We start from the raw sequence: 72,089 nt of genomic DNA, 5'->3' as shown, positions 1-72,089 counted from the left end.
TCTTTTTCAGTAGTAGCATAATTTCTTTGAGCAGCATCAAGAGTTTTACTAGCATAATGAATAACATTCAGTTTTTTATCTACTCGCTGTCCAAGAACAGCGCCTACAGCAAAATCACTAGCATCACACATAATTTCAAATGGTAAGTTCCAATCAGGAGGTTCAACTATAGGGCAGTTGTTAAGGCTTTCTTTAGAGTTTCAAAAGCTTCCTTGCAATCATCATCAAAAACAAAAGGTACATCTTTTTGAAGAAGATTAGTAAGAGGCTTTGAAATCTTAGAGAAGTCTTTAATAAATCTCCTATAAAACCCAGCATGACCAAGAACACTACGAATACCTTTAACATCCCTTGGATAGGGCATCTTCTCAATGGCTTCAACTTTAGCTCTATCAACTTCAATACCTCTCTCGGAAATTTTATGTCCCAAGTACAATTCCTTCATTAACCATAAAGTGGCATTTCTCCCAATTAAGAACAAGGTTAGTTTCTTCACATCTCCGCAAAACTTTATCAAGGTTCCGTAAGCAACTATCAAAAGAATTCCCATAGACAGAAAAATCGTCCGTGAATACCTCTACAATACTCTCACAAAAGCCATGAAAAATAGCAGACATGCATCTTTGAAAAGTAGTAGGAGCATTACATAAACCAAAAGGCATACGCCTATAAGCATAAGTTCCATAGGGACAAGTGAAAGTGGTTTTCTCTTGATCTTTAGTCTTAACAGCAATTTGTGAAAACCCAGAATAACCGTCAAGAAATCAAAAATGAGTATTTTTAGATAACCTTTCTAACATTTGATCAATAGAAGGCAAAGGGTAATGATCTTTCTTAGTAACCTTATTAACTTTTCGATAATCAATGCACATTCTATACCCTACAACTACTCTTTGAGGGATGAGCTCATCATTATCATTAGGCACAACAGTCATTCCTCCTTTCTTAGGAACACAATGCACAGGACTAACCCATCTACTATCAGCAATAGGATATATAATACCAGCTTCAAGGAGTCTTAATACCTCATTTCTTACCACATCCTTCATATTAGGAATTAGACGACGCTGAGGTTCAACAACAGGCTTCGCATCATCTTCAATATTAATGGCGTGTTGGAAAATAGAGGGAGAAATCCCCTTCAAGTCATCAAGAGTGTAGCCAATAGCACCTCGGTGTTTCTTCGATATTTCCAATAACCTTTCTTCTTCAAACTACGAAAGCTTAGAACTAATAATAACAGGATATATTTTCTTATCATCAATATGAGCATATTTAAGATTATCAGGCAATGGTTTTAAATCAAAGACATGATCTTCCTTTGGTGGTGGTGTTGTACCCAAATCTTCCACCGGTAAATAATGCTTAAGAATAGGTTGACGAAGGAAAATTTCATCAAGCTCATCTCTTTCTTCCCTAAAAACTTCACTCTCACTATTCTCCAAGTGTTGCTGCAAAGGATTACTAGGAGCAAGAGCAATAGATGCACACTGTTCAACTTTAAAATCACTATTAGGCGAATCAATTTTATAAGGAGTTTTGGTAAATTTAGAGAAGTTAAACTCATAAGATTCACCAGCAAATTTAGTCAAAATTTTCTCTTTCTTGCAATCTATAATAGCTCCACAAGTATTTAGAAAAGGTCTACCAAAAATGATAGGACAATATTTACTAGCAGCAGAACCAAGTACCAAAAAGTCAGCAGGATATTTAATCTTACCACATAAAACTTCCACATCTCGAATAATACCAATAGGAGAGATAGTTTCCCTATTAGCCAGCCGAATAACCACATCAATATCTTCAAGTTCACAAGAACCAATTTCGTGCATAATATCCGTGTAAAGCTCATAAGGAATAGCACTAATACTTGCACCAATATCACATAACGAGAGTGGATTTGCTACCCACATGGGTAGCTACGCATGCGTTCATCACCATCCAATCTGTGCGGAGATTCGTACTAGTGTGGCTTGTCCGTTGACCGTTTCCCACACCAGGCATAGTAACCCAAAGTAGCTAATCCCAACACGGCGAGGGATGCCACCGCCGATGCCCCCACCTCTTGAGCAACCCACGACCCGAAGCTCAGTTGACTCGATTTGATCTCGTCGTGTCCAAGCCCAACGCGATGAGGGAAGAGTATTTGAGATCTCGATTTACCGTTTCTAGAGGTGAGGCACTGACGAGCTCCAACCCGCCCGTCTATGGCATCTATCCCTTTCCCTAACGAGCTCCACGGCCACCTGCGGACAAACGTCATTAACCCCTGCGGCGGCGGCTGCTCGCCAAGCAGCTAAGGCGATTGGAGCAGGGCGGGGCATCACCGGCGCTGACCAGAAGGGGCTCGTCGAAGTTGGGAAGGCCCCCGACTTCTCTAATAAAAATCCCCAACAAGCCGCTCTTCCGTCCGGGCGCTCTGCCGGGCAAGAGCCCGGACGAGGCGGCGCTCTTCATCGTCCTCCGGCTCCGGGTGATTTCTTTTATCTCTCCAAATCCGCTCGTACCAGAGCTTCTCGATGACGTTGATGTGCAAGTTCGGCGGTGTTGATCTCCACGGTAGAGCGTCGATCGCTTGCTCCTTCCGCCGCCGTAGAGCGCGCACTCCCGGCCGCCGGGCCAACCTGCACATGGAAGCAAAGCCGCTCAAACTTGCTTGATGTGGTGGAACGTCCTCCTCTACGGATTCTGGCGCGCCGCCCCTAGATCCAACAGATTCGCTGCCGCTGGAGCAGTACGAATCGGAGCGAAACTCCCCCGTTAATAACCAGCCGAGGCGAGGTGGAGGGAGGGCCCGAGATTTGGGGCGAATCGGACGGGGCGAACCGCACTGCCCCTGGATCCCGACATATACGACGTGCTCCCATTGACTCGAGCTCCGGTTGAATTGAGTTTGACGAAAAGCTCATGTGAACTCGAGCTCAACGACGAGCTCCGCGCCAAACGGGCTTCCACACCCGTCGCCGGACCTAATCAGCTTCGCCCCTCCTCTGGCTAGCAACGATTTCTTTCTCTCTCCAATTACGCTCATACCACAACTGCTAGATGGCGTCCGTGTGCTGGTCCGATTCCGCGCGATGTTGACCAAGGAAACTATGTGTCTTATCCGTTATCCCTTAATCGCTCGAACAGGGCCAGCGGCGCCTGACCTCCAGCGCCGCCGTCGAATGCTCGCTCGGATGTGACCCTCGAACCCCGAGCGACAGGCAACACCAACCGGTGCCGACACCTGATAGCATCCCCGTCGTGAACTGCCATGGTTGGAACTCGTTCGCATCGAAGCCCCGCATCGCCTCTTTGTGGATGCGGGAGCAGGCCAAATCGTGATTCCCAACGCCTCTGCGCCGACCTGCCATCCGCCCAAGCACCTGTACCTTCATGTTGCTCCCGATGGACGGAAGGAGAGTCGGGGACGAAACGATTATTAACGCTAAGTATTTGCTTAATACGCGTGGGATGCTAAACAAGGTTTGACCAAAGCGGGTACGTGTCGGGCGGACGAGGGGTGCGCAGCTACCCCCGTGGGCAGCGAGTTTCTTCCGTAAACCATAATAACAATGATCACCAATTCTAACAGAGAGCATAGGAACACTAGCTTTCCTAGACTTATTAGGATGCGAAACAATATTAGAAGCATCTTCACAGAAAATAATATGACCATCTTCTACATTTTCGAGTCACAAGATCTTTAACAATTGCAACGACGAGGTTCAACTTTTATTTGTTCTTCAGGTTCTATAGGTTTCTTTTCACTTTTATGAACCTCACTATTTATAACAGAGTACTCCTTCATTTTAGCAGGGAAAGGAGTTTTTTCAATATAAGCTTCAGGAATAACATGATCAACAGTTTCAACTACAACACATTTATTTATAGATGAATCAATTTTATCTTTATACGGTTCATGATACTTATCAAAGTTCTTCTTAGGCAATTCATAATGAGAAGCAAAAGCTTTATAAAGATTTGCAGCAACTTGAGAATCAAGACCATAAGTAGCACTCATATTACGAAATTTATCGAGTATCCATAAAAGCTTCAATGCATTTATAATCATAATTTATACCCGATTCTCTATCCTTGTCGTTCTCCCATCCTTCGATATTTTCTTGGTTCCGATTAAGAAGGTCCCTTTTAAACTCTTCCTTGTTGCGTGTAAATGATCCAGAACAAGAAGTATCCAGCAAGGTCTTGTCTTGAAAAGAAAGTCTTGCATAGAAATTATCAATAATAATATTACCTGGAAGCTCATGAATGGGGCATTTGAGCATTAAAGACTTCAATCTCCCCACGCTTGGGCAATACTCTCTCCTTCATGAGGCCAAAAATTATATATGCGATTCCGATCTTTGTGAATCTCACTTGGAGGATAGAACTTAGAATAAAACCGGGGCACAATATCATTCCATTCAAGAGAATCCCCATTATCCAAGTAATTTATACCAATGCGCCGCTTTACCGGACAGCGATACAGAGAATAGTTTCTTCCTCACTTCATCCATAGCAATACCTGCACACTTGAATAAACCGCATAATTCATGTAAGAACAAGTAAATGATCTCCGGGGTGGACAGTTCCATCCCACGTATAACGGTTACCCACTACACGTTCAATAATCTTCATAGGTATTTTGTATGGTATTTCTTCCTTACCAGCGCCTCATCCACTACCTTTGCAGTAGTAGTAGATTTCCCAAATAAACACTCAAGAGAAGATCTCTCCATAATGAATTATAGCAGACAGGCGAAATAAAATCAGCACAAACGAGTAGAAATTTCCCTTACCAACTCCACTTACCAATAGCGCTTCACTCCCAGCAACGGCGCCGGAAAATAGTCTTGATGACCCACAAGTATAGGGGGTGTATCGTAGTATCTTCGATAAGTAAGAATGTCGATCCCAACGAGGAGCGAAGGTGTTGACAAGCGAGTTTCGATGAAGGATTCACCGTAAATGCTCACGAGACAAGTATTCGGGGGTTTTGATGTAACGAGATGAATAAAGTACGAGTAAGTAAAGTGCGAGAGTAATAATTGCAGCGAGTGGCCCAATCCTTTTTAGCACAAAGGACAAGCCGGTTTGTTTAGTTATAATGACCAAACGTTCTCGAGGACACACGGGATTTTAGTCTAGTGCTTTCGCTACATACGGCTAATTAATCTTCATTGTTTTGATAAGTGTTGTGTGGGTGAACCTATGCTAATGTACCGCCCTTCCTAGGACTAATACATACTTGTGATTATACCCCTTGCAAGCATCCGCAACTACAAGAAAGTAATTAAGATAAATCTAACCACGGCCTTAAACTACGAGATCCTCGCTATCCCTCCCGCATCGATATACCAACGGGGACTCAGGTTTTTGTCACTCCGGCAACCCCGCAATTGGCAAACGAGTACAAGATGCATTCCCCTAGGCCCATAAAGGTGAAGTGTCGTGTAGTCGAGGTTCACACGACACCACTAGAAGAATAACACCACAACTTAAATATCATAATGATACGCGTACAGCACGCGTCCGTTGGGAACCCCAAGAGGAAGGTGTGATGCGTACAACGGCAAGTTTTCCCTCAGAAAGAAACCAAGGTTTATCGAACCAGGAGGAGCCAAGAGGCACGTTGAAGGTTGATGGCGGCGGGATGTAGTGCGGCGCAACACCAGGGATTCCGGCGCCAACGTGGAACCTGCACAACACAACCAAAGTACTTTGCCCCAACGAAACAGTGAGGTTGTCAATCTCACCGGCTTGCTGTAACAAAGGATTAGATGCATAGTGTGGATGATGATTGTTTGCAAAGAACAGTAGAACAAGTATTGCAGTAGATTGTATTTGATGTAAAAGAATGGACCGGGGTCCACAGTTCACTAGAGGTGTCTCTCCCATAAGATAAATATGTTGGGTGAACAAATTACAGTCGGGCAATTGACAAATAGAGAGAGCATGACAATGCACATACATGATATGATGAGTATTGTGAGATTTAATTGGGCATTACGACAAAGTACATAGACCGCTATCCAGCATGCATCTATGCCTAAAAAGTCCACCTTCGGGTTATCATCCGAACCCCTTCCGGTATTAAGTTGCAAACAACGGACAATTGCATTAAGTATGGTGCGTAATGTAATCAATAACTACATCCTCGGACATAGCATCAATGTTTTATCCCTAGTGGCAACAGCACATCCACAACCTTAGAACTTGCCGTCATCGTCCTGCATTTAATGGAGGCATGAACCCACTATCGAGCATAAATACCCCCTCTTGGAGTTAAGAGCAAAAACTTGGCCGAGCCTCTACTAATAACGGAGAGCATGCAAGATCATAAACAACACATAGGTAATAGATTGATAATCAACATAACATAGTATTCTCTATCCATCGGATCCCGACAAACACAACATATAGAATTACGGATAGATGATCTTGATCATGTTAGGCAGCTCACAAGATCCGACAATGAAGCACATGAGGAGAAGACGACCATCTAGCTACTCGCTATGTACCCATAGTCCAGGGGTGAACTACTCACTCATCACTCCGGAGGCGACCATGGCGGTGAAGAGTCCTCCGGGAGATGATTCCCCTCTCCGGCAGGGTGCCGGAGGCGATCTCCGGAATCCCCGAGATGGGATTGGCGGCGGCGGCGTCTCGCAAGGTTTTCCGTATCGTGGCTCTCGGTACTGGGGTTTTCGCGACGAAGGCTTTAAGTAGGCGGAGGGGCAACGCGGGGGCCACACGAGGGCCCCACACACCGGGGCCGCGCGGCCAAGGGCCGAGCCGCGCCGCCTCGTTGTGTCGGCGCCTCGTGGCCCCACTTCCTTTCCCTTCGGTCTTCCGGAAGCTTCGTGCAAAAATAGGACCCCGGGCGTTGATTTCGTCCAATTCCGAGAATATTTCCTTACTAGGATTTCTGAAACCAAAAATAGCAGTAAAACAAGAATCGGCTCTTCGGCATCTCGTTAATAGGTTAGTGCCGGAAAATGCATAAATATGACATAAAGTATGCATAAAACATGTAGATATCATCAATAATGTGGCATGGAACATAAGAAATTATCGATACGTCGGAGACGTATCAGCATCCCCAAGTTTAGTTCCTGCTCGTCCCGAGCAGGTAAACGATAACAAAGATAATTTCTGAAGTAACATGCCATCATAACCTTGATCATACTATTGTAAACATATGTAATGAATGCAGCGATCAAAACAATGGTAATGACATGAGTAAACAAATGAATCATAAAGCAAAGACTTTTCATGAATAGTACTTTCAAGACAAGCATCGATAAGTCTTGCATAAGAGTTAACTCATAAAGCAATAAATCAAAGTAAAGGTATTGAAGCAACACAAAGGAAGATTAAGTTTCAGCGGTTGCTTTCAACTTGTAACATGTATATCTCAATGATAGTTTGTCAATGCAAAGCAATATAACAAGTGCAATATGCAAGTATGTAGGAATCAATGCACAGTTCACACAAGTGTTTGCTTCTTGAGGTGGAGAGAGATAGGTGAACTCGACTCAACATAAAAGTAAAAGAATGGCCCTTCGCAGAGGGAAGCATTGATTGCTATATTTGTGCTAGAGCTTTGGTTTTGAAAACATAAAGAGAGCATAAAAGTAAAATTTTGAGAGGTGTTTGTTGTTGTCAACGAATGGTAGTGGGCACTCTAACCCCCTTGCCGTACAAACCTTCAAAGAGCGGCTCCCATGAAGGACGTTATCTCTACCGAGCAAGGTAGATCATCCCTCTTCTCTTTTGTTTACACATGTACTTTAGTTTTATTTATGGTTGACACTCCTCCCAACCTTTTGCTTACACAAGCCATGGCTAACCGAATCCTCGGGTGCCTTCCAACATTCACATACCATGAAGGAGTGTCTATTTGCAAAATTAAGTTGCTTACTGATGAATCAGAGCAAAACATGTGAAGAGAATTATTAATGAAGGTTGATTATTTGGGGGCTGGGAACCCCGCGCCAGCTCTTTTTGCAAAATTATTGGATAAGCGGATGAAGCCACTAGTCCATAGGTGAAAGTTGCCCAACAAGAATGAAAGATAAACACCACATACTTCCTCATGAGCTATAAAACATTGACACAAATCAGAGGTGATAAATTTTGAATTATTTAAAGGTAGCACTCAAGCAATTTACTTTGGAATGGCGGAGAAATACCATGTAGTAGGTAGGTATGGTGGACACAAATGGCATAGTGGTTGGCTCAAGGATTTTGGATGCATGAGAAGTATTCCCTCTCGATACAAGGTTTAGGCTAGCAAGGTTATTTGAAACAAACACAAGGATGAACCGGTGCAGCAAAACTCATATAAAAGACATATTGTAAACATTATAAGGCTCTACACCGTCTTCCTTGTTGTTCAAACTCAATACTAGAAATTATCTAGACTTTAGAGAGACCAATTATGCAAACCAAATTTTAGCAAGCTCTATGTATTTCTTCATTAATAGGTGCAAAGTATATGATGCAAGAGCTTAAACATGAGCACAACAATTGCCAAGTATCAAATTATTCAAGACATCATACCAATTACTACATGTAGCATTTCCCGTTTCCAACCATATAACAATTAACGAAGCAGTTTCAACCTTCGCCATGAACACTAAAAGTAAAGCTAAGAACACATGTGTTCATATGAACCAGCGGAGCGTGTCTCTCTCCCACACAAGCATGTATTTATTCAGAGAATGGAAATAACAAAACGAAAATAAAAGCACACAGACGCTCCAAGTAAAGCACATAAGATGTGACTGAATAAAAATATAGTTTCAAGAGAAGAAACCTGATAATTTGTCGATGAAGAAGGGGATGCCTTGGGCATCCCAAGCTTAGATGCTTGAGTCTTCTTGAAATATGCAGGGATGAACCACCGGGGCATCCCCAAGCTTAGACTTTTCACTCTTCTTGATCATAGTATATCATCCTCCTCTCTTGACCCTTGAAAACTTCCTCCACACCAAACTCAAAACAAACTCATTAGAGGGTTAGTGCATAATCAAAAATTCACATGTTCAGAGGTGACACAATCATTCTTAACACTTCGGACATTGCACAAAGCTACTGGAAGTTAATGGAACAAAGAGATCCATCCAACACAGCAAAAGAGGCAATGCGAAATAAAAGGCAGAATCTGTCAAAACAGAACAATCCGTAAAGACGAATTTTAAAGAGGCACCAGACTTGCTCAAATGAAAATGCCCAAATTGAATGAAAGTTGCGTACATATCTGAGGATCACGTACGTAAATTGACATATTTTTCTGAGCTACCTACAGAGAGGCAGGTCGAAATTCGTGACGAAGAAAGAAATGCTGTTTCGCACGAGAATCCAAATCTAGTATGAACCTTACTATCAACGACTTTACTTGGCACAACAATGCACAAAACTAAGATAAGGAGAGGTTGCTACAGTAGTAAACAACTTCCAAGACTCAAATATAAAATAAAAGTATTGTAGTAAAAACATGGGTTGTCTCCCATAAGCGCTTTTCTTTAACGCATTTCAGCTAGGCGCAGAAAGTGTATATCAAGTGTTATCAAGAGATGATGCATCGACAGCGGGGTTTGGAGTTTTCTCAACTATGCATTGTATCTTATCTATGTAAGTTTCGGAGGCTCCCTTTTCATTAGTCTTAGGCTTGCTATTTTCATCAAACAAATTTTCGGGAACAAGCCAAGCATAATTATTTTCTAGTGCCTCACACATTCCTAAGAGTTTGCACGGTATTGAGGTTTTAATATCCCCCTCATAATTAACTTGATTAGTATACTTTTGTCTATCTTTTTCCATTTTTTCAAGGGTACTGGCAAAATTGGTATAAGAGCCTAGCATGTTATATTTAGTGAAGACTTTTCTAGCTTCTCTTGCTATTCCCCCAAATTCTTTAAGAAGGGTTTCTAATACAAAATCTTTCTTTTCCCCTTCTTCCATATCACCGAGTGTGAGAAACATGTGTTGGATTATAGGATGAAGATTAACAAATTTAGTTTCCAACATGTGAACTAAAGAAGCAACAAGCAATTTCATAAGTAGGAGCAAGTTCTACCAAGTGTCTATCTTCAAAATCTTCAGTGGTACTAACATGAGTGAAAAAATCTTCTATATTATCTTTCCCAATTATAGACCCACGTCCTACCGGTATGTCTTTCAGAGTGAACTTAGGAGGAAACATGATGAAATAAACTAAAGGAAAATAAAGTAAATGCAAGTAACTAATTTTTTTGTGTTTTTAATATAGAGAACAAGACAGTAAAATAAAGTAAAGCTAGCAACTAATTTTTTTGTGTTTTGATATAATGCAGCAAACAAGAAAGTAAATAAAGTAAAACAAAGCAAGACAAAAACAAAGTAAAGAGATTGGATTGTGGAGACTCCCCTTGCAGCGTGTCTTGATCTCCCCGGCAACGGCGCCAGAAAATATGCTTGATACGCGTATAGCACGCGTCCGTTGGGAACCCCAAGAGGAAGGTGTGATGCGTACAGCGGCAAGTTTTCCCTCAGAAAGAAACCAAGGTTTATCGAACCAGGAGGAGCCAAGAAGCACGTTGAAGGTTGATGGCGGCGGGATGTAGTGCGGCGCAACACCGGGGATTCCGGCGCCAACGTGGAACCTGCACAACACAACCAAAGTACTTTGCCCCAACGAAACGAGTGAGGTTGTCAATCTCACCGGCTTGCTCGTAACAAAGGATTAGATGTATAGTGTGGATGATGATTGTTTGCAAAGAACAAGTAGAACAAGTATTGCAAGTAGATTGTATTTGATGTAAAAGAATGGACCGGGGTCCACAGTTCACTAGAGGTGTCTCTCCCATAAGATAAATATGTTGGGTGAACAAATTACAGTCGGGCAATTGACAAATAGAGAGAGCATGACAATGCACATACATGATATGATGATTATTGTGAGATTTAATTGGGCATTACGACAAAGTACATAGACCGCTATCCAGGATGCATCTATGCCTAAAAAGTCCACCTTCAGGTTATCATCCGAACCCCTTCCAGTATTAAGTTGCAAACAACAGAACAATTGCATTAAGTATGGTGCGTAATGTAATCAATAACTACATCCTCGGACATAGCATCAATGTTTTATCCCTAGTGGCAACAAGCACATCCACAACCTTAGAACTTGTCATCACTCGTCCCAGATTTAATGGAGGCATGAACCCACTATCGAGCATAAATACTCCCTCTTGGAGTTAAGAGCAAAAACTTGGCCGGAGCCTCTACTAATAACGGAGAGCATGCAAGATCATAAACAACACATAGGTAATAGATTGATAATCAACATAACATAGTATTCTCTATCCATCGGATCCCGACAAACACAACATATAGAATTACAGATAGATGATCTTGATCATGTTAGGCAGCTCACAAGATCCGACAATGAAGCACATGAGGAGAAGACGACCATCTAGCTACCGCTATGTACCCATAGTCCAGGGGTGAACTACTCACTCATCACTCCGGAGGCGACCATGGCGGTGAAGAGTCCTCCGGGAGATGATTCCCCTCTCCGGCAGGGTGCCGGAGGCGATCTCCAGAATCCCCCGAGATGGGATTGGCGGCGGCGGCATCTCAGTAAGGTTTTTCGTATCGTGGCTCTCGGTACTGGGGTTTTCGCGACGAAGGCTTTAAGTAGGCGGAAGGGCAACACGGGGGGCCACACGAGGGCCCCACACACCAGGGCCGCGCGGCCAAGGGCCAGGCCGCGCCGCCCTGTTGTGTCGGCGCCTCGTGGCCCCACTTCCTTTCCCCTTCGGTCTTCTGGAAGCTTCGTGCAAAAATAGGACCCCGGGCGTTGATTTCGTCCAATTCCGAGAATATTTCCTTACTAGGATTTCGAAACCAAAAACAGCAGAAAACAATCAACGGGCTCTTCGGCATCTCGTTAATAGGTTAGTGCCAGAAAATGCATAAATATGACATAAAGTATGCATAAAACATGTAGATATCATCAATAATGTGGCATGGAACATAAGAAATTATCGATACGTCGGAGACGTATCACATAACATTGAATATTACTCAACCATACTTCACTACTAACATCTAGACTTCACCCATGTCCTCAAGAACTAAACGAACTACTCACGAGACATCATATGGAACATGATCAGAGGTGATATGATGATGAATAACAATCTGAACATAAACCTTGGTTCAACGGTTTCACTCAATAGCATCAATAACTAGTAGAAATCAACACCGGGAGAGTTTCCCCTATCAAACAATCAAGATCAAACCCAAATTGTTACAGCGGTGACGAGGTGCAGTGGTGGAGACGGCGGTGATGATGATGAAGATGATGATGATGGTGATGGAGATGATGTCCAGCTCGATGACGGTGACGATGGCGTCGATTTCCCCCTCCGGGAGGGAATTTCCCAGCAGATCTCAGCCTGCTCGGGAGAGCTCTTTCTCTCTCGGTGTTCTCCGCCCGCGCGAGGCGGCTGTGGCTCTTCACGACGTACCCCTGGAGCTTAGGTTTTCGGGACGAAGACATACGCGAAGAAAAGGAGGCGAGAGGGGGCTGTGGGCCCCCTCCTCACGAGGCGGCGCGGCCGGGCGGGGCCCGCGCCGGCTCTGTGAGGGGGCCCATGGCGGCCCTCCTCGGCTCCCCTCTCGGCTCCCTTCGTCATCCGGAAAAAGGATTTTTCGTATAATTCCCGTCAATTGTTGATCTTCCGAAATATTGCATTATGACGGTGCTTTTTCCAGCAGAATCCTGGCTCCGGTGCGCGATCCTCCAATAATCATGAAACATACAAAATAGATGAAATAACATAAGTATCATCTCCAAATATGAAATATATCAATGAATAACAAAGAAATTATGATATAAAATAGTGATGCAAATTGGACGTAAGCTCAAGCTCCATCATGGACTTGGCATTGTCTTGCCCATGACATTGCTTGACAATGTCAAGTCCCTGACATTGCCATTGGCACTGGCATTGGTATGCCCTTTAATGGAGCTTCACATTGCCATTGGTAGTGGCATTGGCATGCCCTTTGATGGAGCTCCATCATGGACATTGCCATTGGCATGCTCTATGATGGAGCTTCACATTGCCATTAGCAGTGGCATTGCCATGCCCTTTGATGGAGCTCCATCATGGACATTTACATTGGCATGACGATCTTGTTGTGATTACCATGGCCATCATGGAGTTGTTCTGCACAACTGGCTAACACTTTGCATTGCAGAACTGGCCCTTCTTGGAAACATTCTCGGAAGGGCCCATACTGGACGCAAGGGACATGGCTGTCCGGGTGCAACTTCGTGACCCCAATGAAGGCTTCATGCAAGCGCATCGGCAGATCACAACGCTAAGGGTTCACGCCGGCCGTCCTGCTGACTTGGGGCACGTTCCCGAGCAGCGGCTGCCGACGTTCTTCGTGCGGGTGGAGAGCCCGGACCTCCTTTCCCTCGCTGTGCCGCTCTACATGGAGCAGCTCCTGATCACCAAGTACAGGCTGAAGAACAATGTCCCAATAGTGAAGGTGTGTTTGTACATGGGCCAGCACTGCGAGTGGAAGGACGGGCCAGCGCGTCGGCTTCATCAAGTCCTGGAGCGAATTCGCCGCCTGGCTTTTACTCCGTGTTGATGACACGATCGTCTTCACCTCTCAGGATGACGGCTTCAAGGTCGACGTCTTCAGGAAGGAGACTTCCTGCTCCAGCGTCTTCGGCTGCAAGAGGCATCGTGTGTGCCCTTATGATGATCCTCGCCGTTAAGGTTCTGGTGTTTGATCCTTGTCTCTGCTTATGTCTGAAGGTCGCCATCAGTAGTTGTGCTGTCTTTTAGGAGGTTGTTAAACACTTGCTTCTGTGCATATGTGACTGTAATGTTGGCATGTAGAGGGCATTGAACATTGCTTTTGGACCTGGATAGTCTGCCCCCAGGTTTAAGTAGGCGTCTTACCACTTTGACGCTAGGATTATAGTACTATATTCGTTGTATATCTAACTGTGTGTTGTGCTTATGATCGTGCTTGAACTCTTTTGTGTGCCATTATGTGCTGGTAAGGTCACCATATTTAAATATGGTGAGGAGAAGTTTTGCCTGGGTGCCCAAAATAGCAACCAAACACGTGTGCTGTGACTGAACATAGATGAAACACCATATCCAGACATTCAAACAACCTGCACTTCTGTTCGAGATGCAACACAAACTACCAAATGATGGACCAAATGTGGCCCGCGGCCCGTTCCCTACGTGCAGGAAGGCCCGTCTCTATGCCAATGGTGCAGGGTTCCGACCCAGTATACTAAACCCGCGCATAGTTAAATTGGACCGACAAACTTGATCTGTTGGATAATTAGGCACAATTTCCATGATTAATTCCAGAATATAAAGCATGACAAAAGTAACTACTAACATGTGAAACTCGAACATAGTAGATGCAGTGATCAACATGAACAGTAGCAGAGCAAACGGTACAACATCCATCGCTAAACAGATCGAGATATGTCGCACGTACCGATCTGGTGGAGGTGGCGGTGGAGGTGTAGCGGACGATGTCGCAGCGAGTAACGTTGTTGATGACAACGTTGTTGACGACGGGGAAGACGGGTCGAAGTAGACGGCGTTGAAGACGACGGTAGGCAGCACCGCCCGACTTGGACGGAAGGCGACCCGTGATGAAGAGCTTGAGCGATCGCGCGAGCGCTTCCCAAAAACCTAATTCGCCCTCTCCCGTACGGGATCGCAAGGACGAGTGGTTCCGGAGACCTGCTCTCGTTCGCCGATGCACGTCGGCGCGCGAGATGGAGTAGGCTATGATGGCGGCGCAAGCAGAGAGAGGTGGAAACCCTAACTCGTGTATTAGATGTATTTCTGCGGTAGCCGGGCAGGAGATTATATAGGCTCGGGAAACCCTAGGCAGCGTGGGCCACTCCCACGTCGCACGAACGTTTCGAGTCGGTTACAGATAGCCCACGATCCGGGAGCGACCCGAACCGACTAACTGCGACGCGTCCGTCTAGGACTCTGTTCGTTTTTCCTGAGCTGCAAAAAGTAAGGAAAGTCTCGGCTCGAGGCTCAATCCACTCACCACGAGCGCGGCGCGCGCGTCGTGACGTGTCGAGTCGAGACGAGCGAGCGAGGAGGAGGAGGAGCACGCGCGTGTAGCACTCCTATTCTCACTCACTTACTAGTGGTGAAACAACCCACCTTATAAGGTGGTCTAACTTCCTCCCAACTTTCCATGTGGGACTAAACTTCCCACCTCTTGCCACTCCCTAGTGAGCTGCCACCAACTTGAGCTCAAACTCACAAGGCTGCCACTAAGTGGGCTTTGAGATTTATAGGGAAAATCTGAAATCTATTATGGGCCACCAAATGTGGGCCCAATATTTCAACAATCCCCCACCAGATCTCAAATCCCTATTTAGAGATTTACCAATACTCGCTGCTTGTTTATATACCAGTGTTTCAGCGGAGACTGTTAAGTTGAACTTCCGCCTAGAACCTTAAGCTACATCCATTCACACTTGAACAATGGACTAAGCCTTGAATTGCAAGTTTTGCGTGAACAGGGTTTCACTCAAAGTCATGACCAAGTACATGGCTGCCGTAGCCTACCCCGCGGGTGAAGCATATGCGTCATACTTCGTGGTCTCTTCATGAGTTTACTAGAGATCACCCAAATCTCATAGATTGCGACGTTTAACAATCGGACTCATATAGGTGTGTTATTTCAAGAATGCTCTGTAGGACAACATCTTTGCTCATATAGCCAACATAAACACATTAAGGCTTGTTGCCAACCCGCCTTACGAGCAATTGAGAGTTGTGCATCTTCACATAGAGAGGGTTACATAATACTCTCCTCAATCAAACCACTAGTTTGTTCTTCCCGTGTCCTAATTCACGGGATCTCCGATCACAAAGGTTGGGTTACCACTATGGTGTAACATCAACGGGTCTCAAACCCATCTCCCTCGATGCACTTTCTATCACATTACGTGATAGTCCCTTTGTAAAGGGATCTGCCGGGTTTTTGTCTCGTTTGAATATATGTAACAGTTATTACTCCGGAGTTTCGCAATTTCTCGACGGACTTCAAACGTCTCTTGACGTGTCTTGATGACTTCGCGTTATCCTTAGAATTGTTCACTTTGACAATTACAGTTTGATTGTCACAATTCAAAAGGATTGCCGGAACAGGTTTTTCAACCACGAGCAAGTCCATCAAGAGCTCACGCAACCATTCTCGATTCAACGGTGGTTGTGTCTAAAGCGATAAGTTCTGCTTCCATAGTTGACCTCGTCAATATGGTTTGCTTGCAAGATCTCCATGACACTGCGCCACCTCCAAAGGTAAATACATACCCACTTGTGGCGTACGGATCAGCTACATCTCGAGATCCAATTCGAATCACTATATCCTTCAAGCACGGCTGGATGCCCCGAATAGTGAATCCCATAACTCATTGTACCACATAGGTAGCGCATGACCCTATCAAGTGCATGCCAATGATCGGTACTCGGGTTTGACATGAACCTACTCAACTTGCTAACAACAAAAGAGATGTCCGGTCTAGTCGCGCTCGCTAAGTACATGAGTGAGCCAACAATCCGAGAGTATCTCGGTTGATCTACGGCAATCCTCCGGTTCTTGCGTAATGTCACACTCGGGATCATAAGGTGTTGGAGAAGACTTGCTGTCAATATAGCTGAACCGGCTCAAGATCTTCTCAACATAATGGGATTGCGTTAGAGTAATCCCACTCTCATTCTTAATAAGCTTGATGTTCGAATTACATCGGCTTCTCCCGCGATCTTTCATATCAAAGCACTTTGACAAGAAAGACTTGACCTCGTGTATTACTTTCATGCTTGTACCAAATATCGAATATCATCCACATACAAACACAAGTATAACACCTTCGCCCCCACCATGGCGATAGTAAACACACTTGTCGGCCTCATTGACAACAAAGCCTACAGAGGTCAAAGTTCGTCAAACTTCTCATGCCATTGCTTAGGTGCTTGTTTCGGTGCCATATAAAGATTTCAGCAACTTGCACACCTTTCTTTCTTCACCTTTTACTACGAACCCATCGAAGCTGATCCATATAGATTTCCTCTTCCAACTCTCCATTAAGAAAAGCTGTCTTTACGTCCATTTGATGAACGATAAGACCATAGGAGGCAGCCATGGACGGTAGTACTCGAATGGTGGTAAGTCTAGCGACGAGTGAATATGTGTCGAAGTAATCTTCGCCTTCTTTACGTGTGTAGCCTTTAGCTACAAGCCGCGCCTTGTACTTCTCAATAGTACCATCAGGTCTTAGCTTCTTCTTGAACACCCATTTGCAGCCCACAGGCTTGCATCCATGGGGTCGTTCCGATAGCTCCCAAGTTCCATTAGAAAGAATCGAGTCCATCTCGTTATGAACAGACTTCTTTCCAATCATCCGCATCCGGAGATGCATATGCCTCTGCAATGGACGTGGGAGTATCATCCACAAGGTACACAATGAAATCATCACCAAAGGATTTTTCAATCCTTCGTCTCTTGCTCCGTTTAGGAGCTTCATTGTCATCCTTCTCAGTAACATTCTCATGTGATTGTTCAAAGTACTCATTAGATGTACTAGACTCAGGAATTATCTCGATAGAAATTCTAGCAATGCTATGCATATCTTTCATAGGAAACATATTCTCAAAAAAGTTGCATCACGAGATTCCATAATAGTATCAACATGCATATCGAAGTACCTCGGATTGAACTACTAAAAATCTATATCCTACACTCCGCGGAGCATAACCTAGAAAGATACAATCCATCGTCTTTGGTCCGAGTTTGCGCTTCTTAGTGATTGGAATATTGACTTTCGCCAAACATCCCCATGTGCGCAAATACGAAAGTGATGGTTTTCTTCCAGCCCACTCCTCGTAAGGGGTTTTATCTTTATTCTTGTTAGGAACTCTATTCAGGACATTGCTTTTGGACCTGGATAGTCTGCCCCCAGGTTTAAGTAGGCGTCTTACCACTTTGACGCTAGGATTATAGTACTATATTCGTTGTATATCTAACTGTGTGTTGTGCTTATGATCGTGCTTGAACTCTTTTGTGTGCCATTATGTGCTGGTAAGGTCACCATATTTAAATATGGTGAGGAGAAGTTTTGCCTGGGTGCCCAAAATAGCAACCAAACACGTGTGCTGTGACTGAACATAGATGAAACACCATATCCAGACATTCAAACAACCTGCACTTCTGTTCGAGATGCAACACAAACTACCAAATGATGGACCAAATGTGGCCCGCGGCCCGTTCCCTACGTGCAGGAAGGCCCGTCTCTATGCCAATGGTGCGGGGTTCCGACCCGATATACTAAACCCGCGCATAGTTAAATTGGACCGACAAACTTGATCCGTTGGATAATTAGGCACAATTTCCATGATTAATTCCAGAATATAAAGCATGACAAAAGTAACTACTAACATGTGAAACTCGAACATAGTAGATGCAAGTGATCAACATGAACGAGTAGCGAGCAAACGGTACAACATCCATCGCTAAACGGATCGAGATATGTCGCACGTACCGATCCGGTGGAGGTGGCGGTGGAGGTGTAGCGGACGATGTCGCAGCGAGTAACGTTGTTGATGACAACGTTGTTGACGACAGGGGAAGACGGGTCGAAGTAGACGGCGTTGAAGACGACGGTAGGGCGCACCGCCCGACTTGGACGGAAGGCGACCCGTGATGAAGAGCTTGAGCGGCCGCGCGAGCGCTTCCCAAAAACCTAATTCGCCCTCTCTCGTACGGGATCGCAAGGACGAGTGGTTCGGAGACTCTGCTCTCGTTCGCCGATGCACGTCGGCGCGCGAGATGGAGTAGGCTATGATGGCGCGCGCAAGCGAGAGAGGTGGAAACCCTAAATCGTGTATTAGATGTATTTCTGCGGTAGCCGGGCAGGAGATTATATAGGCTCGGGAAACCCTAGGCAGCGTGGGCCACTCCCACGTCGCACGAACGTTTCGAGTCGGTTACAGATAGCCCACGATCCGGGAGCGACCCGAACCGGCTCGAGGCTCAATCCACTCACCACGAGCGCGGCGCGCGCGTCGGGACGTGTCGGGACGTGACGTGTCGAGTCGAGTCGAGTCGAGACGAGCGAGCGAGGAGGAGGAGGAGCGCGCGCGTGTAGCACTCCTATTCTCACTCACTTACTAGTGGTGAAACAACCCACCTTATAAGGTGGTCTAACTTCCTCCCAACTTTCCATGTGGGATTAAACTTCCCACCTCTTGCCACTCCCTAGTGAGCTGCCACCAACTTGGGCTCAAACTCACAAGGCTGCCACTAAGTGGGCTTTGAGATTTATAGGGAAAATCTGAAATCTATTATGGACCACCAAATGTGGGCCCAATATTTCAACATGATCTACCGATTTCCCTAAAAAAAAGCTTGATCTAACGATAAACTCGTTGTTTAATTCTCCCGCAAAATTTGATTTCGAGTTTACCGGTTCATATTTGCGGCATCTAATCTATGGGAGCTCGAAACAGACTTTTCTGTGCCTTATTTCACGGGGTTGATTTTACGGGATGTGGTAGAATTGCTGTCCGTGCCCTCGCAGAGTCGCAGTCTATGCGCAGCGCAGAAAGAGGAAGCTGGATGCGTGCAGCCGCAGCGCACTCTTTCCCCCCGCAACACCGGAAGAGTTATTAAATCGCGTGATAGCCACGGCCACGGGCCCTCCCCAAGTGCGGACCCCCCTCCCTCGCCGCCTTGCGCCTTCCACCTCCTCGCCGACGAAGTCAACCAGCCACCCTCCGGTCCAATCCTTCTCTCGTCGACCGGCGTTGCCCTCCTCTACTCCTCCCCACCTTGCTGGTGCTTCTTGACTGCCGTCAAGTGGAGATCCATTCATCCGAGCTCGTACTCGACATCGTAACAAACCCTACCCTTAGCTCTGCCTACTTATTGATTCTCTTCTTCTCCGCTCTGAGTATCTGTGACCGAACCCACGATTCAGGTTCAGCTGAACCCCCATGCCACACGTGAACGCCAAGGTGACGGCTGTGCCCGCTACCGCGCTCGGGATGCCGGCTGCGGCCGCGGCACTGCCGAGGAAGTGGGAGGGGGTGGACCCGGCGCTGGAGAGGATGGTGCTGCGGGCGTGTCTGGACCAGGCCCCGGAGCGCCGCCGCGTGCGGGAGGCCTTCAAGGGCGTGCAGCTCAGCATTGACCACTGCCTCTTCAAGGTGCGCCCTTTCCTTTTCTTCCCTTCCCTTTCCTGAAAGGTGTTATTTGCAATAGGTCAGCAAGGTTTTAACTCCCAACGGTATCCATATCAGCAAGGATGATTCTGATTTTTCTGGACACGTAGTATATGTTATTTTGGGAGGGCATGTTTGAGAATGGTCTAGATCTTGTAGCTGCATCAAGATGGTTGGTCAGTGTTTGCACGCAATGCTTTATGACCGGTCACTGCAATGGTGGGAGGAAGCAATATGCCAACGTCCATTTCGTAAACTAATCAAAGTTGTTGTTCTACTTCTAGTTAAATAGAATGATCGATACATACTGCCTAGTTTTGCATTGTTGAAGGTGTAAATCTAGTTTTGGATCACAATATGGGTTCCAAATACCTGGTATAAATCAAAGGCAACCGCAAAATATTGGGCATCTGGAGCACTATTTGTCGGAAGAACTTGCCTATTAGAAGTCATTTGGAAGCCAGGCTTTCATTTCATTTATAGCATTTTGAAATGAATACATTTACATTGTAATTCCAGAAATGGACACTTGTTTGGTTGCCACAGGAATTGTAAATGACAGTAGAATTCAATATTGAATTTATAAATGGCTTCCATGAAGAAACGTGAATGACAGGTTTCAGCTCGGAATTGTGATTACACATGGCATCATTTTGCTGGATTTCCTAAATGAAATGATGGCCCAATTCTGTGGCAACCAAACAGCCCACCTATGGAATTTCAAAATGAATTCCAGGATTCCAGGCTCAAATGATGGATACCAAACGATCTCTTAAATTTATTATGGAAGCAACAAACAATAAAACCTCATGAAGTGCCACTCCAATCTTCTGTTATGTTTTAACATTATAAGCAATACTCTTATGGTCAGTTCCACTCCTACCTTCCTCTTGAGTTCTCATTTGAGGTTGCAGCAATTGTTCTTCATCTGCAAAGATGAGTGTATGCCATCGTCGCTATGGTTCCTTCCCTTGACTTGGTTTTTGCCGCCGCCTAAGTTTTCTCATGTGTGTACAACCACCTCATATCCGCTGCTTGGCACTGTAGTGTGGTATTGTACATGCAGTACAATAGCAAGGGTACTTCTTATGTGCTAGGATTTATACAACAGCAATTGCTTAGGCAACAGTCATTTATTTCCTTCTATTAAATGAGGTTTGTTTCCATCAGTTAGACGATTCTTCCTACCTCCAATTCGTTAGAGATGATGCACTATTGGCCTCTAAATCTGAATGCTTCTCTTACTCAAGCATAGTAGCTGCTCATGTTGGTTGTTTGCTCCCTAAACTTGTTTAAGTCAGTAAAAAATACAATATCCAATCCCGAGTTTGTTGGTAAATGGTAAATATATATGTCGTGGCATCATGGTAGTTCAAGCCGCTACTTTATCATGTGATAAATAAAATCAATGAGGAAGTGGTTTCCACTGATTTTACTTAGACAGTGGATGCAGTCGTTATATTATTACATGTTGCCAATTACTAATTATGTCAGGTTTGGACTTAGTTTATATTTGGAACCTAATAGTACAAATTATAAAATTTGAGGACTCGAGCAATACCCTTGCTAGTTCAGAACCAACAGTGCGCTTTGCTCACTTGTATTGTATTTCTCTATTTCTTAGATGTAGGTATTTCACTACTATGTTAGGACTCTCCTCTATATACTTTTGTTACAAAAATGTGTGCCTTCCATATGATGTTGTATATTTGTTTCCATAAGCTAAGACTTAGTTAGCTATATTCTCTGTTCCTCGCTGTATGTTTTAATCAAAGATACTGTTTGTTGATCTACTTCCAAAATTACTAATTGAAGCTCTGGACATGACATATGTAACCATGCTTCAAAAAGTATGTTTGCAAAATTGTTTTTTTCCGAGAAAACACAAAAGGACTTTACGTTTCATTTCGTTGTAAAGAGAGCGAGTTTAGAGTACACGACACGACCTCCATTAAGGAGGAACAGATATGATACAAAAATAAAGCATCCATGGATGTCCCAGGTCGTCAGCAGGACTGCCCTTAGGCGAAGGGTGACTGCTCTAGCCCAGATGGCAGCTTCCTCTTCGATTCGTGAGATCTGCTTGGAGACTTAGGGCTGTACGCCGTCGGAGACGCATTCATTGCGCTGTTTCCAGATCATCCATGGAGTCAATAAGGCAATCGAGGCAAAGCCCGTGCGCAGCGACTTGGGGATAGTCTGCTTGGCCTCGATCCACCAGTCGGTGATAGGTGTTGTGCTCAGGCGTCCGGCATGTCATCTGGAGCCACGACATGATCTCATACCAAATTTGGCGCGAGAGGAAGCTGGCATGCCGTTAGCAAATGGCGCGTGGTTTCTAGCTATTGCGCTAGGCTGGCATATGATTTATGTTCCAATGCCTGACAACTCTATTTGTAGTGAAATAACACATTAGTAATTAAAAGAATTAATGAAATGTCCCAAACAAATGCAACCCAATTCTCACATTCACCTTTGGTATATTCTTGGATATCCTGTGTTCTGAGTTCCGATACTTTTGTTAAACCTAACTTTGCCTTTGATGTTTAGTCCTGACATGGATGATATCTCTTAGCATTTTCTTTATGCTGCAGGCACAGTACGATGGCATCAGAACAACCGAGGTACTATTTCGCAGTGTAGCCACAGTTATTTACATTTGTTTTATAATATATCTGTCACTTACCTGCTACAATACATTACTTTTTGTTATGCATTTGCATGCAAGACTTTTTTGAAACATGTAGAATTGGCCATCTTTGCAGTAGCGTGTTCTTCCTTTAGTTAATAGAAAGATTCGAGAAATCCCACTGTGACAGCAGGCATACTCATCTATTTTGCTAAGTACCTTTGGGAAATGAGCAGTATGCAAAGTGATTGTTATCATATTGAATAATTCTGTTTAAAAATGTATAAGCCAATGAAGTGTTGAAGTACATTTGATATCAAATAGTACCTCCTTTGAGTTGACAGAGATCCCGGAGTTGATGAGGGAAATATTGTAGCTCTACTAGTATTTAATAAATAATATTTTTCACCCCTGAAAAAAGATAGAGAAGTTCTGCAGTGACTGATGAAACTACCGCTTGCCATGCTTAAAAGTTAGAATGAAGCTGGATAGACATTGTAAGATGGTATTCCAGCAATGTTTATTTGCTTAGTGGTACTTCTAACTCTTAAGCCACAACGTGCCATTTGATCCTTTGTTCTTGTTGATTATATGTTCGCTAAAGTTTTATTGTGATCTGTTTCCTCTTGGACAGTCATATGAGCTGAACTCGAGAGGTGTCGAGATATTCTCAAAATCTTGGTTTCCAGAGAATCGTCGCATGAAAGCAATTGTTTGTCTCTGCCATGGTTATGGGGACACCTGTACCTTTTTCCTTGATGGTACTGTTCCTCTGTATGCTACCAATATTAAGTTCACTTTGATGTTTCATTTTTGCTACATTTTCTATCTTCATTGTTCTTCCAGGGATTGCTAGGAAGATTGCATCAGCTGGATATGGAGTATTTGCATTGGACTACCCTGGTTTTGGTCTTTCCGAAGGACTTCATGGATATATTCCAAGTTTTGATACTCTTGTTGATGATGTAGCCGAAACTTTTGCTAAGTTCAAAGGTATTGCACCATTTTATTATTGCTGGTTTCTCGTTCTGTCTCTTTCTATATACAAATTACTGGGGAACAGTTAGAATGTGCCATTTATTTTTCTACCACAAAGATATATGTTTTCTCCCATTTATTTAACTACCACAATAAGGTAATGCAGACATGTACATGTATACCAAATCTAAATAGCTAAATCAACACATATTGTGTACTAGAGGGAGTACGTTTCTGAGGAGGAGCAACATCAATCTAGCACTAATAATATGGCACTGTTAAGTGTTACTTACAAAATCTGAAATTGATTGCAAATATTTCCATAGCGTTAATCAACTACTTGCATCAGTACATTAAACTGATTGCTTTTGACAACAGTGATATGTGAAAATTGTTTCACGTTCAGTATATGCATTACATATACTCCTATAGCCTCCACGTTGCCAAACTGCTGGAAGGTTAAGAAGAGTGAATCTTTTTTGTGATAAAGAATAAATTGTCCTATGATGTTTTCTCATTCACTATATGAGAAATGAACTTGTCTTTCGCTGCAATTAGTTTATCACTGAGTTTATATCTAGCAGTTACTTTCTCCTTGATTTTGCTGCAAGGCAAATCCATGTAGTGTGAATGTTTCACTGTAAAATGCAATTCATATGTTGGCAGGGAATCCTGATTATAGAGGTCTCCCAAGCTTTCTGTTTGGCCAATCTATGGGTGGAGCAGTTGCATTGAAGATTCACTTTAAGCAACCAAATGAATGGAGTGGTGCAATTCTTGTTGCACCCATGTGCAAGGTACTTTTACTGTGTAAGATCCTGTCTATGCTTGTTATATTTGGTCACTAATTCACAAAATCACTCTATTAGATGTCAGATGATGTTGTTCCAGCTTGGCCTGTTCAGCAAGTTCTAATTTTCTTGGCTAAAGTCCTTCCAAAAGAGAAGCTTGTTCCACAGAAAGACTTGGCAGAATTGGCCTTCAAAGAGGAGGAAAAACGAGAGCAGGTCAGTACCTGTCATACTTATGACTTCTCTTGGACCCAACTTTATATTCTTTATATGTTTATTGTCTTTATTTCTCTATTTTCGCTACATCTGACATGGAACATAGTGACAACTGTTAAATTCATATTTTTTGGGAAGAAGAAAAAAAGATACATTTGATACTTCATCTATAGAAGAAAGGGCATCCTCCTTCCTGTAGTCGAACAATAGACTTGTGCCTTACAGATGATCTTTTTTGTTTATGCTTCTAATGTTGGGCACATTTATGCTAGTGTATGTGCTAAAACATAATTCAAAAGGAGTTATTGTTAGGATTGTTACTCATGAAATAATTGTTTGGTTAATATAGAGATTAATCTGTTTCATGTAGAACTTCCTATTCAGTTATAGCTACCTGTGGCTTACTCGTAGTAAAAAGTATGTTTTTATTAATTCGCTTCTTCATGCAGACTTCTTACAATGTGATTGCCTACAAGGATAAACCACGTCTCCGAACAGCTCTGGAGATGCTGAGGACCACACAAGAGATAGAAAGTCGTCTAGAAGAAGTACGTGTTTTATTTTTGTTTGTTCTGGTTAGTTCTGTGTATACACACCATTGAAGTTTTATGCAGTTGCTTCTGACATTTCTCATTCTGATATCAATAACCGTCGTAAATTATTTGGTTTAAACTCTTGGGATGCATGAAATCGCATTGATTCTTTGGTTATGCCACATGTTGCCTCATGGCGTGGTCAAGAATATTGGCAAGGCAGATAAGTGTAGTTAGAAGTTATGAACTGCGGACTGGGTTGGGAAATTTTCTGAGGGGTTAATAAACTCACTGATGTCCTGTTTGGTATATAAGTATTTTTTTTGTGTGCTCCGTATTTAATTCAAATTTGAACTAAATACCAGAGGACACACAAAAGATATCTCTAATCCAAATAGGCCCTGACAGGTTATGGAACCTAGTTCTGGTCTGGCATTCCGTATTTGTTTCTTTTCTGGTCATCATGGACAACTTTGGCATGGCTTTCACTTATAATAAGTCTACACAGTTAGTATAAAGACATGGAATAAAAGTATATCACAAGAAAGATAAAACGATACCATTTATACATCTAGCCATATTAGTAGTCAATGTCGTGCATCAAAGACCATGCAAAGTCAATCACGCCTTACATATTGGGACATAAGAGTATGTGAGAAGTTGCATTTTCACTATTAAATGAAGAGTACGTTATTACTCCGTTCTGTGATTTTTAAGTCTGCTTCATTTTTCCCATCTAGGTTTCCCTGCCCATAATCATTTTGCATGGTGATGCGGATTTGGTCACTGACCCTGCCGTGAGTAAAGATCTATATGAAAAAGCAAAGACGTCAGACAAGACACTGCGGCTATACAAAGATGCCTACCATTCCATCTTGGAAGGTGAACCCGATGAGGCAATTTTCCAAGTTCTTGATGATATAACCTCTTGGCTGGATCAGCATTCCATGAAGGAAGGATCTTCCTCATGAAGTGCACAGATCCCTTTTTGTCAAGCATCACAGATCCAACGGATGGGATTCCATTTTTGGTTCCCCCCCTAGATTCACAGCCTTGTTTTCTGCATCTAGCGTTCATCTGGGATGTGATGTGCGTATGTGACGAGTTTATATTTAAGTGTAACATTCTCCTTTTAAGAGAACTCAGATACGGTGCTGTGCTGTCTTTTGGTTTTTCCCTTTACTCTTTTCAAAAATTTCTGATTTCTTTTACTCTCTGATTCATATTACTTCCACTAGTATGGGTGTACCTAGAACGAAAGTATGTCTAGATACATCTATATTAGTTGTAACCACTATGGATCGAAGGGAGTATCATAAACTGCAGCACTTTACCAATTTTCCTTAAGGTTGGCAACAAATTATTTTGTTAGGTTAGTTGAGCTTGTCCTTACACTATTTAAATAAAATGAATATGATTAACTTTGAAATTGTGCTTTACGTTATTTGCCAAGAAAACAACACTTCCAGAGGACCATTGGAACATGATGAATGAAGGTAATTGTTCTTATCTAGGTTTCAACAGTGCAATACCTATCACATTATAAATTTATAATCTTTACTCGTGGACAGGATTATGAAGTATTAACAGAAACTGACAATAAGAGTAGAAAAAAAGTTTGGGTTAATTATGGGATTGCCCTTAGAGACCTCCATATACTCAGTTTTGCCCCCAGTCTATGTGCAAGGACTTGTTCCGTGAGTGTTGCAATCTCCGTCAGGTCAACGTATCTGACTTGGCCCTTTCAGGTGGGACCAGGTGACAAGCGGAGACCAAACTCTCCAGTCCGTTGCTTGTGGGACCCAGTAGTGAACCGTTGCGTGTGCGATAAAAGCGGCGAAACACGCCTGAAAGGATCGTATGCCGCACCTAGAGGGGGGGGTGAATAGGTGCTAACCAATTTTTAGTTCTTTTTCAATTTAGGCTTGACACAAAAGGTAAATTCTCTAGATATGCAACTAAGTGAATTTACCTATATGATAAGGATATCAACTAAGCAAGGTATAGCTACGCAATAGTAGATAGAGTGGGATAAAGGTAACCGAGAGTGGAGCACGCGATGACACGAAGATGATTCCCGTAGTTCCCTTCCTTTGCAAGAAGGTACGTCTACGTTTGGAGGAGTGTGGTTGCTACGCAAGCCAAACCAACAACCACGAAGGCTTCACTCAGATCTCCTGTGAGCAACGCCACGAAGGCCTAGCCCACTTCCACTAAGGGATTTCCTCGAGGCGGAAACCGGGCCTTTACAAAGTTCTTGGGGCACACATCCACAACCAAATTGGAGGCTCCCAAATCTGTAACAATACAACAATCAACAACAACACATCAACAACAAATCAACTAGGGAACCAAATAGGAACACTAGCAAGAGATCCCTCAAACAAGAGAGGGGGAAATGAAGAACGCTTCGGTGAGGATGTAGATCAGTGTTTTCTCCTTCGAATCTCCAAAGATCAAGAGCTTTGGTTGGGGGAGGAAGGAGATCTTGCAAATCTTGACTTTCTTGAGGTGGCTCTAAAGGAGGTGGCTTGGCAGATTTCTTGTGTAATGATTGAGCAAGCAACCAAGGTAGAAGAAGGGGGGTATTTATACCCCCTCTCAAAAATGAGCCGTTGCAGCTACCGGGGGGCCGGATAATCCGGCCTAAGTAAGGGCCGGATAATCCGCCCCCCGGATAATCCGGCCTGCGGAACAAAACCGTGACAAAATCCGGCCAAAAGTCCGGCCCTATGCCGAGAAGCTTTTCTTCCGAGTCCTTAGCCAAATTTGGGGGGGGGGCGGATATTTCCAAAATATCCGGCCCGGATTATCCGGCCCCGGTACAATACGGGACAAAATCCGGGCAAAAGTCCGGCCCCCATGCGAGCCGCTTTTCCTCGAAGACTTAGCCAAAAACGGGGGGGCCGGATATTTCAACAATATCCGGCCCGGATTATCCGGCCTGGCCAATCTTTTTCTGATAACTTTTTGACAGACGATCAAATCCAACACACATGAATAAATATTTATGTAATCCCTGTACCACTTAATCAAACATTAGTGTATCACATATATTGACATCAAACACACAAAACATAATGTGAGAGATGTTCTTTCAATCTCCCCCTTTTTGGTGTCTGATGACAATATACGGATTTGCAAAGGAATCACTATAGAGACAAACATGATGGCAAAACATAGAGGCACTCCCCCTACATGTGTGCATATAAGTAATTTGCATTTGAATACAAATACACAACACATAGGAGTATGGTGCCTCAACACAAGAGATATCCAACATGAGCTCTAACAAAAGACATTGACACATATGAAGTTGAGATAGGATGCAAGAAATCATACCCATGTGTAGATATATAATGCGGAGATATAGCATCACACATAATGTAATATCCTTGATCTCAACAAATAGAAATCCGAAAACCATAACAATGTCTCACACCACATAGCACATAGTTTTGAACGGCACACAAACAAACCAAATAGTTCAAATAAAGAGGGAACACAAGCATTATAAGAATGATAAACGCATATGCTTGTGCCCAAACCATGCAAATCCCCGAGAATCCTAATAGAACACTTCTCCCCCTTTGGCATCGAGACGCCAAAAGGGGACAAGCGCGATGCTACACGTCCCATGGGAATCACTCGGAGGCATCATCATCATCGGACTCGTACGCCGCATCCTCTTCTTCCTCATCAGTGTCAGGTGCATCCGGGGAACGGCGAGAGGTGTTGGACCTTTGAAGGCAATCATCAAGATCACTCCATGGAACCTGTGCTGGAGTGCCATCCACCGTAACCACTGGTGAGCTGGAGGCTGAGGCGGGGGTCCTTGATCACCACTCGAGCTTGTGAAGAATAACCGCCTGAGTATGCTTAATCTCGGAACGCTCTCGGCTAGCTGCATAGTTCTCCTTATGGATCTCAATGTTCATGCAAAGGATGTGGCGCTGGAACCAACTAAGCCGGGTCACTTGCTTCCTCATAGCCGGGACATCACGATGACGAGCGGGAGCATAACCACTAGAACGAGCATCACCCATGAAAGAGTCGGGAGCGAGTACGGCTGAAGAGACTGGCTTAACCTTGTAGGCCTTCTTGACATGGTGCTTCACCAAAGGGTACCCACTCAAGTCTTCACCAACCACAGCCACAGTGTTGTTGATGAGAAGCTGAATGTAGGGAGCATAGGGTATGGAGGTCCGGGAGACCATGGCATCATGGATCTCATGGAAGATAAAGTCCATGACATCAAGATTGAAGTTCCGTTCCTCATTCCCATCACGAGCACACTTATAGGCTGAGGTGCATAAGGTTCACAAGGACTCCCGGAGAGCATCATTGTTACCACCACTTGGGCAAATGGTTGCCCGAAAGAACCGAAGCAGACTGATTGTATATGGGAAGCAGCCCCTTAGTAAAACCAATTCTTCTCGCTTGAGGTATAGAGATGCACAAGAGCATTCTTATCCGTCTGTTGTGGTCCATGAAGGCGACGACCCCCATCAACGAGAACTCCAAGAAAACCAGACAAATTGGCGCAGAGTGGCACCTGCGGTGAGTGGAGCCGATCATCCATTCCATAGTGTGTTCCTCATCTTTCTTGATTGCCAAAGTGGCAAAGAATTGCTTCACCAAAAGCTGGGCTATAGTCACATTGAATCTTCATGATATCATGCAAACCCAACCTTCCGGCTACCCAGATTGCATCTTCAAAGTGATTGTTTTCAGCCGGAATGTCCACATCGATAGCTTGCATGGGTCTCAGATTCTTCATGGGCTCATAGATGTCCTTGTAGATGAATTCCTGCTCAATGCACCAGTATCTCCTGCCCTCAATCTCTTCATCCCTTGGGACATCTTCATACTAGTTCTTCATGCGAATAGCGGAATAAGAGACTGGGTCCATGGCCTTGTAGTTCTCCCTCACTTCCTTGTTCTTCTGCCTTGAAGTGACGGACTTGCGAGGTGCATTGGGTGCAAACTCGTCACTAGATCGATCATGCCTTGAGCGTCTCCGACCACCCCGAGAAGCACCACCTGTGAGAAGCAAAGGCGGGTAGCAAAGGAAAGGTAATGCTCATAAGTCATGTAAGATACGATAATATACTCGAGAAGCATGCTATAAGTTGGTACAAATCTAGACATGATAGATTGAAGCAAAAACTGCAGCGGCGATGAAGCTCCGGGCCGGATAATCCGGTGTCCCCGAGGGCGGATAATCCGGCCCGGCCGGATAATCCGGCCGGCTCGGGGGCGGATAATCCGGCCCTGCGAGATATGCGTTTTCCAATCAAAAGCTTGTCTAAGACTAGATCGGCCTCATAGCATGCAAGAGGAGTACACTACAAACGATTTGGAACACCTAGACACCAATTCCACCAAGAAAATAGCACATATAAAACACAACATCTAGGGTTAGAGATTGTGAATCATACCCACATCCATTGTGGAAACCGCTTGGAGGAGAAGGTAGCTAGGGAGGAGATGCACCCGATCCACCCAAGAACTCCGAGAGGGGGCGGACGGAGCGTCTCCGGCGAGGAGGAGGAGGTCCGGCGATCTTGAGAGGAGAAAGAGAGAGAGGGGCGCGTGGGGGGGGGGGAGGTGTGAACCGTTCCCCCATCCCCCCCGTGGCCTCGTTCTCAACCCTTTCAAGATTTGCCCAGGCCGGATAATCCGGCCCTAGCTTAGGGCGGATAATCCGGCCGGGCCGGATTATCCGGTGTCTCCTGGGGCCGGATTATCCGGGGTGCTGGGAAATTCCAGAACCACCGGGAATCCGGCCCATCTTTCGTTGGTTATTTGCAAGACCCATATGTGATGCAATAATGTATCACGTCACATATAAGGTGCAAATTTACCAATAAGATGGAGCAACCTAGATCATCCGACCGAACCACCTCAAACTCCAAGTTTTTACCAAACATGACAAATGAGCAAGATGGAAATGGCTTATAGGAGAGAGTAGGCTTAGGTTTTAGAAGATACAAACTGTTAATGGTACATGGTCACTCAAGTTTGCAAGATATGAGCAAATAAGGCCAAACTAGAGTGATTTCCCATAAGAACACGGAGTTGTCAAATAAGAGGCGATAAGATCCAAATAACTCCAACTCTTCACAAAGAAGAGTGTGGTGGCCTAGGCCACCATGTATGAGTGTTGTGGCATGGCACCGCGAAGATATATCTTGGGTCCAAGCCACTACTCATCATTGAAGCTCACATATCAACATATGATATAAAGAGAATGATTTCTTAATGTTGGCATTATGGGGGAGGGATAGCTCAATAATTTAAACCGCACTCCCCCTATTTCCATGCCCACATCTAAACCAAATAAAGTTTTGAGACGAAGGTGTGTTTGCAAGATGGTCAAGCTATACTCCTTGAATCAATGATATTTAGCTCATTCCTCAAATAAGAGAACCTTGCTTCATCAAGAGGCTTCGTGAATATATCGGCAAGTTGATCTTTGGTAGGAACATAGATAAGCTCAATATCACCGGCAACATGATCCCTAATGAAATGATTCCGGATCTCAATATGCTTCGTTCTTGAATGTTGCACCGGATTATAGGCAATCTTGATGGCACTTTCATTGTCACATAATAGAGGCACTTTGTCACATATGACACCGTATTCCTTTAAAGTTTGCCTCATCCATAACAATTGAGTGCATCCACTTGCGGCGGCAACATATTCGGCTTCGGCGGTGGAGAGAGATATACAATTTTGCTTCTTAGAAGACCAACACACCAAAGACCTACCAAGGAATTGGCAAGGCCCGGAAGTTGATTTCCTATCATCCTTTTCACCCGCCCAATCCGCATCGGTATAACCATTGAGAATAAAACTTGAGCCTTTGGGGTACCAAATACCATATCTTGGGGTATCAACCAAATATCGAAAGATTCTTTTGAGAGCCATCATGTGGCTCTCTTTAGGAGAAGCTTGATACCTTGCACACACACCAACACTCAACACTATGTCCGGTCTAGATGCACAAAGGTAAAGCAAGGATCCAATCATGGAGCGATATACCTTTTGATCCACCTCTTTACCATTGGGATCTAGTGCAAGATGACATTTGGTAACCATAGGAGTGGCCACACCCTTCATCTCGGTCATCTTGAACCTCTTGAGCATGTCTTGGAGATATTTTGCTTGGTTGATGAAGGTTCCTTCCCTCAATTGCTTGATCTCAAAACCAAGGAAGAACTTCATCTCTCCCATCATAGACATCTCAAACCTATCGGTCATAAGCTTTGAGAATTCATCATTGAAAGCTTTGTTAGTAGATCCAAATATAATATCATCAACATATAATTGGCAAACAAAAAGCTCCCCATTGACCCTCTTAGTAAAAAGAGTGGGGTCGTTTAGCCCAACATCAAACCCACGGTCTACCAACAATTCCTGAAGGTGCTCGTACCAAGCTCTAGGAGCTTGTTTGAGACCATAAAGTGCTTTATCAAGCTTGTAGACATGGTTAGGAAAGTTGAGATCCTCGAACCCCGGGGGTTGCTTCACATAAACCTCTTCATGCAAAGGACCATTAAGAAAAGCACTTTTCACATCCATTTGTTGTAACTTAAAGTTATGATGCGAAGCATAAGCAAGAAGGATACGGATGGACTCAAGGCGAGCCACGGGAGCATAGGTTTCTCCAAAGTCAATACCCTCAACTTGAGAGAACCCTTGAGCCACCAATCTTGCCTTGTTCCTCACAACATTTCCAAACTCATCTTGCTTGTTCTTGAAAATCCATTTAGTGCCTATAACATTGCGGCACTCCTTAGGCTTCTTTACTAAAGTCCACACTTTGTTGCGCTTGAAGTTATTGAGTTCTTCATGCATAGCTTCCAACCAATCCGAATCTTCAAGGGCTTCAAATACTTTCTTGGGTTCCACTAAGGAGATATAAGCATGATGATGGCTAAAGTTCGCCAATTGCCTTCTTGTGGAAACCTTTGCCCTTACATCACCAAGAACCTTGTCATGAGTGTGTCCACGAAGTTCGAGGTTCCTTTCTCTTCTAGCTAGACGACGGGCCTCGATCTCCTCCTTGGTCTTTCTAGGCCTTGGAGGTGTCACTTGATCAACTTGATCATTTGGGTCCCCGTCTTGACCTTGAACTTGAGCTTCCTCAATTGCTTGGGGTTGCTCAATCTCATGTGCTTGATCTTGAACAATGTTCGGAGAAGGGCAAGAGTTGATTGGATCCTCATTGGAGCCATTATGAATGATTGGTTGATCTTGACCTTGATCTTGTCCTTGATCTTGCACATAAGAGGGAGGGTCTTGTTCTTGTTCTTGGGTTGGTGCATCATTTGCTTCACTAGGTAAGGTTTGTTGATGTTGAGAAGATGGGGGCTCCACCGTGGTAGAGCATAGTTCTTCCCGAGACGCCACACCGTGTCCCTCAATGGGGCGGAAAAATCCCACACCCATTCTTACTATGGCATCTTGAGGTATTTCATCACCTGCACAAACATCAACTTGCCCCACTTGGGAGCCATCATTTTCTTCGAACTTCACACTACAAGATTCAATGATAATCCCGGAGGATACATCAAAGATTCTATAAGTGTGAGATTCGGCACCATAACCAACAAATATACCCTCCAAAGCTTTAGGAGCGAATTTAGATAAACGAACTCCTTTGATTTTGTAGAAACACTTACACCCGAACACCTTGAAGTATGAGATATTAGGCTTGTTCCCGGTGAGTATTTCATATGGAGTCTTGTTCAAGCCCTTGCGGAGATAGAGCCGGTTGGAGGAGTGACAAGCGGTGGAGATGGCTTCGGCCCAAAAGTTATAGCGGGATTTATACTCCGCCATCATAGACCTTGCCATATCCATAAGAGTCCGGTTCTTCCTCTCCGCAACACCATTTTGTTGAGGGGTGTAAGCAGCGGAATATTGATGACGAATCCCCTCATCACTAAGAAAATCATTGAGTGTGTAGTTCTTGAACTCGGAGCCGTTGTCACTTCTTATTGCCATAATGAGGAGGTTGTGTTGGCGTTGCACCTCGGTAGCAAAGTCAATGAATATTTGTTGAGTCTCATCTTTCGTCTTGAGAAAGTAGACCCAAGTGTATCTTGAGTAGTCATCGACAATCACCAAGCAATGTTTCTTCGCACCAAGACTTGCATGAGTAACGGGACCAAAGAGATCCACATGAAGGAGCTCCAAGATCCTCTTGGAAGAGATAATGGTCTTGCTTGGATGCGGAGAGTCATGCATTTTGCCTTCAACACAAGCCCTACAAACACGATCTTTGGCAAAAGACACATTTTCCATTAGTCCCACAATATGGTTCCCCTTGTGAAGACTTTGCAAAGTTCTCATGTTGACATGGGCTAGGCGGCGATGCCACAACCAACCCACGTCCGCCTTTCCGAATAGGCACATCGCACTTGTCGTGGTGGTCCCCGAAAAGTCCACCACATACAAGTTGTGTTCGCGATACCCAACGAAAGCGACTTTTAGAGTCTTGCTCCACAAGAGGACCACAATATCATTATCAATAAAGACGGCGAAACCCATCTTGCCAAGGGCGGAAACGGAAAGCAAATTGTAACCAAGGGTTTTGACAAGCATGACATCCACAAGAGTAATGTTGTGTGCAACCACAACCTTGCCAAAACCCAATACCTCGGATGTAGAATTATCGCCAAAGGAGACGGTGATATCATTAATGTTAGGCCTCAACTCCTTGACGAGGTTCTTGCCGCCGGTCATATGACTTGTACATCCACTATCAAGTACCCATTTTGAACCTCCAGCGGCATAGTCCTACATGAGATCAATTCTTGGATTTAGGTACCCATTTCGCAATGGGTCCTCTTTTGTTAGCAACAAGGGTCTTTGGGACCCAAATAGACCAAGCAACATAACCATCATATGGGCCAACATATTTAGCATAAACATCACCATAATAATCTTTAAATAAAACACAGTGAGGGTTAGCAATTCCCGCATCATCATCATTCATGGTTTTGCCCTTGGAGGCTTCACCATTAGTGACGTCTTTCTTCTTCTCTTGTGCGGGCTTGGCCTTTTGATTGTTTGCCTTCTTTGCCTTGGCATTAAAACCAAGGCCCTCCTTCCCATTGTTTGATCTTTGCTTACTCAAAAGATCATCCAAAGAAATTTTACTTTGGGGAGAGGAGGCCTTAGCAAGTTCATCCTTCAACCTAGCATTTTCCTCAACAATATTTGCATGATCACATAGAGGAGTAGAGGAACTAGGCACATCATATGAAGCAAGCCTAATTTGAAGTTGCTCATAGGATTTGGATAGGAGAGTGAATTCACTCTTCAAAGCTTTGTGAGCTTTGTCTAGTTCATCTAGATCTTTCACAAGTTTCTCATGATCAACCTCAAATTGGGCCTTATCCTTTTTAAGCACTTTAGACTTTGCCCTAGCAAGATCTCTAGCTTTAGTGAGCTTGTTAATTTTATCTTGAGGCTCTTCAAGAGTTTCTAGCCTCTCCTCAAGAGAAGTTATAGTTTCTTGACATTCCTCAAGAGCTTTTTTAAGAGCATGAATTTCGAGAGAGTCTTCTCTCTCTATTTGACCCTTTTTCTCAAGCATATCACTTTGTTGAGCTAAACGAATCATGAGGTTTGAAACATGCTTTTTAGTGTTACCTTGTAGATTGAGAATGAAATCATCAAAATCTAGCATTTCTTGTTTCACTTTTAGACTAGCATCATCAGCCCCTAGATCACTAGATATGTTAGGCATAGAAGGGTTAGGAGATGATACCTCGGAGGATTTAGCCATGAGGCAACTTTATTCCTCCACAAGAATGACCTCATTGGGGAATTCACTTGGTGATGAAGAGTTAGTGGAGAGGGAGGCAAGAGCGACCAATCCATTAGAGGTTGCATCTTCTTCATCATCAACATCATCATCTCCGGAGGTATACTCTTCTTGAGTGGATAGCACAATAGGTGTGTCCAAGGAGGACCTTGCCATGAAGCAATGTGCATTCTTGATAGGAGGGTTCTCATTGGGAGATTCAAAGAGAGATGAAGAGGGTATGTTGGTGGTGACGATGGCGGCCAATTCCTTTGAGATTTCTTCATCTTCATCACCACTAGAACTTTCAACTTCATCGGATGAATATTCTTCCCTTGTTACTAGCACAACTCTTGAGGGCCTCTTGCCCTTCTTGGTCTTGTTGTTGTAGAACTTCTTGTTGGGGGCTTTTGAATATTTGCCCTTTGTGTCCTTGCTCTTGTCCTTGGGAATGAGCCTCCCATTATGAAGCTCTCTAATTTCATAGGGGCATTCGGCAATGAAGTGGCGCTTGTCATCACAATTGTAGCAAGATCTTGTCTTTGGACCAAAGCTAGTGAACCCACTTTTGTTGTTCCTCTTGATGTTGTCTTCCTTGGCCTTGGAGGGATCAACCCAAAAGGATTTAGCATGGAAGGCCATGTGATCATGGTAGTGGCATTGCAAATCTTCCGGATAGGACATACTCCAAGATGCCCTATAAGATTCTTGAGGAATCACTTCTTCACCGGAGTTGACCACCAAGGCAAGGTTGGAACCTTTTGCCATCCCAAGAGCACGATTGCGAGAATCATGAGAGGTTTCCTCAAGCACCTTGAGAGCTTGCATCTCGTGCACGACTTGTTGAGAGGTGAGAGAGGAATAGCATTCCCTTCCCACAAGAGTCTTGACATCAATGGGTGCAAATGGCATCATGCATTCAATGTACTTCTCCTTGATCCAAGAGTCATTGATGTGGGTGGCACCAATAAGCCGGAAGGCATCGGCAACCGTGACAAGTCTTCCATACATGACTTCATGATCTTCATCCGGTAGCCTCATGAACCCTTCGGCTTTATTCTTAAGAGCATTATACTTGTTCCTCCTTGTGCTCTCACTTCCAATGCAACTAGCGGCCAAGCCGTCCCAAGCTTCCTTGGCGGTGGTGTAGTTCCGGACACGATGCAATTCCGGTGTCCCCACACTAGTTTGAATCATGTGAAGGGCGGTGTTGTTGAGTTGACTATCAATTGCTTCTCTTCTAGTCAACTTTTCGGGGTTGTATGGCTTGAAGCCCTCCAAGATGATTCTCCATAGTTCATTGGAGACACTACAAACATGAGAGCGGAACTCAAATTGCCAAGTATCGAAATTATCAACGGAAAACTTAGGTGGGTCGCCCCGAATGTTCAAATGGGGATGGGGAACCGGTATATCGGGAGATAGGAAAGGTGGAGCTACTCGATTGTAGCTTTCACCTCCACTAGTTCCCCTAGGAGATGCACTGGTAGATTTGATAGTGTTTAAGTTATCACCTTCCACGGGTTTGGTAGATGAGGGTAAGTCCGAAGCCTCTTCCTCATCTAACACACCCGTGTATTTTACCTCTACACTAGGAGCCTTGGGAAGGGCCGGAGCCAAAAGCTCGGCAATCATCTTTTTCATGCTTTCCATTTGGGCTTCCATGGAGGACTTCAATGAATTGAAGTCTTCCACGGAGACCAACTTGGCGGCCCCTTCCGAGGGCTCCTCGTCCGGCATACTCTTAGGCGGTTAAGCCCGAAATAAGAGTCGAGGCTCTGATACCAATTGAAAGGATCGTATGCCGCACCTAGAGGGGGGAGGGTGAATAGGTGCTAACCAATTTTTAGTTCTTTTTCAATTTAGGCTTGACACAAAAGGTAAATTCTCTAGATATGCAACTAAGTGAATTTACCTATATGACAAGGATATCAACTAAGCAAGGTATAGCTACGCAATAGTAGATAGAGTGGGATAGAGGTAACCGAGAGTGGAGCACGCGATGACACGGAGATGATTCCCGTAGTTCCCTTCCTTTGCAAGAAGGTACGTCTACGTTTGGAGGAGTGTGGTTGCTACGCAAGCCAAACCAACAGCCACGAAGGCTTCACTCGGATCTCCCGTGAGCAACGCCACGAAGGCCTAGCCCACTTCCACTAAGGGATTTCCTCGAGGCGGAAACCGGGCCTTTACAAAGTTGGGGCACACATCCACAACCAAATTGGAGGCTCCCAAATCTGTAACAATACAACAATCAACAACAACACATCAACAACAAATCAACTAGGGAACCAAATAGGAACACTAGCAAGAGATCCCTCAAACAAGAGAGGGGGAAATGAAGAACGCTTCGGTGAGGATGTAGATCGGTGTCTTCTCCTTCGAATCTCCAAAGATCAAGAGCTTTGGTTGGGGAGGAAGGAGATCTTGCAAATCTTGACTTTCTTGAGGTGGCTCTAAAGGAGGTGGCTTGGCAGATTTCTTGTGTAATGATTGAGCAAGCAACCAAGGTAGAAGAAGGGGGGTATTTATACCCCCTCTCAAAAATGAGCCGTTGCAGCTACCGGGGGGCCGGATAATCCGGCCTAAGTAAGGGCCGGATAATCCGCCCCCCCCGGATAATCCGGCCTGCGGAACAAAACCGTGACAAAATCCGGCCAAAAGTCCGGCCCTATGCCAGAGAAGCTTTTCTTCCAGTCCTTAGCCAAATTTGGGGGGCCGGATATTTCCAAAATATCCGGCCCGGATTATCCGGCCCCGGTACAATACGGGACAAAATCCGGGCAAAAGTCCGGCCCCATACTCGAGCCGCTTTTCCTCGAAGACTTAGCCAAAAACAGGGGCCGGATATTTCAACAATATCCGGCCCGGATTATCCGGCCCGGCCAATCTTTTTCGATAACTTTTTGACAGACGATCAAATCCAACACACATGAATAAATATCTATGTAATCCCTGTACCACTTAATCAAACATTAGTGTATCACATATATTGACATCAAACACACAAAACATAATGTGAGAGATGTTCTTTCACACGCCGCCGGAGCTCGTAGTGGTGAGCAGATTCAACCTAGCGGGAAACGCGCCGCCGTGGGACGGGGTTGGAGGTGACCCATGTCGGTAGCTAGGACAGGGCGCGGTCGACCGAGAGGGCAATGTCGATCGGGAGCCACGCAGACGGTGGAGGGCGCATCTGTCTGCTGCAGCTACCGGGGCTGTGTGCGGAGGCGTTGAGATCCCTTTCGGCTCCAAGCGATCACGAATCGAGCTCCATGTCTTCTTCTAGTTCGGGAATCGAGATGCCGATCTGCCTCAAGGGACAAAACTGAGCACATGGACAAGTGAGAGCAACCAGATAATTAACCCAAAAGGTTTAGGCGTACTATTTTCCATTAAGTTGCATATATAGACAAAAGCACAAGGGCATGCAACAAGGGATTTCTATTTTCGTGTCCTTAATTTTTTAGTGCTACTCAGTTTTGCTAATACACAGATAAAAGTTCAATCAGACAAACAACATAGGTTTATAAATTTGGCCTGGCTTATTAACTTTACTATTAGCAAAGCCTCAATTGCACTTAACTCAGAATGGCTGACATCCCGTGTCTGTGCTTAAGGTCTTATTTGGCACTAGACTGTTGTAGGTATTAGTGGGAATAATACTCTAGAGTATGGTGTGAAATCTTTGTTGTCATTCATTTCTCATAATACCCTATCGTTAATCCACTAGGTTAAAATAGAGTATTGAGAAAAAAATTAGGGATAAGCGGGGATGAAACTCACTCATACTCTAATACCAAACATATATTTACAATAAGTGAGAATTTAAATTTTGGTGGGGATTAGTCTCACTAATTTTCAGTGAAACTCTAGTGACAAACAAGACCTAATATAGGAAGATAACGGAGGTGTTTGAGTAGGCGGCAAGATTGCTTATCTGCCAGGTTCTTCTAGAAATATTTAACGAACTAGCATGTGATCGGTTTTAAAAGAAAGATAAGAAGCTTCTGCTATTGCCGTATCCGTATACTCCAACTTATGTGTGAACACAACTCAACAAACAGGAAGAATAACAAGTAAATAAACACATAAAAATGACGGGAAGCTTGCCGGCCAAGCAACGGCCGATCGAGACCTTCAACCCCACTACTACTACAATCGATGGGCGATTCAGGTTGTCGGTCATCCATGACGTCACAGTATTATTTGGAGCATCTGACGAACCAAATAATTCATAATTATTGAGAACTGAACTCTGGCTGCTGGCACACTGAATAAGAACATCCGAGTCACTGTTAAGCTCTGGTATCGGCGCGAAGACGGGGATTTGGACCGGTGGTATTTGTTTTGAATTTTGCTAACTAGTAGTATCATTTGCCAAATTTGTCTAAGAGGTGCAACTTAGCCAAAGGTTTACTGAAAATTATAGTGTGTAGACTGTACGAGAAAAGAGGTGGAAAGAGAAAACATTTATTTTTGTCTGTTTATCTTAGTCATATAGTGCTATTACGATTTAAAGGAATTGTTGAAATCTGAACTCAACCTTTTGGAAAATCTCAATGGAACACTATTATTGAAAACAATCCCAGGGAAAACAAGAGTTCATGTTGATTTGGATAAGATGTGAGGTTTAGCTCGTTGATTTTAATAAGACATGAGGTTTAGCTCTTTTTTTGAAACTTTAGCATAAAATATACTGGGTTTGATTTTTGTTTAAAATAGTCTCTTTTCATGACGCCCAGACTAGGGTATCATACCAGATAGCATGACGCCCCGACCAAGGCGTTCTCGGTTGAGATAGTTGCCGCGCCACACAACATGGAATTTCAAATCAGGTCTACTCTATGCTGAAATTTTAGGAAAAAGGTTACTTTTATCCATTTTCAAGTAGTCCACACTCCCCATACAATATCCCTTGTCCTTTTTTATCCAACGGTCCAAACATGTGCCTTGGACAATTCATTACGTTTCTCTAGTTATTTTAGAGTAAGTACAATAGAGTCCAGTCAGCTGACTATAAAATATTAAATAATATATTTTAGATGAGTTGGAGGAGAGAGAAGAGGAGAGAGAAGGGAGGTGAGCTTACTATGCATAGCCAACTTCTGACGTGCTCTCTAGACACCTTGTGAGAGTGAAAGGTGGGCCATATATTAGTAAAGTACTACATTCTTATAGCCAACTATTGTACATGTTAGCTTTATGATGACTACAAATGATATAACATCCTGTTATAGCCAACAGTTGGCTATACTATTGGAATTGCTCTTAGATGTTACACAAAGTTCAGATGTAATGCTTAAACTTCCTAACTAATAAAGTGTTTCTTAGTAAAAAAAACCAGATATTTTAGATGGAGCATCCCACTCGGCGAGTTCGGTTTCGTTTGGTTTGTCTTAGCCCTAGCCTAGGGAATACGGCACAAGACCCGCAGATGGTGCATGTGAAATGGGGCGAAGTTGATATCACAACCGTTGCTATTACTCATGTTTCTCGAGATTCGGTTCAGCATGACCCCACATAAAAAGAGAATCTACAGCTGTCATGTGTGTAAATCAATAGTACTCTTGGCATGTACCATCTAAATAATTAACAAGGACTTTATAAATCCAGCACGTCATTTCGCAGGACTACATGAACCTGTCATATGGACTACGTGCGTAAATAATAGAGGACTCTATAGATCCAGTTCACGAAATATATTTTTAAATATTAAATATTAGATTCATTTCGAAGAGTTCGTCGTCAGGAAGTCAAATATGCAATTAAAAACGAGTTTGCATTTGTTACGTGAAAGTTGTGCTCGTTTTTCAATTAGTAGTGCATTTAGAGAAGAGAATCTTCTCATATGAGTGGGTACATATGGGGACCACACTGATGACCATCCATTTGGCATGCAACGATTGTGATTTCGTTTTGGCCCCATTTCATATGCACAGATGCATTTCCGCACAAATATCATATTCCGAGCTTCCCAACCATGTTTTCCACAAAATGTACACATGTGTTCTCACTTGAGGCCGACGGCAGCCAGCGTGTGGACACCACTAAAGACATCAAGAGAGTCCACTAGGCCACGATTTGCCTAACAAATGTACTAGCAACGACTTGTGACTAGATTATTGGCGAGAAGGCCTGCAGCGCGTCACCGCTGTCGTCATCGTCTGCGTCTGGAATGGATTTGTTCGGGGAAGACGCACTGAGCACGTCAACCAGATAAACTAGCACTTAATATGCGGGGAGAGAGAATGTGAGAGATGCGTGCACTGTTGGGTGTGATAAGATTTATTTTTATTTTGCTAGCAAACGTGATGGGATAACTATCAACTACTCCTAAATAATAAATACAAAAAGAGCAGCAATCACATCACCTAATTGAGAGGCACGTGCTGGAGATGGTAGTGATCTAAAGCAACAAATATCTAATCTAGGGTGTCAAGGTGGAATCCCGGTGGGATGTCATTTTGTACTATGTAGTTCAAATTTTGATGTCAAAATTTATACTAAAAAAGTCAAATTATACTACAAGTGGGACAAAAGTGGGATCCCACTTGACACGCTTAATCTAATCTAAATACCAAAAAGAAGTCACATTATAAGCTGGAGCATAATTTACACGGGTAGAAGAAACTGATTCCTTTTTCGCAATTCACAAGTCTTATTGGCTTTGTCTTCTCTAGGTAGAGCCACAAGATACGTGTATGTATGCGTACAGCAATAGCAGGCCAATGTTTTGTAGGGAGTGACATTCAACAAATAAATAAACCAATCGATCTCTCTTCCTAGCTAATACTGCACTAATATACCGCGTATGTGCGTGTGTATATGCAACAAAACATCTGTACGTACACTACAAGGCAAGCGTACACGTATACGCTACGGCCCGTGCACGTACACGTATACGGCATGGTGGAACGAAGAGCTTGAGCTTGAGCTTAGCTTAGCAGAGGAGCGACTCGACGAACAGGTCGTCCCGGGGCTCGTCCTTGGTGCGCTGGAACGCGCCGCCGTACCCGGCTGCGGGGTTAGTGAGCATCTCCAGGGTGTAGGGGCTCTGCCCGGTAGCCGCCGGCCGTATGGGCCCCGAGCTGATCTCGGACGACGACGCGATCGGCAGCGCGCGGCTGGCGCCGGCGCCGCGGCCGACCGGCACGTCGTGGTTGTGCTTGCCCTCGTAGGTGGTGATGACGGCGCGGTTGTCGTGCGACGCCCGCTCGACGTGCTTGCGCACCGGGCAGCCGACGGTGGTGCACTTGTAGTAGCTCCTCGGGTTGGGGTTCCCCTTGACGACCTTCTGGCCGTACTTCCTCCACCTGAAGCCGTCGTCGAGTATGTCGATGTCGCTGAGCGTCTGCACGACGAGCCTGGGCTCGCGCACCGGCTTGCCGCCGGCGCCCCCCGCGCCGCCGGAGCTGCCTTCGTTGTCGGCGTCCTCCTTCCAGCGCTTGGCTTGGGGCTCCGCGCCGTCGCTGCGCTGCGAGCCGTTGTCGGCGTCGTCGTCGCCGAAGGTGACCGAGGAGTGCTCGGGCGTGGCGCCGGAGTGCTCGGGCCCGTCCTCGGCGCGCGCGACGGCCGCCGCGCATGCCGAGGAGGAGGAGTTGCGGCGCGTGGAGAGCGGCTTGGGGTGGTCGTGCGCGCCCTTGTAGACGATCTGCGTGATGCGGCCGTCGGCGAGCGAGCGCTCGACCTTCTTCTTCATGGAGCAGTTGGCGTAGGTGCACTTGTAGTAGCTCCGGGGGTTCTCGCTCCCCTTCACCTGCTTCTGCCCGTACTTCCTCCAGTTGTACCCGTCCTCGAGCTGCTTGTTGCTGCTGCTGTTTGTGTTGCCACCGCTGCTCTTGGTGCTCGCTACGATGCTCTTGCTCACTTCCACCACTTTCTCTTGTTCCTGCACAAGCGTATCCATCTTGTGTCAGCTGCTGCATACTTAAAATTAAGCTAGATACCGAGAATTATGTGTGTGTATGTTAGTATGTATGTACCTTGAAGGAGGGGAAAGAATTTGTTTGAGAAGCGGCGGCGTTGGAGTTGACCGCGTGGAAGGAGAAGTCCGCGAAGGCGTTGTCTCCTCTGCTGAGCTCCTCTTGCTGGGAGGCGATGAGATCCTTCCAGTCATATTTCTGCGCCGGGATTGCGCCGGTGGTCGGAGACGCCAAGATCTGATAAGACAGATACAAGAAACAACTCAAATCAGTACAGCTGCTGCTAACAGTTAGTGCATACTTATCAAAGAAGAAGAGAAGGGATGATAGGATGCGCACGTTAGAGTAGTTGAGGAGGACGGGGGAGTCGAGCAGCTCGGCGGGGCTGAGACCCGCCGGGATGGAGAAGTAGGAGAAGGGCGAGCCGGGCGGCGGCGGCGAGATGGGCAGGCTGGGGGGCTGCGCGGACTTGAACTTGGGCACCCCGCCCCTGCTCCCCTGGCTGAACCCCCTCGGCGAGCGGCGCTCCCCGTCGCTGGGGCCGGAGCCGGAGAGAAGATCGGTGAAGGAGGTGATGAAGTTGGGCGGCGTGAAGGTGAAGGCTGCGTGGTCGAGGCTCCCCGCGGAGGACGCCATGGCGATCGTCTGGACGGGAGGGGATTGGGAGAGGGGTGTGATGTGAATGGAGGACTGGAGTGGTTGCTCGCTCGGTGGCGCCTTAAGTAGCTGCCGCCGGTAGTGGGCGAAAGTGGCCACTTGCGACAGGCGTGAGAAGCTTCTGGTCACTGACACGCGGGGGCGGGGCGGGGTGAAATGTGAACGTGGTGTTTAGGGGTGTTTCCGCGAAGGGGGTTTTGGGTCAAAGCTCGTGCGGTTTTGACCAGTCAGCCGAGGCGGCGTGGTTCGGCGAAGGGAGTCGAGGATGGCATGGGACGTGGGCGGGCGTTTCCGGGAAAGGAAGCCCGTGTGGGTCCCGCAGGATGAGAGGGTGCCCTGGCGTGTTCCCACGGCAAAGCAGCATCATGCATGGTGAAGCTAGTGGAGTAGCATTGTAATTGGCGATTACAGGAGTGGCGGCTCACGCACGCACCTCGTACTACCATGTCATCCACTTCCTTTTAAAAAACAAACTTGTACTGCTGTGGTTTGGCTTCGACCAAAGTCAAATTCCATACTTCCTCTGTATCCCAATCACCTGCCGCAGATCTATCTACTCGCAATTTAGGTATAGATAAATCTAAAGAAATCTTTGACACTTAATTTGGAACAAAGAAAGGATAATTTAAACAAGTACGTTATAAAAATATCCAAATCCATGGTCCTAACAATATGTATCTACTTTCGTATTTTATCAACAACGAAAGACCTTTTAGATATTTTAAAGTGAATTAGATACCGATTATCCAAGAGATTGTAATAAGCTAGCACATGATCTTGCTGCCTATGGTGTGCGTGGGCATGCATAAACTCAGTCTTGTTGGCTGGAGGCATTGCCAAAATTTGTAAGTGTCGAGGCGGTCAGCAGATTTGCTGATTTAATGGAATAGAACGTTCCATGTAAAAAAAAAAGAGATACATGTTGAAACAAGCGAGTTGCATATTAAAGCAACGTTTAGATACATGAAAAAAAAAGCTAAAAGGTCTTGCATTAATGACCTAGCGAGAATTTGAAGTTGTGGATGTTGATATTCTTTTGCTATATTTGGTTTGAGTTTGACTAAATGTCGAATTTTACAAAAAGGATAGTGCCGAAATCTTTTTTGCACCAAATTGTCCTAACTCGAGGCTATTTTGTTTGGCGATCTCTTGAGGCGGTTAACCAGACATGTTGATAATCAAAGTTCTGGTTTATATCTCCATGTCTACCACGTCCACTATGGGTTACTGAAGAAAATGGATTAGGGATAGTAAATAAAATAGCTTGATAAGAAAGGTTAATGTTTTATTTTTTCTACTCTTGGAATAATCAATATCATACTAATTATAAATAAAATCAACAGCATTTCTTACGAAAGAAAATGGACTAGTTAGGGTCCTTGGGTCCAATTTGGAAACATCCTGACAAAAATAACAAGCTTTGATATGAGAAAACATGACAAATTCTAAGGTTTAAGTGAATAATTGTCAAAAACGATAGTAAATATGGGAATCATGTCATGTTGTCAACGTACTACCATTTACGCAGGTATGAAGCCAATATAATACTCCCACTAAGCCCATGTAATCCACTCTACGTCTTATACATTAGATACAGAGCATTGTCTTACCTTCTATGACATGTAATTGGGGATCGGTCACACCGTCTATCCCTTTTTCAACTGGGTAATCACCAGGGCATTGTGTACTCGTGAAACCCTAGCCAATCGGCACCTCTGAAAGAAGCTACCTCATGCGATATTGCCAATTTTTTTTGTTGTAGATAGTCCGAATTCATAGTCAAACCTATCAGCCGACATCATTATGGAAGCCAGGATGGCGGCCGACGTCTTCTTCATCACGCGTGACAGCCATCGCCTTCATACTCGCGTGCGGGGATCTGTAGCGCCGTGGAAGCTCACACCAACGACAACAATTTCCTTTGCCACGACATCGCCTTCGCTGCGCCGCAACCCTCCTAATGTGCGTAAGCAAGTACCCGCGTCAACACATCCCTCAATTTGCGGCGACACTCCTCTTTTCCTTGATAATTGTCAGATAGAGATTAGTGCATGGGGAGTGTGCTTTCCACCTATGTTTCATATGGTTGAGTTTTTTCTCTCTCCTTTTTTTCTTCTTTATTCTAAAAAAATGTGTAACTCAAACCTTTTCTGATACAAGTTGCACTTTTGTAAAGAAATGTGCACCTCCAATTGATCGCAATACAAATAGATGTGCAAATAGCAACCGTGTGTCGATACAAGATGCACTTTTCTCAAAGATTACACAACTCTAACTAGTTTCTCATATGAGGCACTTTTTCTCAGGACATATGTAGCTCCAACCAATTTTGATGAGTTGTAGTTTTCTCAAGAAATGAACACAGAGCAACTCGATTTTGTTATAATCTGCCATTTCCTAAAAAAAATATGATTTTGATCGTACTTTTTCGTAAGAAATGTGTAATAGCAAGATATATTGCATGTGTGTTGCACTTTTTACAAGAAATATGCAACTAGCAACCGATATTCGATATGAATTGCAGTTTTTAAAATAAATGTGTAAATCCAACTGGTATTTGATATTGGTTGCACTTTTGACACGAAATGTGCAACTCCAACTGTTATTCGATGCAAGTTGCGCTTTACTCAAAATACGTGCAATTAGCAATTTCAAAATGCGCTGCATTTCGTTTTCTCAAGAATTGTGCCCCCTAATCGATTTCACCTGATTTTTACATTTTTCCAAGAAATATGTAACTCTGGCCGTTTTTTATTTGAGTTGCACTTTTTCTCAAGAATTGTGCAACTGGAATACTTTTTCATATTTTCTTTGATTTTTGGCTATTCTTTAATTATAGTTACTTTTTTTCTTTCTCTTTGTTGATTCATAATAGTTTGAGTTTGGTACGTCAAGCCACACGTGATGACCAACTACATGCAAGATTGAATGCTTTGCTAGCTTGTGGGCTTCGAGTTCGAAGATCTTCCCACATGAACAAAAATACACTCTCTGAAAATTGTAGATCTTGTCGTAATCTCCCTCGTAATGGAACTATGATTTCCCAGTGACTTCCCTCAAATCATCGACCACTGTCTTGCAATCAGACGCAATGTAAACTCCCTATAGTGCTAGGTGCTAGCGTGAGTGCCACTCGACAAGCTATGGCTTCCAGGTTAGCAGGGCCGGTAATCCCTTTTATAATCACAACTGAGGCTCCCGAGTATACTCAATTTTAATTACTAGCGCCTTGATTGTAGAGTCGTTTCTATTTCATGACTCTAACTTAATTTATTTTTCTAGACCACTTGTAGTTTTATGTTTAGACCAGACAATTAGGCCTAGCTGCCCAACTAGATCATCTACAATAAGAGATGCTCAGGGAGGTGCTTAGAAAAATAAATCAAGCTTTTTGCTAAGCATTGGTGCTTATTTGTATATGAGAGGTGCTTATTTAGGCATCTGGTGCTTAGACAAATAAGCACTGGTGCTTAGACAAAAACTAATTTATTTTTGTAAGCACCCCTTTAAACATCTTTCATTGTACATGCCCTTAAGAAACAAAAGAAAAGCCTACAGCTGTGTAGCAGTTTGGGTAGTTAGTACAGCTAGCTCGTTATATATCCGATCGGCCCATTGACGGGCAGCACTCATCAATTAAGGCTGACAACTTTATCAGTCGACTGATACACAGCCACAGTGCCACATCCTTAATTTACACCGGTTTGAGACAGTAAACTTGCTATCCGATCAGGTCCTACTTGTAAACCTGTCAAATACACCTAGGTTTTAGCCAATTCGTGAATGACCACAAAGCCTATAAAAGGCACCCAACCCAACAAAAAACCGTTAAAGCATAGCAAAAAATCTGAACTGCCAAGTTCCAACCAAGAAGAATCCAAGAAAGGGATATCTGAACAAGTTAAAAGTTATCTTTTACTAGGAAATGAACAAAAGAATGAACCTGTATAACGGAAAGTCGGAAACATAACTAAGATGAATAGAGTTTCTGTTTTTCTAAGCAGATGCTGAATACAATGTATCCTTCAAGTATCCGAAGAAGATTACAAAATCTTATCCACTCCACACAGCAGAGTCCAATCAAAAGCAGTCCCAACCTCATGCAAGTTGGTAGTGTTTATCATTGCCTGAAATGAGAAACGAAGTCATCAAACATGTGGGAACCTCTGCTGCACTGCATAATAGTTTCTAAGTAAACTGAATATCATAGCGTATGTTATAGATGTAGCATGCCCACATACACCAAAAAACTGAAGGCGAGAAAGGTAACAAACCAAACTAAATATGTCGGATTTCTAGTGATACATATCAGCTTTTGTGAGACCATATAGGCCACAGAATTGAAGAACCTTTCTGAAATGATTCAGCTCATCTTACTGTATGCAATCAAGTTCAGGTAGATTAATCACTACTGCTTCACTAGCTGTTCCCCAACATGTAGAAGAACTGTGTAACCTCTAGTAGTGGGGATTCAGCTCCAGGAAAACATACTCTAGGGCAAGTTCACATAGTTTAGTTTAAACTATAAAGAGAAATAACGCCGGCCAATGTTCTTACCCTTGCATTCTTCTAACCACACACTTTTTCGTAATTGATTGCTATTGGTTGATATCATCATTTCCGTCATCAGAATCAGAGTCACTAGCATTATATCCTGAAAAGACAAAAATAAATTAGCAAACTTGTTCGCCTAGCGTAAACAGCTCCCAGTGGTAATAAAATAATTACACAAACTTTACTGAAAAATACCTGGACGTTTTGTGCCGACCTTCCAGACCGAAGACCTATATCTTGATGCCTTCTCCATCCATTGTCTTCCCTTAATAAATGGAAAGAAAGAATGAACTAGAATCAGAACATAAAGTTTGGCAGGTGATGTTGCAGTTTACACTTCATAGCATTTCTAGTTAGACAACATGAAAGAGAGATTTCTAATAGCAGAAAACCTAGTATGAAACACACATTAGCAGGGGTATATCTATCCAGATCCTTAAGATTCAGGTCCGATAATTATTGGGATCTGTTCCAGGTGATGCATCGTGAGAGAAGTCATCTTCAAATAGGACAATATGAACTATGAATGGCAAATGCTCGATCAGTCCTCAACTTACAATCAATTGCATACCTAAGGGTACAGATGCAGCTATGATTCCCGAGGGGAAGTAGCAGCAACTGAAAGGACTGAACAGACAAAACCCTGTTTTACGGATTGCTATGACTCTGATGCAGCTGCCAAGAGGATTTCCCATTTTTTTCTCGAATACACGCCAAAGCGCGTGTCTTTGTATATTAGAAGAAAAGCCGCAAAGAAAGCGGGTGGTACAACAATGTAGCCAAGCTACAAGAAAGTAAGAGAAAAACAAAAAAGAAGGAAACAAAAGAAGGGGAAAAAACTAGGAGGTCTGGAGTGCAGGGGAAGGCGACGGAGAGCTTTTGCACCAGCTAGCATCCACAATTTTGCTTCCTCGAAGATTGAAACGACCAGGTGTTGTTGATTGGGGATTAAGGTATTTTAAGATGACATCATTTCTTGTCTTCCACAGCCGCCAGATGGTGAGCAGGATAAGAGATTTCACACCTTTTTGCAGTGCAGGGCTGTCATGGGAGGCAGCTGAGGTGAACCAGGTGTTGAAGCTCTCATCAGTCCGAGGCATGCAACCCAGCAGGTCCAGTTTGGAGAGACAATGAACATTGGACGAGCAGATGTGAAATAGACTCAATTTCCTGATCACATAGCGCACATGTGTCATCATCTGACAGACCATGGCGCATGCGCCTCTCTGCAGTCCAGCATCGATCAAGAGATGCAAGCCAGGCGAAGACCTTGCATTCGAGGGGGCTCCAGCATTCCCAAATTGAACTGTGATGAGGGGAGAAGGTTGAGCCTTCCAAGAAGGCCTTGTAAGCAGATTTAGCTGTGTAAAAGACAGATTCAGAGAAGTTCCAGGATATGGGGTCTTGGGAATCCGGCTGAAGCTCTTGTTCGCCAATGATGTCGACCAGGTGAAGAAATTGGATGGTGGCCTCAGTGGAGTGAGTGGCGGTGATGTCTCTGATCCAAGCACTCTCAGGCAAGGCAGAGGTGATCGTCCGGCGCTAGATGGCATGGGGGTTGACAGCAGCGACCACGGCGGGGGCAAGATCAGCAATGCGTTGCCCAGCAAGCCATCTATCTGACCAGAAAAACAGTTTAGTGCCGTCTCCAAGGGTGGCAGTAGTAGCAGCATGGACCAGGGCTTCGTCATGGCGACCAAGCTTGATGGGTAAGTTTGCCCATGGTCTAGTACTCTCAGTGCGATGGAGCTGCGCGAAGTGCCCATCCCATGCGTTTCAGATCGAGGACACCCAAACCACCATACTCAATAGGGCGGCGGACATCCTTCGAGGCAACAACATAACTGCCTCCACCATCGTCACGACCTGAAGACCAAATGAATGAGCGCTGACCTCTGATGATAACATCCTTGATTGGTTTCGGCATATCAGTGGCAAGCATGGTGCGGATGGGGGCTGCCGAGAGGATTTCCCATTTGATACGTTTGTATCTTACTATAGCTTATCAATAAAATAAGACTGAACACCAGATGATGGTACTTCAGATATCCTTAACCCCATTAGCCCCCTAGTGATACAAAGCTCCAAAAGCATTGTTCTCCGAGTTAAATTTCTCTATTTTAACAATGTCCTGATGATTATTCGAAAATAAAGAACAAAGAAGGTACCAAGCGGATTGATTGTACATTCACATAGTATTGATAATAATGAGATGAAATACTGTAATAACTAGGCAGACTTAATTATTAATTAATAACAGTTGAAATGCCATGGTAAATATGTATATTATATAGGCTATTTTCTATTCAGTGCCTCAGCAACAAAAACTCATTTAACTGCTCGAATAATCATCCGAAAATAAAACCACAATTCTTAAAGCAGATGTGGTCACCAGAGTTGGTAGGTATCAAGTATCAACCCCTCAGCTAGCAATGTGTTCAAAAATGTATGCAGTTATGTTTTTGATGTAGGAAATCAGCATTGGTGATAGATAAAAAAATGCACTTGACCACCTGTGTTTTAAAAGATTGCTACTACCTCAATTATTAAAATATTAAATACAAGCACAAAAACAAAATGCAGAATTTAAATTTTGTGCTTATTTACGGAGACGGTATAAACTTTAGGCATGTAAGTGCTCCATCATTGAATAATTAATTCCAAAAGGTTAAGAATATAGTAAATACCACATTTTTAAAAACATTATCTAAGTAAAACACACATATGTCAAAGTTCGGATCAACAATGTCTAGATGTTCAGAAGAGCGAAAAGAAGGAAAAAAAAATACTTTTTCAATTGGAAACTAAACCTCTAGCTTCACTTGTCTCCATGAAATAAGAAAATGTATTAGAAAAAAATGAAGTTATTGGACGCGACTAGCTCTTATTTGACTGAGAAATAGCTCGATCAGATGATGTTGCCTTTTTCTTTTTCTCTTTTTTAAATCCATATGGATATTTTTGTGTAACACGCCAACAATTTCTGAATCTCGAGAACAGTTATTTTGTACGGAATATTTTCTCGCTCATCTTACCATTTTTTTGAACCTCGTGAACATTTTTCCGAATGTACTGACTTTTATTAAACCTCATGAACAATAACTTCTGAATTCTACGAACATTTTTCTCAACTTTCTAACTATATTTCGTTAAAAATATTTTTTTAGTATATGATTTTCGAGATTTACTAAAGAAAGGGAACGAATCCTAGCACGCTTGATCCAACGGCTTGGGACGGGACTGAGCTCTTACTTGAATCTTTGTTACTAGATGAGAATTGGCCATTCCAAAAGTTATTTAGTCAAATCCCAAGCAAAGGAATTAACCGGGTTGGTTCCTGTGGGCAACAGAGCAAAATAATACAGGAGAATAACAGAACAAATCCTTGCTTCTACCAATCTTAACTTTCTTAAGCCCCATGCGTTGAAAATATTTAAGTAAATGCCGTTGAAAATATAAGTAAATGCCCTTGAAAATATCTAATGTTATCTAAAAAATATTCTCTTAACAACAACATGATAGATGCGACCAGAAATAAGTAAATCCCTTTGAAAATATCTAATATTTACCTACTAATAAAGGAAATAAGATTTCTTTCCTTTTTTCGTCTAACTTAAAATTATCCTTGTTTTGCTGGCGAAATTACAGTGCTGCCACCTATTAGTAAAAAAATCAAAGAAAAAAACGGTTCATTACATCCTATACTCCGAACTGTCGCTCGTACGGTTAGTTTCGTCCCTCCAAAAATGTCCCCATTAGTTCGCGAGCATTTGCTGGGCTAGCTCTGGATCAAATAAATGCACACTTCTCTTATGGACCATGAGTCACCTTTCCAAATTTCACTTATGCCAGGCATGGTCCAGAGAGCTGGGTAAAAAGGTAAGTCTAAATTAGTCCCACCTCGCTTCCTTAGACGTATTCTGACCAGTTCATATACGTAAATTTCGTTGATATCAACAAGATACCAAGCAAAACGGAAGCAGAAAGGAAGGAATTAACTCGTTGGAAAAGGAATCAAGCTTGACCAAGCCGAAGAGCGGCAGCTAATAATGCCGAGACCCAAGAATGAGCCGTGAAGTGCCGTAGGTAAGAGCTCTTCGTGGCACATAAGCGATGGAATCCAAAGGAAATTCTCCAATTTTCACAGGTACAACAAAGCCTTCAATTAGATGCAGGTTTTTGTTTGTCTGTCCAGATTTTCTGAAATCTCGCCAAAAACCGGTTATTCCGAATACCACCAAAAAACCTTTATACCGGACGAAACATACCAGTATTTATATAATCTGCTCAAATTTAAAGATTTTTTTATTAATTTTCAAAAAAAACTTGCATTTAACATATCTCGAGCGGCATTATGACTGCTATTTCCGGAATTTCCGAAAACTAATAATATTGGTGTCCACTGATATTTTTTTTCAACCAAGAAAAAATCCTGAGTAGATGCACAAATCAACATGGCTAGACATAAATGAAAATAGGGTCGGGATGAAAGACACCACACGAGAGGGGCTTCCGTGGCCACTTCGTGTCTCCGCGCCCGGACAAGAACACCGAATCAGCATGGCTAGACATAAATGAAAATGCGGTCGGGATAACCAGATGTTCACGCGGGAGAGGCTTGTGCGGAAACTTTGTGCCTCCGCACCCAGACAAGAACACCATCGAGAGCAACGCGGCCTGCAGACAGAGACGTGACTTGAGTCACAACTCGCCGAGCACCTGCGGTCGGGTGTCAAATTTTCTCGACTACAGTTGTCTCGAAAAAAAAACCCAGTAGTAAAATTAAAAAATATTCAGTAAAATATCAACCCTTATCTATTCATCTACATATTTCCTGCTAAAAACTAAGACAAAGGAGGCTAGGAAAACATGGCTCGATCCACTTTGGGCAGAATTTAGGTCGCCATAGAAGTTTTTGTTCAAACATTGATTTTTGAAATTTCCGTTGGAACGCACAGGCAATTGTGCTAGTGTTATCTAAAGACAAGCAAGCAAAAATTCCCCTTGACAATAACTAGTTTTAAGCGTTGGCTTGGTGGCTAGAGCTCAGGGTGTTGAGCCAGCCCACCGAGTCCAAAGCGAGAAATCGCTGGACGGCGAACTAAACGGGTTATCATAATTCCACATAATGACATGGAAAACCAGAAATCCTTGCATCCTAACCGTCCTGGCAAGGAACAATTCTCTTATGAAAAGATCTTATAGAGCGCCAAGAATATCTAACAGCCGGATCGAACCAGAAAAGTCTATGGATCCGCATCAAATTGGATCCAACAAAACTGATTAGATCAGCCAGCAACGTCAAACAACGAAATGCATCTCGCACAGTCAAACAGCCTAATCCATCCACCTTTGAGCACACTGGTAACCAGCATAACACACCCCGAGGTACACTTGGATCAAGCATGAAAAACGTCCGCAGCCGTGAGGGTGGAGAAGGGAGAGGGGGAAAGAAGAGGTAGCGGACCACAGGGCAATACCTTGTGCTCGTTCCTGGGGATTCCGTAGCCGGAGTTATACATCTGCGCGACGAGCACCTGCATGGCGCTGTCGCCGCGGCGCGCCTCTTTGAGCGTGTCCTGGAACCAGCGCTGCACGCAGTCGTCCACCATCTCGGACAGCGGCTTCCTCCCTTCCTCGGCCGTCGCGCCGTTGACGACCTCCATGAGGCTGCTTCCTCCTTCGAAGGTAGATGCCAGGTGGCCGGCGGCGATGTTCGGGTTTAATTTCTTGGGTAGAACCACCGCAGCCGCCGCGCTGAGGAGATGGGAGGGAGAGCAGAGGTAAAACAGGGGAGGCGCGAGGTGGTGAGGAATACAAATACGAAATGGACCAGGGGATTTTGGTAAATTTGTTGCCCTTTTCTGCAAGTTGCCTGGCGCCTAGCACCACGCGGTTTTAAACGGGCACGGGCTACGGGTCTCCGGGATAATTCGACTCGACCGACTTCTTTTGAGGCTTCTCAGCTGCTTAGAGGTGAAAATAAGCCGAAAAGAACTCAAATTTAAGCCGTTTCTCCTAGCAGCCAGCTTAACCGATTCCTTTAGGTCTTGTTTACTTCTCTGGTATATTTGGGTTTGGGAGGGAGAAATACCGGCCCACGAGCAAATCCCGAAATTTCCCCGATAGCCCGTTTACTTCTCTGGTATATTTGGGGAATTCCCCGGCCCATCCCCTATCTTCCCGGCCTGGTAAGCCTCCTCCTCGGGTATTCTCACCCACGACCCTACCCCCGTGTATTTGGTCGTGGAAGGAGAGATGAGGCGACGGCTGCGGGGGGAGGAGACGGCGGTGACTGAATGAGCAAACCACAACGGCGATGACGAGTTCCTACTCCGGCGACAGTTTTCCGGTGAGCTCGCGCCTCCTCCTCTTTTCCCCTTCTCCCTAGCTAGGGTTTCTTGGTGTTGTTGCTGTCCACGACGGAGCTCCGGCATCTGGATCATCCTGCTGACCCTCCTCTTCATCCCGTGCCGGTGCATCGTCCTCCTCCTGACGAGGACATTTGGAGGAGCTCGAGGGGCTGTTCAAGGAGGCCAGCAGATTGCGGAAGAAGATCGACGCCCAGCTGGAGGATTTGGCTTGATTGCGGGTGGATGGGCACCCGCGATAGCTGCGTCTAGCCTGGGTCGAACTTCAGGTAATCCAATTTCTCCTATTCTGGTCGAGGTTGTTGATTCTGTTTCGGAGTATTTTGTATGGATTGCAAACATACAAAAAGTTTCGGAGTATTTTGTATGGATTGCAATAGTTTTTCCAAAAAGAACTAATTTACATGTTGTAGGATTAGCAGCTTTGTGCTAGGCCTTGTGGAAGCTAAGAAATCGTGCATGTTTTGAGCTCAAGCTGTTTAAAGATCCAGCAAATCATTTGTTACTAGGAAGTATTGGCGCGGCGACACGCCGCACCCGTGACCATAACTTTTTTCTATGAGACGTTAGTGTTACCTATTTGTCAAGTCTTGGGATCTCGAGCTCCGCCTTGTCGATGTATGTGTACTTGTTATTCTGTAGTGATCATATATGATGCTAGAGGGGCAAACTTTTATAAATGTGGGTGTGGTGTATTTGTACTATTTTTATTTTATTAGTGCTAGAGGTTATTGTGAAAAATATCATGTTGTGCTATATATTTGGTATGCATTCGTCAATGGCTTCAAAATATTTGATTGATGAATTGCAGAGTGGCTGGTTTGAAAAATAACTGTGGAGAAAAGAGTTAAGCTAGTTATCTTTTTTGAGGATCGACATGTATGGAAAATAAAAGGAATGAAGCACAGTATTTGTACCCATTGTAAGTATTTACAACATGCTAATTTGTATAATTGATACTTTCGATTTTTTTATAATAAATTTGTATAACCCGTATGTAGGATGATATTGAAATGAGGAGGCAATTTTTGGTTCATATTTTGAAGTATGAGGGGAATGAGGCTCTAAACAATATCCCAGCCATGGAACGAAGCATTATAGATGACATACTTAGATGGACTTTTATGAAAGAAGCATAATAGACATTGTTGCTTGGTTCATGTTTTCTAAGTATTTATGTAACTATTATAATACATTTATTTACTTATGCATTTTATGTAACTAGGTGTATGGATCATGTATTTCGAGACGAATTTAAATGCCTTTATAAGTATGGAACGTGCGTTGCACGTGCACGCTTACTAGTACTACAAAAAGAAAAACTGAGGGCATTTGTTTTGTGAGAAAAAAGTCTACAACTTGTTACTTGGCTGGCCGGCCTAATCACAATGTTGTTGTGTGGCCTCTTTTTGGGTACTGGGTCGATCTGCTGGTAACGTTGACGGGCTGGGTTAGATGAGCTTTGCTAGCGGATTTGATCCATATGTTTTACTATGTGAAGTCTGCTGAAGTTCATAGCTGCTTTTGCTCCGGTGAGATATATATCTTCCTTCTCTTGACCGATTGTTGCTGATAATTCAGAATTGCAAACTGTGCAAACTGATATACATACCCCGAGAGCATCGGATAGTCTTATAAAGGTCAGCTAGATTAAAAAAAACCTTTGTGTTTTCCTGATTATGAGAAGTAATGGTCAGCCCCTGCATATCTCTGTATAATTAGCCCCTGCATGCTGAAGGTCAGTAGGAACCTTAGATGAAGACAAACTTCGGTTAGTTAAGCAAACTGCTGTTATCTGCATGCACGTAAGGTAAATTAATTTGCAATGGTCACTGTAGAGCTATATATTAAGATAGCTGAACATAAATTCTCTAAGGAAACCGAACATCATAAAACTAAAGCTCAGTGTAAAAAAATTTAGTGTTGTCATCACCAAGCATGAGTATGATTTTATTGCCTAAGTAGGGCATATTTTTTGTAAGTAATACTTGAAAACTTTGTGTCCCTATGGCGAGGTTAATATTGCACTGGAATAAACCGACAATTGGAGAAGAGTACAGGAGAGATTATTCAGTCTTCTTTTCCGAGGTACAAAGCTGATTGGTCATGGTGTTCTTGCAACAATATATTTACATTGATTGAACTAATAAAAACGCAAGGTGAGGTACAGAGGCTTGTACTTGTCCTCAGTTACAACCATAAGGAGGCAACATAATCTAAAGAAAGAAACGTAGCAGAATGTGCTACAATGTGGATCCAACAATGTTCGGAAGCCTATTAGCTTCTATAGAAATCAAGCATTGAACGCTTATACCATCTGCAAAGGGCTGAGTTAAATCGGTAAGATGCAAAGGCAATAATTTGATTTGTAGTTATGTCGGTATGACTTCCATGGCAATACGCCTGGATCTCACTACCATGAGCCAAAATCTACTATACAGCAGGTTCATTCAGATCACCAGTTACACGCCCACGCCCATAGGTTGTGAGGCGAAAAAATAGAAGAGGGCAACAGTCAGCTCGAGCTGAAATGAGAGTGTGGGTGCATAAGTGCCTTCCTGATATTTACAGAAAACATAGGACGACTTGGCGAAGCCTAGTAACTATGTAAATTTTGTCGAAAGATAACTATACAAATCTAACATACATAAATGGTGAACAATAGAAGGAATTTATTCTCTCTAGAAGTTCATAACTGAAGTGATGGCCCCAACTGTAGAAACATTATGAAGATAATGACACCTTACCTGACCTTTTCTAGGAGTTATAGCATCAAACCTTATCCAAACCACTACACACTTCTATAGTTTTGCCTTGCTCACTTGAGATATGCACCGCTAAAGCCAAGCTGACAAAGGAGTAGATGGCAAACAATCTAGTGCAAAGCAATGAATTACATGAACTGTAATGAAATCATGAGAATACAAATTAAAACATACCAACATGCATCAAGAAATTCAGCTTGCATACTTGTTCCACACAGAACTTCAGTGCAATACAATAAAATACCATTTCCCTCAAAAGACTGCAAGCCAACCTAAATAGCCCATGTCTCAGTTACATCTGATAAAATTTATTTATCTAATTAAAAATAATAATAATAATGAGCACATGAACAGGTCTGTACAAACAATTAAAAGCAGAGAATCAAAACATAGTATTTATTATTTTCTGAAAACCGTCAAGAAAACACGGTCCACAGGGTAACAGAAAGGATTTTACGTCCTGATTACCAATCATTCTATGCATTTTTTTGTGAGGTGTCTACAATAGTGTGTATTTATTTTTGTGGATGCCATTGCAATTTACATTTCTGTGGTAAGATTATATACCATCATGGTGAAGCCAGCAGTGAAGTAGTCTTCCACTTGGACCATCTAGTGGTCTTCAAGATTAAATTACCGCTCATCAGATTTACCTATAAATCAGTAAGATAGAAGTTGCTTGCATGAATTTCATACATAGTCTTAAGGGTTAGGAGGTGACATGCATACCTGGTAATTGCATTTCACATAACATAACAAACAATTCAGTGAAGGCTCAAGAATGAAAATCACAATCCAATAGTTTGAAAAAACATCAGACATCTCTGAACTCTAAAAAAGGACTAATATCAGAATTCTGTGGTGTTGTTTATACTCACATCTAGAGAAAAGAGATTTCAACCGGGAAGGAGAAGCATAAACCCTGCTAAATGCTGCCTCCCTACAATAGCTTCCTAGGTGCAGAACGAAGTATGTTGGAGTCAATTTTTGAACTCAAGCATATGGCAGTTAGGCAGTCCCTGGAGTTAGGAGATAATTCTGCTTCATGAATACAAAGGGATCATCAAGACCTCTGTCTTAATTAATAGATTGGGGCAAGGCTTTTGCCACCGTTTAAATTTTTTTTGTCAAAGTTGCCCTCCCCTGGAAACACATCAACCTTTGCAAAAAGACCAGGTACTAAATTTGTAGCTGTACCTGTCACCTGCAAGCACATGAACTTAACTGTCTAAGTATGATCCTTAGCTGTGTAATTTGGATGAATAGATGAGAATCAGTAGAAGCCTAGATACTTAACACTGCATCAAAAACTCAGCAGAACAACAGGTAGTCAAAATGGTCATCGCTTAAATGGAAAACCCAAACGAGATGCCCATGCCTCAGAAAGCACTGACTGAAACCTGAGGCACCACATGTTGTCATGTGGCATGGACATATGCTGCAACTGATCTCACGCTGTATATTCTGAAAAAGCGAAAAAACAACAGTAAGTATCGAGTATACAGTTACACAACACGTGCAGGGATTGAAGATAAGAACATGGAAAAAATGTAGGAATCTCTTTGGAGATTATGGAGCACCTCTTGGTCCACTATGTTCCTCATCTTAGTAATGGGTTGTCCGTTTTCATCAAGTGCTAGTATTTTTAATCCTCTCGAAAACAAATCTCGGCAGTGGAGCAAAGCAAACACAAATATAGAATAATCTATATTAGTATAGTACCACTCTCTTATGAACTAATATAATAGGATGCACAGCAGTACCATTAACTCGAATCTTCCGCGTTTCGAGTACTAAAATTGGTAAGGAAGTGATGAAAACAATGGATGAACTGTCTTCGTGATCTATGATCTAAATATAGCTACCGACTCTGTCAACGAAGGATTTATTAAAAAAATACCAACCAGAGGCTAAGCACCATAGAAATTCTCAATCCGACATAAATTGTACTGCTAGCAGTCAACTATCTTAGCAAAGCCTCAAAGAATTAGCAAGAGTCCGCAGCTCACAAAAACAATATCTCAGTCTGCAGGATAAAGCAGTTAACAATCTTCAGCCAAAGAATAATGTGCTTCCATCTATCGGATAGTGCATTTGTATGACTCAAAATGTACACCCGGCAGGCAAGTATTTTTGTGTACATAGGAACAGATAGATTTTTATTCTTACTCTAGCAGACTCTTATGATGGCAGAACCAAAATTTACATAGCACATGTCTAAAAAGTGACTAAATGAAGTAGTAGTTCAACACAGTTGACGCCACTGATAACAGCAGCACCATTCTGCCAGTGAAAAAGCACACATACTCTTGACTTTACCTATCTCAAGTTACATCAACATAGTAAAACAATTTACTGTTGCCATTATTCTAGGTTTGTACATAACATCATGGTATTAGATTTGTATTATATCTTGTGTATGAATTTGAACTCCCAAAAAAAAAAATTGCTCAATTGAATTATTCTATCAAACTCCCTTACCTCTGTTAGCCGGGCCAAGCTGATATCTGTTAGCCCAGTTTGGTTCTCCGTCACGGCCAAGTCATGACCTTCAGCTTGTTGCACCATGGACAATTTGGGTGTGCCCCTGGACCCCTGCCAAGTCTGATGGAAGCCCTCAACCTTGGAATTCAAATTATTAAAGAAAAAGTTACAAACAGTGACCTGAAATTCCAAATATGAAATTAACACAAACTGAATATCATAAAACTATTTTTTATCAGAATTCAAAGTTGGAAAGGATACTTCTGACATTTGGATCAGCGGCACTCTCTAGCAGTATCCTACCACATTGCTCACTCCTGTTGGAAGCTGTTGTATGGTATTAACAAATCATCATCTTAAATTAAGATCTAGACACAAAAATAGGCAACACCAGTGATAACGGTGTCATCCTTCTTCTCGATGAGGTACGCATGACCGATGACCCAATGCAGCTGGGATGCTCGCATGATTCACCATGTTGTTCTTCAAGATATTTCCTTAAGAAAATGTGCATCGTCAGGAGTTACATCCAAGTTTCACAAATAGTCCAGTTCTACTCTGGAGGCTTCTTATCCTAAGAAAACCAGATAGCCAAGCAAGTGTTTGCAACTGGAAGAGGAAACTAAGATTCGTAAGAAAAAAATTCAAACCTTGTTGCTCAAAACTGACATGAACGAAAAAGAAATCACTAATAATTACAACAACTGGAAGGAACTACTATAATACTCTAATAAAATGTACATGTTATAGGGCAGGACACATAGCTCTTGTAAAATGTATACCAATGAAAATTCTGACACTAAATGATGAGACAGTTGAATCTTTCTGAATTTGTATAGAATCGAAATTGCCAATATAATCATGGATATCTGATAATAGACACTAATAACTGAAAGGAAATGTAAATAAGAAATAAAGCATGAGAAGAGCATCATGTTACCGTACAAAAAAACAAATTAAACCAAAACGGAGAAAATTTTGGACACTGGTTACCGTAGATGGCATCTAGAGGACTCCAATTTTTTGTGGTACAAGCAAACCTTACAGGTAGAAACGTTCTCGGGGGAACGGGAAGATACAAAAGGGAGTAAACCGGGGATCTCCTCCATCCGCGTGCCGCTCCAATCTAGCCGCCATGGTTCTGATGGGGACTTCATCTGCCTGACTGCCTCCACGATCCATCGCGCTCAGATCCGGAACGTACGGCCGCGCTGCAGGCTGTCGCGCGGCCAGAAGGTGGAGCGAGCCGCGCCATGGCCACCTACCACAGAGGAGGTCGGTTCATGTGCGTACGAACCTGACGGTGATGGAGCATCACCCCCTCGCCGGCGCAAGGAATGCCGATGACCTACTCATCCGCGGCGAGCCAGACGGGGAACACATGAACAGCGATACCACTCGCTGTCGGGATGAGGGGTAAAGGCGTGGGGACTGGGCAGGAGGAGGTGCGGAAGGCGATGAGCAAAAGAAGAAGGATAGGCCTGGCGGCGACCTTCTCCTCCATGCCGCCAGCCGACACAGCGGGCAGGGAGGAAGAGGAGGGCGTCGATAGCCAGAGAAGGATGCGGGCGGCGGAGGATGGGAGGGAGGAGGTCTCTTTTTCTGCGACTGTGAGAGATGGACGTGGAGCTTCGGGATAGCTCGAAAGTGGGACATCAACCGCTTTGACTATTTTAGGCTGAAAACGGGAGAGAAACCGGGAGACAGGACACGGAAGAAAAAAAAAACATGCAGAGTGAGGAGAACCGGAAGGTAACGGGAGAGTGCCGGTAACCATGAATTTTGCACGGAAAGGAAAAAAGACAACATAAGCAAATCTACAGTACTGGATTGCCATCTACAGTAAAAATCTCTTACGTGCCATGATTTGGTTGGACAAAATGACTAAGAGAACAGTGCCTAAAACTCTATGGTTTCAGCATATGGGTTCAACTTTGATATAGTTAATAATAATACATGTTCCTTCTTAAGATACTGGCGGGACTTCAACTTGGTGTTGATAAAAACGTTATTTTGATAGGTGCTGATAAGCTACAGGCGAATGGAAACTGATCACCAGGGGAATGGAAGCTCAAGCTCACATCGTGCGATGATCTGATGACCCGGGACATGGAAGTATCGAGTTGCAAGCCTCTCATCTTCCCAGAGGATCTTCACAAGATGTAGTGTCTCCTGGAGCTGTAGTTCTTGCCAGGTTATGTTAGCTTCTGAAAACTGTGTTAGCTGTGTTAGCTTTTGATACTGTGACTTGGTTCCAGAATATCCTTGGGGGGAGGTGTCAGTTGGTTTCTTTTTTTTTATTTTCTTCTTGTTTTGGCTTGTTGGTGAACATTCTCTGGAATGACACCAGGATGGTGGTTGTGACCGGATTGGTGGCTGTTCTGTTGTCTTTTTGATAGTCGAATCCGATATTTTCGTTTGGAAAAAAAAAGTACAGCTGTGGCCTGAAATTGTTGCTAATCTACTTCTCTTAGAACTTGGGTCATGCCTGAAACTGTTTTAGTTTTGTAGATAACTAATAGTTGAATGAAAACAATACGTATTTATAGTGTAACTTGTGGATCATAAATCTGTTTTTTCGTAATGGAAGCTTGTAGCCCCAGCCTCTGCATCTAGGATCATAAGTCTGTACAGATGCTAAAAGATGGTCTGAGGCTACCTGGCTATTTATAAGCCACATGTTTGAAGTAAACCTTAGTTTTAGCCTATTCTTAAGAGTAGGTGTCTTGTGGATTTACCACTATGTACACATACTTCAAATTTTTTTAATCTTTTCTCATAAGTTGCATGATCAAATGGTCAGTACTGTCCTTTATTCAAATGATTCAGTTTGTTCATTTTGTACTGCTTTTCAGTTGTAGTTTATGGAACCTACAAAACCAAAACCTGTTATATTCCTTTTCTGTCTAAAAAACTTGCTCCTGGAAGGTTATATAACTAACTACTACTTACTAATTTTGTGTAGCAACGAAAACCTGATGAAAATATAATGAACTATTATGCTTAACGAATGTCCAATGCTGGTGATTTTGAGGATCTCTACTGATATACATGTTTATGTCATTTTTTTATAGATACATGCACCTTGGCTCCCTGTGACCTGTGAAAATATGATGAACTGACCACTTGTCTGTATTTATGTATGAACAATATAGCATTGCGTTCACATCTCTGTCATGGATTCAGTTTTATTCTAGCGATGTCTTGTCTCCAAAAATTTCTTTTTTGTCCAGGTCTACCATGGACTGCAGCTCCGATGAGTCATCAAAGCTAAATGATACTGATATTGATGACTATCCAGGATACTTATTTGTCAAGTTGTTGCATCTCTGTTCCTGTTTGAGAAAATTGCATTACACTGAGTTCATATTAAATAGTGTATGTGTAATGCCGTTTAAAATTATACCTAATACTTGGTTATGAACTGGTTGTGCATTACACAATCAAAGATTGAGTTTCTAATTTAGTGGTTGTCCATTATCATGTTGTGTGGTGCAAAGATTGCGTTTTTAGTTCTCCCATCTCATACCTCTCATATCCCCTCTCATCCCCAAAACAAAGTAACTAGAGGCTGTGAGGAATGATGTGGGGAAATGCGGGGAAATTAGGGGAAAAATGGGGATTGGGTGAAATGGGGTTTTTCACCAATTCCCCTCTCATCCCCAAACCCGTAGGTGATGAAAATACCCCAAGAGTAAACAAGGCCTTAGAGCATCTCCACTCGTCCCCCCGACGAGGCCCCCGGCGAGCGTTTTTTCCATCCGGACGGCGTAATTCGGCCCAGTCGCGCCCCCGGTTCCTCGTTTTCGTCCGGATTTGGGCCTAAATCCATCCGGCGATCCCACGCCATCCCCGGCCCCCCGGGGAGCGCTCGGGGACTCCGGACGAGTGAAAAGCGGGGAAGGGCCCGATCCGTCGGTGACTCGACGCACGAACCCCACCGCCACGTCGCTCAAAATCTCCCCACCCCTCGTATCTCTCTCGCCGCCGGCACCACCCCGCCGGCTTGTTGCCCAGATTGCGCCGCCACTCCTTCCCCACCTGCCTATATTCCGCCGTGTTTGGACGACGGTCTATCCGGCTGCTCTTCCGCCGGCCTCGTTTTCCGGCCGCTTGCTCGTCGTCGCTCGCGGCTCGGGTTGCCTCGACCACGCCCGTCGGTGTTCGTCCATTTGCCTCGCCGGCCATGGACTCGGACGAAGAGGAGGAGCGAGATGTTCGTCGAGCTTATGCAAGAAGAGATGGCGGCGGCCGCCCAAGACGAGGAGCACATGATGATCCTTGGTTGCTTGGCAAGCATGTACGGCGGATCGGCAACTCGTCGGCGTGGTGGGTCGGCACGAGGTCGCCGGAAGTGCAAGCCGAGACAGCGAATGGAGGGCTATCGCATGTTGTACGCCGACTACTTCGCCGAGCAATCCATTGCACGGTGAGAGTGTTTTCCGGCGTCGTTTTAGGATGAGCAGAAAGTTATTTCGGGAAATTGTGTATGCCATCCGCCACTTTGATCCCTACTTCGGATGCAAGGCGGATTGCACTTGGTTTGGTTGGATTTTCGTCACTGCGGAAGTGCACGGTGGCTATGAGGATGCTTGGCGTATGGAGCTCCCGGTGATACTGCAGATGACTATCTTCGCATGGCGGAGTCCACCGCCCTTGATTGTTTCTACCGGTTCTGCAGGGACGTCATAGCAGTGTTCGGGGACTATTACTTGAGATCACCCACTGTCGAAGACACTCAGAGGATCCTTGCAACAAATGAAGCTAGAGGTTTTCCAGGGATGCTTGGAAGCATTGACTGCATGCATTGGCAATGGAAGAAGCTGTCCGTTTGCGTGGCGGGGAATGTACAAGGGTCACAAAAAGGCTGCACTTGTGATACTTGAAGCAGTGGCTACCCATGATCTTTGGATTTGGCACTCTTTCTTTGGTATGCCTGGATCCAACAATGACATCAACGTCCTAAACTGCTCCCCGGTCTTTTCCAAGCTTGTTGAGGGTCATGCTCCCCGGTGGACTATGTGATCAATGGTCGGCACTACAACAAAGGATACTACCTTGCGGACGGTATCTATCCAAAGTGGGCAACATTTGTGAAGACGATCTCCAATCCTAGCACCCCCAAACTTTGCGAGTTTGTCAAGAAACAAGAAGCTTGCCGAAAAGACGTCGAGCGAGCATTTGGTGTCCTACGGCGAGAGATTTGTTGTCGTCCGGTTCCCCGCTATGACTTGGTCCAAAGATCGGATGTGGGAGGTGATGAGCTGTCGTGTGTGCCTACACAACATGATTATTGAAGATGAGCGAAAGCATCCGGTTCCTCTGGCTGAGCAAGAAGCACCATATGAGAGAGAGGGTCCTCTTGCACAGCCTAATCACCGGGTGCCTCCATCATGGGCCGCCTTCATTGCTATGCGCCAGGAGATTCGAGACTCTACAATGCACCAGCTGCCGCAAGATGATCCGGTGGAGCACATATGGAGGCTCCGAGGCAACGCCAACGCCGACGCCAACTAGTCTGTCTTAATTTGTTTGAAAAATTGTGAAATTGTGTGCTTCATTTATTTCAGCACTTGTTAAACATTGTACTTGTTATCGCCGAATTTGTTTCGACAATTCTCGTCCTCTTGTTTGCCGAACTTGTTAAATTTTATGTTGAATTTGTTTGAAATATGTCAAATGGTCGAGGTTGGGGGTTTCCTGCCGGGGGGACGGCTGGAACTTCGGCGCTCCCCACGCCAAATCTTCATCCAATCCGAACGAAAATTTCGCCGGATTTGGGCGTGGGGAGCGCCAACGAGTGAAGATGCTCTTAGGATTGGGGAACCCAGTTTCCGGCAGCTTACCCGAGCTAACGATTGGGGAACCCAGTTTCCCGCAGGTTACCCGAGCTCTGGCCGAAGCGGTATATCTGTATGCCCCTATTTGTCATGTTATTTACGACCAAATGCTACCGCGTTGCAGGGACCTTCTCGATTGATTGAACCGAACAAACACGAATCTCCTCTTCTGCATGCAGCCTCGCACCCGTCCGCCGCCGCCGTCATGGCCTCCGGCCGCTGAACGCCACAACCCACGTTGCCAAAAGCTTCCCCTACCGCCCCCGGTCCCATTCCATGGTAGAAGGATTGCCCGCGGCCTCCCCACAAGCCCATCGATCCAGACCGAGAGGATTTTGAGCTCGCTGGCCTGGGCTTGATCTGTAGCGGCTGACCAACGGTTCTGCCTCCTCCGGCCACCTGTTACTCCCTGTCACGAACCTCATTAAGCCACCGGCCTGTGGAAGAAAGCCGAGTGATCTGCTGCAGCCTCCGGCTAGATCTCCTGTCCTGACTTCTCCCTGTGATGCGAGCAAGTTCAACGGTGATGGTTCAGATATGTACAAACGTACTGCAATGGAGTTCAGAAATGCACAAACGAAGTGCAGGGTAAGCTCATGTGCTGCTTCTGCTGCACAAGCGATAACATTCAGACACAGGTAGCTCAGAAATGCACAAACTTGTAGTGCTCCAATTTTATTTCGATCGTAGTACATATTGCATTTTTTAGTTGAACAAAGCACAAATCATTCAAGGGGCATTATTGACTTTTCAGTATGCATTATAGTGGAAGCCAAAAAGAACTGATCTGTAGTTTTCCCAGGCTTATTTTCACCACTATGATTTCTCTAGACAGCTCAAGTCGGGGTGGCTTATGCACAAGCCAGAGCCCAAAAGAACTGGACCGTTAACTCTGTGCGAAGGGGCCGCTTAAAAATACGCTCTAAAACGGCTACCTTGTTACTGTCAACACCCGGATTTTTAATTCCAGATGCCTATTATGCCATACATCGCAATCCTAGGAATATTGTTTTTGCGAGACATAATAGTTGATATCACAGAACATTATTCATTACAAAACCATAATAGTCTTACATCAAAGGATCACATGATCCAGTCTTAATACAACAATTGATCTAAAGATCAAATACATAACACATAGCGGAACAAACGTAGTAGCGGTCCATCTGTTCCACAGGCAACGCTTGACGTCAGAAGGTAGTCCTAGTTATCATAGACGTCCTGCTGTCCATCTCCCTGGTACTGGTCCTCCTCTTCATAGTCTGACCATTTGAATAGTCAGGGACAAAACCATGAGTACTTTAAAGTACTCACAAACTATCACTAATAGAAGTACTAGTAACTCTAATCATGGTTCTAAGCTTCTAGGTTTATTTGCACAAAGCTAGTTTTATTTCATAAACACTTTAATAGTCAAAGACTCTTTATTTGTCAAAAATAAACTCAAGTGGGAACATTAGTGTCATTCCCACAACTCCTGTTGTGGTCAAGTCGAAGTCACAATTCAAGTTCAAGTCCCAAGTCACCAGTCACATGTCACATTTTGAAATTTTCTGATGCCGGAACAGTATGGCCATCCAACTGTCCATGACCGCGGACGCGGCTATTCGAATAGTTTGACACTCTGTAGAGGTCGTACTCTTGTGCCACAACTTTTGATTACATCCGTCAGGGATAGCCATGAATTATCATAACTCAGTATGCGGATCATCAACCATTAACCTTTCACTTACATACCCTAGTATAGGCACCTCCCCTATGAGCTTGGCCTCCTACCATTAACCTTTCACTTACATACCCTAGTATAGGCACCTCCCCTATGATCTTGGCCTCCTAGTGATAGCAATCTGCCATCCTAGGAACTGCACAAGGCTTGGGTAGGACATTCATCTCTTTTTCACGTCATTTCATTTTCAACGGAGGCAGCCTCGGCATAACCTCTATGACGCTTGTTCAGAGGGAACCCATACTAACGTACATAAATTTCCAGCTAAAGCCTTACCCATTATCATGTATTGTGGGGGTAGTCTAAAATTGGAATGGTATCGCATCCGAACCCAACCATCAATTTTTGTCAAATTCACAATGTCATTCAGAAGTCACATTCACCTTCAAAATTTTCAATAGAATGAATCATCATTCCAAGGCTTTCAAAATCATTTGATTCACAAGTTCCCATCTAGAGTAGTCAATTTTAGTTTAGCACTAGTAACTAATCATGAGGGGTGCTAACTATATTTTTCTCTCTAGGATAAGTTTGACTCTCTTGTGGTACTCTATACTTAAATAAGAATTAACTCCAACAAGTAAGACTTGGTTATCAAAGTAAAAGCTGGTAAGATAAAAACTTAGACTTGGAAAGATAAAACTTTTAAACAACAATACTAGTACCATGGTATCTCGCACTAGTAGCTTGGCATTAGTATATCTTGCTCATGGTAATATCTTGTATTGGTAATAGCTTGCTGATATCTACGGGTGCTTCTATTCTTGTAGACAGTGTTGGGCCTCCAAGAGCAGAGGTTTGTAGAACAGCAACAAGTTTCCCTTAAGTGGATCACCCAAGGTTTATCGAACTCAGGGAGGAAGAGGTCAAAGATATCCCTCTCATGCAACCCTCGCAACCACAAAGCAAGAAGTCTCTTGTGTCCCCAACACACCTAATAGGTGCACTAGTTCGGCGAAGAGATAGTGAAATACAGGTGGTATGAATAAGTATGAGCAGTAGTAACGGCACCAGAAAAGTGCTTGCTGGCATGTAGTTGATGGTGGTAATATTGCGGACAATACAGATGCAGTAAAACAGTAAACAAGCAGCGATAGAAGTATTTAGGAACAAGGCCTAGGGATCATACTTTCACTAGTGGACACTCTCAACATTGATCACATAACAGAATAAATAGATAGATGCTAGACTCTACACTCTCTTGTTGGATGATGAACACCACTAACTGTGTAGGATTACACGAACCCTCGATGCCGGAGTTAACAAGCTCCACAATATTCGATGTTCATGTTTAAATAACCTTAGAGTGCATGACAGATCAACATAACCAAACCAAGTACTAACATAGCATGCACACTGTCACCTTCACACTACGAAAGGAGGCATAGATCACATCAATACCATCATAGCAATAGTTAACTTCATAATCTACAAGAGATCACAATCATAGCCTACGCCAAGTACTACACGATGCACACACTTGTCACCATTACACCGTGCAGGATGAATAAACTACTTTAATAACATCACTAGAGTAGCACACAGATAAATTGTGATACAAAACACATTGCAATCATAAAGGGATATAAATAAGCACTTCATTATGCCATTCATAACAGTGAATAAGTATTCTCGTGAAATATAGCCTAAGAGACCCACACGGTGCACACACTCGTCACCTTTACACACGTGGGACAAGGAGTCTCCGGAGATCACATAAGTAAAACCCACTTGACTAGCATAATGACATCTAGATTACAAGCATCATCATATGAATCTCAATCATGTAAGGCAGCTCATGAGATTATTGTATTGAAGTACATAGGAGAGAGATTAACCACATAGCTACCGGTACAGCCCCGAGCCTCGATGGAGAACTACTCCCTCCTCATGGGAGACAAGCAGCGTTGATGAAGATGGCGGTGGTGTCGATGGAGGAGCCTTCCGGGGGCACTTCCCCGTCCCGGCGGCGTGCCGGAACGAGAGACTCCCGTCCCCGGATCTTGGCTTCGCGATGGCGGCGGCTCCGGAAGGTTTTCTCTGGTTTCGTCGAACGTGTCGAGGTTTTTAGGTCAGGGACCTTTATATAGGCGAAGAGGCGGAGTCGGAGGGTCGACGAGGCGGTGACACACTAGGGGGCGCCCCCCCCTGGGCCGCGCCGCCCTGTCATCTGGGGGCCCAGTGGCCCCCCTCTGGCCTCTCTCGGGTGTTCTGAAAGCTTCGTCCAAAAATAGGATGCTGGGCATTGATTTCGTCCGATTCCGAGAATATTTCCTTACTAGGATTTCGGAACCAAAAACAGCGAGAAAACGGAGCCGGCCCTTCGGCATCTCGTCAATAGGTTAGTTCCGGAAAACGCATAAATATGACATAAAGTATGCATAAAACATGTAGATATCATCAATAATGTGGCATGGAACATAAGAAATTATCGATACGTCGGAGACGTATCAGCATCCCCAAGCTTAGTTTCTGCTCGTCCCGAGCGGGTAAACGATAACAAAGATAATTTACGGAGTGACATGCCATCATAACCTTGATCATACTATTGTAAGCATATGTAATGAATGCAGCGATCAAAACAATGGTAATGACATGAGTAAACAAATGAATCATAAAGCAAAGACTTTTCATGAATAGTACTTCAAGACAAGCATCAATAAGTCTTGCATAAGAGTTAACTCATAAAGCAATAAATCAAAGTAAAGGTATTGAAGCAACACAAAGGAAGATTAAGTTTCAGCGGTTGCTTTCAACTTATAACATGTATATCTCATGGATAGTGTCAATGTAAAGTAATATAACAAGTGCAATACGCAAGTATGTAGGAATCAATGCACAGTTCACACAAGTGTTTGCTTCTTGAAATGGAGAGAAATAGGTGAACTGACTCAACATAAAAGAAAAAGAAAGGTCCTTCAAAGAGGAAAGCATCGACTGCTATATTTGTGCTAGAGCTTTGGTTTTGAAAACATGAAACAATTTTGTCAACGGTAGTAATAAAGCATATGTATCATGTAAATTATATCTTACAAGTTGCAAGCCTCATGCATAGTACACTAATAGTGCCCGCACCTTGTCCTAATTAGCTTGGATTACCAGGATTATCATCGCAATACACATGTTTTAACCAAGTGTAACAAAGGGGTACCTCTATGCCGCCTGTACAAAGGTCTAAGGAGAAATCTCGCATTTGGATTTCTCGCTTTTGATTATTCTCAACTTAGACATCCATACCGGGACAACATAGACAACAGATAATGGACTCCTCTTTAATGCATAAGCATGTAGCAACAATTAGTATTCTCATATGAGATTGAGGATATATGTCCAAAACTGAAACTTCCACCATGATTCATGGCTTTAGTTAGCGGCCCAATGTTCTTCTCTAACAATATGCATGCTCTAACCATTAAAGTGGTAGATCTCCCTTACTTCGGACAAGACGGACATGCATAGCAACTCACATGATATTCAACAAAGGGTAGTTGATGGCGTCCCCAGGAACATGGTTATCGC

The 72,089-nt window shown here is 43.8% G+C and overlaps 3 protein-coding genes and 1 long non-coding RNA gene across 4 annotated transcripts; 1 reads left to right on the top strand and 3 right to left on the bottom strand.

Annotated features, from left to right (window-relative positions):
- The first annotated feature begins 19,757 nt into the window (after positions 1-19,757).
- LOC124649913 (caffeoylshikimate esterase-like) lies at positions 19,758-26,590 on the top strand. The gene is made up of 9 exons (XM_047189480.1): positions 19,758-19,950; positions 20,036-20,264; positions 22,874-22,903; positions 23,543-23,669; positions 23,755-23,901; positions 24,553-24,683; positions 24,756-24,893; positions 25,343-25,441; positions 26,167-26,590. Exons 2-9 carry the CDS (start codon positions 20,052-20,054, stop codon positions 26,395-26,397), a joined length of 1,116 nt encoding a protein of 371 aa, XP_047045436.1. The 5' UTR covers positions 19,758-19,950; positions 20,036-20,051; the 3' UTR covers positions 26,398-26,590.
- Positions 26,591-42,874: 16,284 nt separating this feature from the next.
- Positions 42,875-44,852, bottom strand: LOC124649912 (probable WRKY transcription factor 26). Its single transcript, XM_047189479.1, has 3 exons — positions 44,513-44,852; positions 44,234-44,410; positions 42,875-44,139 (listed from the first exon to the last, which is right to left on the bottom strand). Exons 1-3 carry the CDS (start codon positions 44,807-44,809, stop codon positions 43,192-43,194), a joined length of 1,422 nt encoding a protein of 473 aa, XP_047045435.1. The 5' UTR covers positions 44,810-44,852; the 3' UTR covers positions 42,875-43,191.
- A 3,838-nt stretch (positions 44,853-48,690) lies between these two features.
- LOC124649910 lies at positions 48,691-55,150 on the bottom strand. Its single transcript, XM_047189478.1, has 4 exons — positions 54,865-55,150; positions 49,580-49,649; positions 49,388-49,484; positions 48,691-48,957 (listed from the first exon to the last, which is right to left on the bottom strand). Exons 1-3 carry the CDS (start codon positions 55,048-55,050, stop codon positions 49,429-49,431), a joined length of 312 nt encoding a protein of 103 aa, XP_047045434.1. The 5' UTR covers positions 55,051-55,150; the 3' UTR covers positions 48,691-48,957; positions 49,388-49,428.
- A 2,885-nt stretch (positions 55,151-58,035) lies between these two features.
- On the bottom strand, positions 58,036-61,872 carry LOC124705713. The gene is made up of 3 exons (XR_007004139.1): positions 61,002-61,872; positions 59,088-59,984; positions 58,036-58,792 (listed from the first exon to the last, which is right to left on the bottom strand). It is a non-coding gene; the product is annotated as an uncharacterized LOC124705713 (long non-coding RNA).
- Positions 61,873-72,089: the final 10,217 nt, after the last annotated feature.

The sequence above is a fragment of the Lolium rigidum genome, chromosome 4 (genome assembly GCF_022539505.1).
Source record: "Lolium rigidum isolate FL_2022 chromosome 4, APGP_CSIRO_Lrig_0.1, whole genome shotgun sequence".
Taxonomy (NCBI): Eukaryota; Viridiplantae; Streptophyta; class Magnoliopsida; order Poales; family Poaceae; genus Lolium; species Lolium rigidum.
This window is presented reverse-complemented; position numbering and strand designations above follow the sequence as displayed.

Excerpts from the sequence above, each read along its gene's own strand:
- LOC124649913 (XM_047189480.1), top strand. The coding sequence starts at position 20,052 with ATGCCACACGTGAACGCCAAGGTGACGGCTGTGCCCGCTACCGCGCTC. Across the intron at positions 22,904-23,542 it reads ATGGCATCAGAACAACCGAG|TCATATGAGCTGAACTCGAG; the intron begins GTACTATTTCGC and ends CCTCTTGGACAG. Across the intron at positions 25,442-26,166 it reads TAGAAAGTCGTCTAGAAGAA|GTTTCCCTGCCCATAATCAT; the intron begins GTACGTGTTTTA and ends TTTCCCATCTAG.
- LOC124649910 (XM_047189478.1), bottom strand. The coding sequence starts at position 55,050 with ATGGAGGTCGTCAACGGCGCGACGGCCGAGGAAGGGAGGAAGCCGCTG. Across the intron at positions 49,650-54,864 it reads TCCCCAGGAACGAGCACAAG|GGAAGACAATGGATGGAGAA; the intron begins GTATTGCCCTGT and ends CCATTTATTAAG. Across the intron at positions 49,485-49,579 it reads GGTCGGCACAAAACGTCCAG|GATATAATGCTAGTGACTCT; the intron begins GTATTTTTCAGT and ends TTGTCTTTTCAG.
- LOC124649912 (XM_047189479.1), bottom strand. The coding sequence starts at position 44,809 with ATGGCGTCCTCCGCGGGGAGCCTCGACCACGCAGCCTTCACCTTCACG. Across the intron at positions 44,411-44,512 it reads TCCTCCTCAACTACTCTAAC|ATCTTGGCGTCTCCGACCAC; the intron begins GTGCGCATCCTA and ends CTGTCTTATCAG. Across the intron at positions 44,140-44,233 it reads ATTCTTTCCCCTCCTTCAAG|GAACAAGAGAAAGTGGTGGA; the intron begins GTACATACATAC and ends ACGCTTGTGCAG.